The 59,740-nt window shown below is 44.8% G+C and overlaps 7 protein-coding genes across 7 annotated transcripts; 6 read left to right on the top strand and 1 right to left on the bottom strand.

Annotated features, from left to right (window-relative positions):
* The first annotated feature begins 5,118 nt into the window (after nt 1–5,118).
* Nucleotides 5,119–8,921, top strand: LOC122944832 (E3 ubiquitin-protein ligase TRIM11-like). The gene has a single exon (XM_044303504.1). The coding sequence runs from the start codon at nt 5,119–5,121 to the stop codon at nt 6,679–6,681; it is 1,563 nt and encodes a 520-aa protein (XP_044159439.1). The 3' UTR covers nt 6,682–8,921.
* A 4,033-nt stretch (nt 8,922–12,954) lies between these two features.
* LOC122945527 (nuclear factor 7, brain-like) lies at nt 12,955–14,511 on the top strand. Its single transcript, XM_044304590.1, has one exon. The coding sequence runs from the start codon at nt 12,955–12,957 to the stop codon at nt 14,509–14,511; it is 1,557 nt and encodes a 518-aa protein (XP_044160525.1).
* A 4,594-nt stretch (nt 14,512–19,105) lies between these two features.
* On the top strand, nt 19,106–20,671 carry LOC122944831 (E3 ubiquitin/ISG15 ligase TRIM25-like). Its single transcript, XM_044303503.1, has one exon. The coding sequence runs from the start codon at nt 19,106–19,108 to the stop codon at nt 20,669–20,671; it is 1,566 nt and encodes a 521-aa protein (XP_044159438.1).
* Nucleotides 20,672–27,682: 7,011 nt separating this feature from the next.
* Nucleotides 27,683–29,271, top strand: LOC122945526 (E3 ubiquitin/ISG15 ligase TRIM25-like). Its single transcript, XM_044304589.1, has one exon. It carries the CDS (start codon nt 27,694–27,696, stop codon nt 29,269–29,271), a length of 1,578 nt encoding a protein of 525 aa, XP_044160524.1. The 5' UTR covers nt 27,683–27,693.
* A 9,748-nt stretch (nt 29,272–39,019) lies between these two features.
* LOC122945525 (nuclear factor 7, brain-like) lies at nt 39,020–40,549 on the top strand. Its single transcript, XM_044304588.1, has one exon. The coding sequence runs from the start codon at nt 39,020–39,022 to the stop codon at nt 40,547–40,549; it is 1,530 nt and encodes a 509-aa protein (XP_044160523.1).
* An 865-nt stretch (nt 40,550–41,414) lies between these two features.
* LOC122945524 (E3 ubiquitin-protein ligase TRIM39-like) lies at nt 41,415–42,743 on the top strand. Its single transcript, XM_044304587.1, has one exon. It carries the CDS (start codon nt 41,415–41,417, stop codon nt 42,741–42,743), a length of 1,329 nt encoding a protein of 442 aa, XP_044160522.1.
* A 5,091-nt stretch (nt 42,744–47,834) lies between these two features.
* IGFALS (insulin like growth factor binding protein acid labile subunit) lies at nt 47,835–51,262 on the bottom strand. Its single transcript, XM_044303530.1, has 2 exons — nt 51,105–51,262; nt 47,835–49,806 (listed from the first exon to the last, which is right to left on the bottom strand). Exons 1-2 carry the CDS (start codon nt 51,121–51,123, stop codon nt 47,990–47,992), a joined length of 1,836 nt encoding a protein of 611 aa, XP_044159465.1. The 5' UTR covers nt 51,124–51,262; the 3' UTR covers nt 47,835–47,989.
* Between the last annotated feature and the right edge of the window lie 8,478 nt (nt 51,263–59,740).

The raw sequence follows: 59,740 nt of genomic DNA, 5'->3' as shown, positions 1-59,740 counted from the left end.
CAACGAGGCATTAACGTTTCCAATTAAACAAATGGCGCGTTGCGCCCAGCCACTAAGCTCTTCTGGGTCTATGGCCGTACCCTCCATTCTGGCGGTTTCCGCCAACTCAAAAATCTTAGTCATGGGTCCTAGACTGTCCAAGAGTTTGTCTTGGCAAGCCCTAAGAGCGGAGTCTAGGCCCTTACGGGGGTTAAAACCCGACTTTGAAAGGAATTGGACCATCTTAGGATCCACATTGGGCGTTTCACCCACCTTATTCGGGATTAAGGGGCGGGGGCATTCCGCCTTTAGCTTATTCCGGGTTTCTTTGGAGAGAGGTTTTCTCACCCTATTCTCCAAGTATTGTGCTACATGCGGAATAGGTACCCATTCGGCCGACCTTGGATGGTGGAGGCTGTCTGGATCAAACAGGGGTTCGCCCTGTGGGTCAATAAGGGAGCTGGATCCCGGAGTATTAGCATCCGGAACCAAACTAGAAGGGGGGGAGGTGAAAACCCGTCTACTTCGTCCGCCACCCGGACCCCTTCAAGGTCCACATCAGAGGCATACTGATCCTCATCAAAAACCTCCTCATCAGACTCAATTTCAGAGTCGGAGCTGGGTTCGGGACGGGCCCGAGCAGATTTCCAGGGGCGCGCTTTTTCCGCCTGGCGCGGGCAGGCTCTCTTGCGTGACCTATGCACGCCGTCTCTTGATGGAGCTAAGCCATCATTACAATCAATTCTGGAGGTAGCAGGGGTAGCATCAACAGGTGGGGTGGTGACAGGGTTTTGCGCCTTAAGTGCCTGGGAAATAGACTGTGAGATCATGGAAGATACATTGCCCATGGCACTAGCTATTGCTGCAGATATGGACTGCTGCAAATCTACCACTTGTGGCTCAGCTTGGTTAGCATTAGAGACTGCAGGGAGCAGGGCAGATGTGGTGGGAGGATCCCCAAGTACAGAGGGCACATCGGTAGGGAGGGACATGATGAAGGAGTTAGTCACTCCTGGTAGAGGTAGAAATAGAGCGGAAGACCACTAACTATGTCAGGGCAGGCAGGAGCAGACACCGACCGTGTCCAGCGTTGAATTAAGATGGCGCCGACGGAACTAGGGAGGCGGAGGAGCTCCGACACGCCCCTATACACCCAGGATGTAAAAAGGTGTGCTAAAATGGCCGCCGAGGCGACCAATCCCGGCGTCACCGGCGGATCAGGGTGCAGCAAGATGGCGCCCGAGAATCCCGTGTGACGCGTGCGCCCCGCCCACTTCCGCAACTGCCCCCGAAATCCCGCGATGTGCGGGACTTCGGGCGGCAAGAAGCGCAAACGGCTAGCCGAACCAGTGAATGGCGTCTGAAGTAAGAGGGGGTGGGGGGGGTGGGGGGGGAACCGGACCGGAGGTATATAAGACAAAGAACGCTCGTAGGCGATGCGGCGCAATGGGGGTATAAAAGAGAAGCAACGCTTGTAGGCGCTGCGGCGCAATGAAAAAATAACTTAGAAAGGTAAAGAGATTTTCCAGTAACAGCTGAATACAGGCACAGCAAGAGAGGTCAACAGAATAAAACTGAAAGGCGACCTAACCCATAGACATAAGTGACAATAAAAGTCTCAATAATATCAGTTAAGAGAAATAATCTACTGTAAAAACGAGAGGTACTTATCTGCTGTGGGCAGCAGCAAAGAAAGAGGAAGAGATGTCGGAGGAGGACCTATTTATGGACTATCTATTGGGAGGGGTTGTTTGGGGGTTGTCCTTAAATTTTATGCTAATTCTTTGCTGCTGTTGGTTTCAGTAAAGAAGGAGAAAAGCAATACGAAGCCTCCGTGTCTTGTTATAAAATCCTTAATTTTATTGTCTCCTACAGCATTAAAATGTATTGGCTCAGTGGGGCCAAACTTCATTTCACCCAAAGTCACGCGTGACTTTGGTGAATTAATTCGGTATTAATTTCTGAATCTTTAAAAACATTTTAAATTGGTCATCCGAAGTTGGCTTCGGTACCGAAGTACCAGCTGGTACCAAACTCAACTTCTAATTACTAATTTAAAAGGTTTTTGGAGATTCAGAAATGAATATTGTATTAATTCACCAAAGTCTTGCTCCACGGAGCCAATACATTTTAATGTTGTACAGATACAGCATTAAAATGGAAGTTTTTGAACAAATTGACTAAGGATTTTAGATCCGAAGCTCAATTCGTTCAAGACGAGTCACCACCATTTTTTTTGCAAAAGATATCAGCCAAGTGTAACGGGGAGCCGGCGACGCTCTCCCTCCTTGCAGCGCTGCCGGCGTCCCGTCTGTGTGCAGGAGCAAGGACGCGGCCGGCGTCCTCGTCTCCATGGGGACCAGGGGGCGAGGAGGACCCGGCCGCACACGCCTCCTCAGAGCGGCCGGCGTTCCCCTAGACTACGAGCAGCAGGGGGGCTGCGCGCTGATAATGACTAATTAGCGCTCGGCTCTGTTAGGCTGTTTAATGTGAGTCACATGACGCTGGCCACAGGTTGCCTGTGATTGGTCTTGCTACCCTCACTAGCATTTTCCTACTGTGCCTTTCTGTATGTTTTGACCTCGGCTCTGTTTTTAACCTTGACCTTGCGACCATCCTGGAATTGAGGTGACCTCTTGGCTTCTGACTCAAGATTGTGTTTTGACCTCGTTATTGTATTGCTCCCTGTGTTCCTGTGTGACCTCCTGGCTATGACTTCGGCTTGTCTGACTCTATTACGGTACTCCTTTTATCATCTTAGGCCCCTGCACATATCTAAGCGAGGGACTGCTGCCAAGCTGTACGCCGTCGGTTAGGACGGGCCGTGCAATTAGGCAGGGACAGAGGTGAGGTGGAGAGTAGGGCTGCACTTATCCCCACCCGCTGTCGTGACATCACGTTTACACAGGTAAAAGGTGTGTGGTTTTGTGGGTGTGACTTAACACTGAATGTTACTTATGGTACATACCATTAAGTAGACCTCATTTGGCTTGGTTTAGGTGAAGATACCTGGGATCCTGTCATCCTCGTGTGTCTTGGGGGTTGTGGTCTTGTTCCAGGTATACAGTAATTGTGTTTCACATTCGTTTTGTTTGTTGCAGGGAGAGGTTCCTGTTGTTGTTGGAGATGACACTGAGATCCTGATAACGATACATCTCAGATTAGGGGGCTGCCTACAACATAGAAGAGTGGGGTCTGGAAATATTGATGTCCTCTTTTTGTAATAAAAGGTGTAGGTTCTGTAGAGCTTCCATCACTACCAAAGGTTTCTTGAAGGAGCTCACTTCTTAGTACTCTGGTGGCTATGGCAATCTCCTTATCAACCGTTCTTGTTTGGAAATGCCATTTTGAGGCCACCGAGGTGGGCATCCATCTCTATGGGGTCAGAGCATATGAGGTTGATTCTTATAGCTTGCCTGTAGCCTATGGCATTTTATGTGTTGGGATGGAAGCTGTCCCATCAGAGGTACTGTATGTCAGGCGGTCAGTGGCTTCTGTACAGTGATGTCTACCGTGATGGTGGTGTCCAGAAAGTTTATTTCAGTGAAGGATCAGTTGAGTGTTAAGTTGATGGTGGGATGACACAGACTGAAATATTCATGGGAAGCTTTCAGCTGTTGCTCAAACTCCAGATAATTAAGATATCATCATCAATGTAACGGTAGTAGTCCCGACAGGTGGACAGAAAGTCAATTTTAAGTTCGGCCATTAACAGACTTGCGTATTGTGGGGCCATTTTAGCCTCCATTGCTGTACCAGTCTGTTGTAAGTATAAGCTGTCATCAAATAAAAAGTCGTTATGGGTAAGAGGGAATTCCACCACATATTTAGTGCCAGGTCCCTTATATTCCATGTAGACCTTACAGGCTTTTACTTAGGCAGTTTTGTCTATTATGCAAACCACGCAATTGCATGGGGGCCCATGGATTTGGGGAGGGGCCCCGCTGCCCATGGCATCTAGGTTCACCTGGCAACGACACATATTTCACTGCATTTGTATCCTCAGGGAAATGGATACAGTTGAATACAATGGCGGAGCAGAGAACTCCCAGCTCCACATTCACTCTGCGACCAGTGGTTTGACCTAGGCAGGTGATATGAAGTGACATCATCCCACTTGCTGCACCAATTTTCCCGTCAGACTGGAGCAGGTTAGAGATCCGCTCTGTTCATCATGGGATGTGGGATAGGATGTGGGATAGGTGAGTATGCCCTGTGTGGGGACAGAGAATGGAGCATTATGCTATATGAGGAGCACCTGTAGGGGGCACTATAATGTATGAGGGGCCCATGTAGGGTGCACTATACTGTATGAGGGGCACTTGTAGGGGACATTATGCTGTATAATATGTACTTGTAGGGGGCATTATACTGTATGAAGGGCACAGCAAGGGGCACCATACTATGTTGAAAGCACATAATGAGGCATTATACAGTGTGGGGGAACCTAAGAGGGTGGTATACTGTTAGAAGGACACAGAAGGGGGCATTATATTTTGTGTACATAAGGTGTCACCATATTGGCAGTGTGATGGGGCAGAACTTAGTGATGCAACAGTGGCCACCAGATATAACTTTGCTTGGGGCCCCAAAAATGCCAAATATCCCCTGGGCTTTTAATCTATCCTGGTGTGGGAGAATAGAATTTAAAGATGGTAGTGAGGATGGTTCAAACTGGTAGAGCACCTATGAATGGTAGTTTATTTAATATGTCCGTTGTATCTTGAAGGTAGATGGCTGGGTTCCTTCACCAAGAGTTTGATAAGTAAGACCTTCCGTCTGTCCAGAAATATGCTCAGTGATTGTGCCTACACATGAAATGATCAATCTCCCTGGATTTCCAGTTTTGTGTATTTTGGGAAGTATGTAAAATGTGCATAAATATGTGGCTTTTCAGATATCATCTTACTATGCCTGAAAAAAAGATCTAAGAAGTCTCCAAAGCTGCTGTTTGTTCACCATTAAAAAGTATAAACGACTGAGAACTCTCAAACTTTATCTTCCTTATTTTCTGGCTAACACAGTACATGGATCTTTTTTCTTTAAGAAAACTGCAGGGGTTAATTCTTCTACAGGAGTTCTCCGCCTTCTTATGTAATGATACTTTTCCACTTTCGATTCCTGCTTTTCCGTAATACAATGGCGTCTGCTGACCTGAGGGCCGAGCTGGACTGCTCCATCTGCCTGAGCCTCTATACAGATCCTGTATCCCTGAGATGTGGACACAACTTCTGCCGCTCCTGTATTGTGAGTGCGCTGGATGCACAGGAGGCAGCTGGAGTGTATTCCTGTCCTGACTGCAGAGCAGAATATCCGGAGCGTCCGGCCCTGGAGAAGAACAGGAAGCTGGGGAACATAGTGGAGCGTTTCTTATCTGCTCAGCCTGATATGGAGGAGACCGGGATCTTCTGTACTTACTGTGATTCTCCTGTACCGGCTGTGAGGACATGTCTGCAGTGTGAGGCCTCGTTCTGTGAAAAGCACTTGAGTAGACACAGTAAGTCATCAGAACATACTTTGGTTGAACCTACTGTTACCCTGAGAGAAAGAAAATGCTCCACACACAAAGAGGTTCTGAAATACTATTGTCCTATTGATGCCGCCTGTATTTGTGTGTCCTGCTGGGTGGCCGGAGACCACAAGGGACATGATGTGGAGCTACTGGATGTGGCCTCTGCGAAGAAGGAGGAGAAATTGAGATCTGTCATTAAGAATCTGAAGTCTGCGAGAGAAGAAGCTGCAAGAAGAGTCCAGAAGCTAAAGTATCATGAGACACGACAGAAGGTGAAATCGGCCAGATTTGCTGAGAGAGTCACTGGTCTGTTTACTGATTTTAAGGAGAAGCTGAATGATCTAGAAAAGATAATCCAGGGTGAGATTTCCAGACAGAAGGATCAGGTGTCATTCTCAGTCCAAGATCTGATCATACAGGTGGAGCTACAGAAGGGTGATCTGAGCAAGAAGATTGATCGATTTGAGGGATTATGTAATATCACTGAACCTTTGACCTTACTACAGGAAGATATAAGCAGTGGTGACATCAGTGATCGGAGCTGTGATGTCATCAGGAATGTTAGAGATGCTCAGTGTCTGGATGAAGGCATAGTTTCGCTGATATTTCAAAGAGGACTATTACACTTCGCTGATAATCTGAAGAAGAGACCGTTTCCAGTGACAAAGAAATCGGATGTATTACTGGATATAGAAACGGCTCATAATAACATTATTATATCACTGGATCGCAGATCTGCTTCTTATACCCCAACATTACAGAACAGACTTGATGGGCCCAAGAGGTTCCACTCCGTTCAGGTGTTAAGCTCCCGCAGCTTCTCCTCTGGGAGACATTACTGGGAGGTGGATGTGAGTCAGGCAGAGAAATGGATCATTGGAGTGGCCAAGGAAAGTCTGGAGAGGAAGGTGGCTGGAAACGAATCGTTTATTGGTTATAATAAGAAATCCTGGGGTTTGATGGTTAATAATGGTCTTGGAGTCCATCATAACAATATCTATAAGCACCTGGTGTCAGACTCTCCTGTGGAGTTTGTTGGGGTCTATCTGGACTATAAGGCCGGGCATCTCGCTTTCTATCAGCTGTGTGACACTATCAGACACTTACACACCTTCACCGCCTCCTTCTCCGAGCCGCTCTATGCCGCTTTCTATCTGTATGAAAAGTCCATTATCAGCATCATGAGATAATTATAACAAAATGGCAACTGTGTGAATCTCCGCCTTCCAGCCTCCATTTGTTTTTAGGTCTGAAATTCTGATTCATTTTTTAATAGGTCACTGTGTTTCCATAAAACTCTTGATATGTCATAGCGACACAAAGAAAGTGAGACTCGATAGAAAGTGTATGGGCCAGTCTCGATTCCATCTCTTGTAGCTAGGAGAGAGAGCATGATATACGGTGCTTCTCTCTCGATATTCCCACAAAGTTACTGGTTAACGGGTTCTATAAGCATGTTGCATTAAAGATTTTATCTATGTAGGGGTGCACTGTGTTTAGGAAGTCTCTCACAATCCCATGCAGTATTGAATCACGACTCAAGAAAACATTTATTCAGATCTATTACCAGTGTTCTTTTTCCTAACAATGTTCCGTAGGTCAGAAGTTTCAGAGGTTTTCCATTTCTGTGCAACCCATGTGCTGGCAGCCATTAGTAGATGACATGATCCTTCTATAAGTTTTAGGGATTTAGTTCCTCTAAACGTAGTAAGGCTATTGGGGTGCAATAGAAGGTGGAAAGCATAACCTTTGGCTAGATCCCCAAAAAGAGGTCAACACTTTCCAGAAGGTCAACACTTTCCTTAAATATTCAGAAACCTTTTGGATAGTTTGAGTGGTATTTTATACCATCTGCCATATGCCTCGTGGTGATTGGAGCAAGATTATTAAAAGCCCCTCTGCCGTTTTAAAATATGGGGTTGTAAGACACTGGGTTGGGGTTTTGCATGTATGGAGTGAAAGGGGCCGGCTCATGGGAGGTAAGGAACAAGTGGATTTGTAAGACTTATGAAGGTGCAAGGAAATCTTTACATATCTACAGAGTTAAGGTGGGAAGAGTAATCCAAGGATCTGGCAACATGGAGAAGTTTTAGGTTGGAGACCGTGGCTGAAGCCTTCTCTGTCTCCATCCAATCATTAGAAAATATCCACCAATATTTGTGATGTAGGATTGTCGCTTTATCGTAAGAATTGGTAGACCTAGAGAGAGTGCAGTTTGTGGAAAATTGATTTATAGATAGGGAATGGTAAAGTTTTTATTTTAGGCAGTATTGGACTGGTCCAACAGAGAACCAGAGGATCCTCTGGTGGACGCAACCTCTCATACTATAGTGGGTGCCAAAGGTCCAGGAGAAATATCCCTGCCTTTGGAGCCAATCAATTGCCACTAGGATCTATTTCTTTGACCCAAAACCTTTTAGACTTTATTGATGATAGAGGGGTTGGACCTTGACAATACTTTTATCTGGTGGGGCCCCAGTGACCCGCCCGACTGTGACTTTAGGTACTAGTAACATTTTCTAGATGGCCAATTTACCACACCCAAAAGTTCAGATTTAACCAAGGTATCTAGATCCTTTTGGATCTGGGAAATTAGGTGATAATCCCGTAAGAGTCTGGATGAGCAGAGGAGTGCTGTTCCTTTAGTATGGGATTGAAGTGTTTTACCAAGATAACGGGAAGGAACTGGAGGAATATTAATACCCAGAATTTGTGACTTGGATTTTTTAATTGTGTAGTATGATATTGTGCCAACTACTATAAGTGTGATACGTCGCTACTATAAGTGTGGTACAATAGAAATTACTGGGTTTTGTAAGGCAATTATAATGTCGTCTGCAAAGTTTACTTGTATGAGTGGTGATAGCTCCTAGGTTTCCTTGTATGAAGAGATGGCTCCTTATAGTTTCAGCCAGAGATCCTAAGATTAAAGCAAAGATTAGATGGGATTCCATGCTATCTAAAAAACAGGGCTAAACAACTCTTCTGGTGTTGGTGGAGAATAGAATGGAATCAACTGGAGAGTGTTTCGTATCCCTGTAACTGAACACCCTGACATTCAACGCTTTGTCAGGGAGAATCCATCACTGACCTTTGAGTCTTTAGGGATCAGTGTTCCAAATTCAAAAAATTCCTGTGATTCTGCCCTTGACATCTGAGATGTATGGTCCTCCCCTCTCCAATCTCTATCTAATGTTTCAATAGCTGTGAATATTATGCCCCAGGATTGTTATTGTGCCTTAGTGTAAAAAGGTTGGATGATGTCTGCTTTTCATCATCTGCTCTCATATTCTAGGTCGTCCTGACACCTTTTTTTCCATTTTTTTTTTTTTTTAGGTCTAGAGGTTCTCCCAATATATTGTTTGTTATACGCCATTATGTTTTTACCTATGAGTTTTCACTTAGGTTCCTTTACATCAGGGATGCTCAACCTGCGGCCCTCCAGCTGTTGAAAAACTACAATTCGCAGTATGCCTGGACAGCCTACAGCTATTAGAGCATGCTGGGAGTTGTAGTTTTGCAACAGCTGGAGGGCCACAGGTTGTGCATCCCTGCTTTACATGGACAGATTTCTGCCTAACGAGCTCTGATCGATGATATAGCATGTTGATCTGCACTTAAGTGATTGCAGAGATGACCATGAGGATTGGAACAAACGATTATTAATACGATCATTCCTCCCAATGCAGTTTTTCACACGGGGCGATGATTGAGAACAAGCGCAGTTTTTTTTTCCTGATCATCAGAAGTTCCCTTAAGGTGGCCCTCCAACATTAGATAGAGGTTGGTTGATGGTTGAACAGCAGTTAAACAAACATCTGGTGATCGTTCCTTTCACAGCATGGTCGGACTGGGGTTCCTTAGTTCCTCCAGAGGAAATTATTCTCAGGGCCCAACCCCCATATTATCAAGAGAGTCTAATAGATGTTGATTTAAAGAAATAGACCCTAGTGGCAAGTGAATAGCTCCAAAGTAAGCCTTTTTTCTCCTGGATATTTGGGGCCACTATGGTATTGTATCCTGGGTGCACCAATGGATCCCCTGGTGGGCTGGTCAGAGACGGTTTCACAGACACAACACATTTTAGTGCATATTGGCTGTTACAGTTGTTTAAATTACCCACCAGACGATGGATGAAATCTCTCATACTAGCTGCTCACTTTCTGTTTGAAAAAGGCACCTGTGAGTGCCAAAACGCGCGTCACCCTAATATGAGTGACCAATAAATTCCTTATAAGCAAAGATCACTGGAGTGCCAGTTCTTTTCTATTTTGATGGATGAAATATCTTCTGAGAATGTTATTTCAAAGAAAGATCTTTCATCCGACTATCATACGAAAATATTAAACACGCCCGACTTCTTTTCCAATGATAACCGTCTGTAAATGGTTGGCTAAAACCAATCTGTTTTGGTCCACTAACGTGTATTGTCCTACCAGCTTGTTTTGTCTGTATTGCCCATCTTCACCTAGCGCCCACAGTCCTCCCCTCGTAGGGCTTTATCTATTATTGTTTTGATCCAATACCCTTCTGTATGGTATATTATGAGTTGCCGCGATACGTCACTTCCGGTTTCTGGCTACCTTGGTTGTCCAGTTACCAGAGATACAATGCGTCACTTCCGTTTATTCTTGGCACGCCCATGACATCACTTCCGGAACTTGGCTTGCGTTCCAGTGGCACCCACGCTGCTTCCCGCACTTTGTGACTACACATGCTTGTTGGCCTCTCCTACTGCGGCTTTCCACCCTCTAAGTAGAATGACGTCCACTGCGGTCCCCATGTTTACACCAATACCAACTGCACAATTTATTATTTATTTGAGAACCAATATGTACAGGTGAAAAATGTTGTGTAAAAGTTCATTTATTTCAGTAATGCAACTTAAAGTTAGAATATTATAAAAAGGTTCAATATTCTAGGCTCAAAGTGTCGCACTCTAGTCAGCTAATTGATCCATACCCCAGGAGCAAAGGGGACCTGAAATTGTGACTTTAAGGCTTTCATAAGCTGTAAGCCATAATCATCCAAATCCTAACAAATAAAGGCTTGAAATATCTCGCTTTGCCTGTAATGAGTCTCATATATTAGTTTCACCTTTATGGTTGCATTACTGGAATTAATTAACTTTGCACGATATTCTAATTTTTCGCGTTTCACCTGTATATTTAACCAGATGTCTATGTACAGTTGGTGAGCGGTTCATGAATAGTGGGTGGATCACTTATGACGTATGTACATTAGGGTATCCAAACAATACCATATACATTCACTTTTGGCTTGATACAGATTAGGGTATAGTCAAAACGTTGCCATTTTTGATGCACATTATTGAAGAAACTGCAAGATTTGGAAGAGTGCTGCAGCTTTTCTTCCTTCTAATGTGTATGGCCACCTGTACACATTGTACATGTCGGGCGGGATAGTAGTTACACCCCTGATTAGCATCTGTAAGAGATACCGGGGGGACTCGGAGACCTCTGTATGTGTGACACAGGGTGAACAATGGATATTTAGATGAGATTCATTCCATTCAGACATCGAACCAAACCCATGGCCCTCCATCCTAAATTCACATAGATTAAATACCGGATATAAAATATAATACGAGCCTTTTACACAAGCAGATAAATTATAAGATGAGCATTTGTATTGTACAATGTACAGTCCAAAGCCGTTTACAGAAGGGACGTTCCTCTGGCAAAAAAAAATCACAAAAGGTGTGACAACGGCAAACGACAATTGTCTTTCTTCGTTGGATCGCGACGTCCGGTCACTAGAAAAGATTGGAGCAATCTCTCTTTTCTAATGTCCGATCTGCTCTAAAGATATAGTTCCCTTATGGCAATAAGTTTACTTTAGGGACTTCTGTCAGTCTTTTCTATCATGGGAGGTGTATGATTATGATTATGTTCCTCAGCCACCAACCGATCCAGAAGTTATATAATAATGAAAGCGATGTTTGATTATTATTATTCATATCATCTGCTAATCCAGAGCATGTCGTCTTATGATTTTATGCTTTTATATGCAACAATTTGTAATCGCATGAACCTTGACCCTTCCCTTTCACGGCCTTTCCCGTTTGTTTATGGAGATATATCCTAAAGTCTATGTGAAAGATTTATGCTTTTCTTTTTGAGCTGAAGAAGGGGTTTAGAACCAGAAATGTGTTGTCTTGGAAGCTTTTTAAGATGTTACTTTGTGATTGTCAATAAAAAGACACGGTTTTATTATCCACATACTAAGCCATTTGTGATATGTTGAGCACGTTGTCCTGGAGTCCAGGAGGACGGGTCACTTTGAGAGCCATTTGGGAGAGAGATTATGTAATTTGGAAAACCAAAATGTGATCATACGATAAATTCACTATACCCTAAAGGGTTGTACATGTTTAACAATCAAGGGGTTCTCCAGTAATGACAAGTATCCATCAGTAAACAGTAGAGACCGGTCCGCCTTGTCATCAGCCTCACAATAGCATCTTCTTTATTCTTTCATTCTAATGTTAATTTTTCTCACTCGTCTCGAGTTATTCCATCATCGTATTGTAGATCTCTAATACCAATATCTGATCAGGTAAATGGACCTGAACAGTGCAGACGTGTTAGGAAGAAAAAAAATCTAATTTAGAATTTATATCTCACCCGACAGTAACTATTAAATCAGAAGCCTAGAGGACATATTACTGCCTGCGAGGAACAATCTAGCTGCACATGGCCAGAATCCTCCTACGAAGGGTTATCCACAAGATAGAAATGTCCAATTGCTGGGACCTTCACCAGAAAAGGGGTCCCATGTCCCCCACTTGAATGAACCTGCGACCATGTATGAGTAATTCTGCTCCAATCTAAGTCTACAGATATGATGGCGATAGCGGAGTAGATATCAGATACCCTTGTCCGCCCCTTAAGCTTTAAATGCATGACTGCTGCTCCATTCAGGCAGAAGACCATGGATCCCAATTTTTATGATTGAGAGGGGGTCCACAGCATTGTTCCCATTGAAGTGAATGGTAACCAGCTCCATTCCCTGCACAATGTACGGAGCCGTGTCGTTTTGGCTCCTGAGCTACAAGGTGACAGCTGAATGTCAGGGAGTCAGACCTCGCTAATCTGATATGGGTGGCCTACCCTGAGGATAGACAATCAGTATCAAAACCCTGGACAACCTCTTCAAGTGAAGTTCAGATGATGAGACTTAATTTCCCTTCCTTCAATACACCTTCATATTTATAACTTAAGTTTTTTTAATTTCAACTTCTAGTTTTTCATTTTGGGCCTTAACCACATGAAATTGGAACTAAGTGAGAATGTCTCCTGTGGCCATTTTACCATTGTCTAAATTGCCTCCTTTCATTAAGAGGGGTGGGGATGGGAGGGGTTCATTCTTCAGAAACCTCCTGCCCTTATTATGTAAATCCTTCCTATTTAAGCTTTCGATTCCTGCTCCTCCGTACCACAATGGCCTCTGCTGATCTGAGGGACGAGCTGGAGTGCTCCATCTGCCTGAGCCTCTATACAGATCCTGTATCCCTGAGATGTGGACACAACTTCTGCCGCTCCTGTATTATGAGTGCGCTGGATGCAGAGGAGGCAGCTGGAGTGTATTCCTGTCCTGACTGCAGAGCAGAATATCTGGAGCGTCCGGCCATGGAGAAGAACAGGAAGCTGGGGAATATAGTGGAGCGTTTCTTATCTGCTCAGCCTGATATGAAGGAGACCAGGATCTTCTGTACTTACTGTACTAAGTCTCCTGTACCGGCTGTGAGGACATGTCTGCAGTGTGAGGCCTCGTTCTGTGAAAAGCATTTAACAAGACACAGTAAGTCATCAGAACATACTTTGGTTGAACCAACTGTTACCCTGGAGGACAGAAAATGCTCCACACACAAAGAGGTTCTGAAATATTACTGTCCGATGTACGCCACCTGTATTTGTGTGTCCTGCTGGGTGGCCGGAGACCACAAGGGACATGACGTGGAACTATTGGAAGTGGCCTCTAAGAAGGTGATTGAGAAAGTGAAGTCTGAGAGAGTAGAAGCTGGAAGAAGAGTCCAGAGATTAAAGTATCATAAGACAGAACAGGAAGAGAAATCAGTCAGACTCGCTGAGAAAGTCACTGGTCTTTTTACTGATCTCAAGGAGAAGCTGGATGATCTAGAAATAAGAATCCAGGGTGAGGTTTCCAGACAGAAGGAGCAGGTGTCACTCTCAGTCTCTGATCTGATGAAACAGGTGGAGCTACACAAAGATGAGCTGACCAAGAAGATTAATCAATTTGAAGGATTATTTAATTTCACAGATCCACTGACTTTCCTAAAAGAAAATGCAAACCGTGTTGACATCAGTGATAGGAGCTGTGATATCATCGGTGATGTAAGAGAGGCTCAGTGTCTGGGTGAAGACTTAGTCTCACAGATATTACACAGAGAACTGTTACGCTTTGCCAAGAATCTAACTTATATGAAGAAGAAGAGACAGTTCCCAGTGATGGAGAAATCAGACGTACTGCTGGATATAGACACGGCTCATAATAAGATTAATATATCACGGGATCTCAAATCTGCGTTTCATACTGCGACCTCAAAGGACAGACCCGATGGGCCCCAGAGGTTTATCTCCTGTCAGGTTTTAAGCTCCAGCAGCTTCTCCTCTGGGACACAATACTGGGAGGTTGATGTGAGTCGGGCGGAGCAATGGATCATTGGAGTGGCCGAGGAAAGTCTGGAGAGGAAGGTTAATGGAGTAGAATCCTTTATTGGTTATAATGAGAAATCCTGGGGTTTGATGTTAATTAATAGTTTTGGTGTGCGTCATAACAACACCTTTAAGCCGCTGGCGTCCGATTCTTCTGTGAAGGTTGTCGGGGTCTATCTGGACTATGAGGCCGGGCGTCTGTCCTTCTATCAGCTATGTGACCCCATCAGACACTTACATACCTTCACCGCCTCCTTCTCCGAGCCGCTCTATGCCGCTTTCTATCTGTTTGAGAATTCCAGTTTTAGAATCATGAATTAAAACTAAATGATGTCTTAAAGTGAATCTTTGCCTTTTATTATCCTTTGTGTGAGATGTAGCACTTACTATTAGCTGTTGGACCATGCCCGCATCTCTCCCTATACCGCTCCTCTCCTCATAGAGCGGTATGCTCTCTATAAACGTCTAGGCTCCATTCCTCAGAGAGGAGCAGGTCCCAGGGGTGAGACCCAAATCCCATGCTCCCTGCAGACTCCAAAAAATAAACAGAGCAGCCGGTCTGGCATGTTTGCGTCTGCTCCATCCATTTCTATGGGAGTACCAGAGATAGCCGAGTACAGAGCTTAACTATTTTTGGAACTCCCATAGAGTACCGGCCCGTCCAGGTGCTACATTTATGTCAAGGGGCTACTGGGAGTATGGGGGCCCAAATTTTCATGATGGGTGGGGGTCCCAGCAATAGGACCCTCACCAATCTAATAGTTATCCCCTATCCTGTGGGGGATCTCCTTGTTAGAGGAGGTGAGAGCTGCCTTTCCATGCAGCAATCACCTCTCCTGCATGGAGGATACTGAAATTTTTCTACCTTATTCAGATTTTCTGTTTGTGGGCAACAGATTGCTGCTTAGATGGCACGCTCTTCAGGATTTTGTTCCTCTAAACGTATTAAGGCTATTGGGGTGCAATAGAAGGTGGAAAGCATAACCTTTGGCTAGATCCCCCAGAAAAGGTCAACACTTTCTAGAAGGTCAGTACTTTCCTGACATATTCAGAAACCCTTTCAGTGGTATATTGTACCATCTGCCATACACTTCATGGTGATTAGAGCCTGTAGTCATGTAGGCAGCTCTCCATTGTTGTGTGGCATAGGCGTATTTACGTCTCTTTGCTGTTATAAAATATGGAGTTGTAAGACACTGGGTCGTGGGTTCTGCAAGCATGGAGTAAAGGGCTCTAATCTCACCTGTCCAGTGTGGAAGGTAAACGCTGGAACTGGAAGAGTCAATAGAGTTGGAGACAATCAGTTGTCACTAGGGAATATTTTTTTGACCCAAAACCTTTTAGACTTTATTGATGATAGAGGGGTTGGACCTTCAGAATACTTTCCAATGGTGGGCTCAAGAAACCTGTCTGACTCTGGTTTTAGGTACTAGTAACATTTTCTAGATCGCCAATTTACCACACCAAAAAGTTCAGCTTTATCAAAATTATCTAGGTCCTTTTGGATCTGGGAAATTAGGTGATAATCCTGTAAGAGTCTGGATGAGCAGAGGAGTGCTGTTCCTTCAGTATGGGAGTGAAGTGTCACCTGTATTAATACCAAAAACTTGTGACTAGGATTTAATTGTGTAGTATGATATTATACTAACTACTATAATATATGTGATACGTAGTTACTATAGAAATTACTGGGTTCTGGAACAGAATTATAATGTCATCTGCAAAGTTTAATTGTATGAGTGGTGCTAGCTCCTGGGATTCCTTGTATGAAGAGATGGCTTCTTATAGTTTCAGCCAGAGATCCTAAGATTAAAGCAAAGATAAGTGGGAAAAGAGGACACCCCCAGGATCTACTCCTATCTCAGAAATGGGGCCTTAATGTGAATGGAGAAGCAAGCTGCATATGTAAGGATTTCACCATTTACTTCTATGGGACATCTGAAAAATGCCATGGCAGAGAATAGAGAGGACACCACCGCGACCGACCTTGTCTGATCTCTCTCTAACTCAATATTCTTCTGGTCTCCCAAAATGCCCCATTACATACTCTTAGAGCCTATTACATTATTGGCGTCCGATTCTCCGGCATTGGTGTACACATGAAGAAATGCTCTATTTGCCGATAACTACTTTATATCGGCATATGTGTGTGACCTATAAATAATCCTGATTACACCTGACATAACTCTAAGGCCTCATGCACACGACTGCCCCGTGTTTTGTGGTCAGCAAATTGCGGATCTGCAAAACAAGAATGCTGCCCGTGCGCGTTCTGCAATTTGCAGAATGGAACGGGCTGCCCCTAATAGAAATGAATATTCTTGCCCACAAAACGGACAAGGAACGGAGCAATGGATGAGGACAGTGTACGGTGTGCTGTCCGCATCTTTTGCGGCCCCATTGAAGTGAATGGATGCGCTCAGATGCAGACCCAAACAATGTTCATGAGGCCTAATCGGATGTCCCTAAGTGGGTGCCAGTTGACTACTCTCCTAAAATGTAGTCATCAGGTGCCGTTCTGAACAATCCCGCACAACTACCTGTGACAATTCTTTATAGATTCTATACATAGGTTATAACTGACTCAGACTAAACAACTCGTCCGGTGTTGGTGGGAAATGTGTGAATGAAGTCAACTGGAGAGCGTATCATAGCCCTGGTACTGAACAGCCAAAGTTCTCAATTTCTGCTTTGAGTTCTCTGGGGACCAGTGTTCCAGAATCAAATATTTCCTGCGATTTTGCCCTTGACATCTGAGATGTATGGTCCTCCTCTCTCCAATCTCTATCTAATGTTTCAGCTGCTGCAAACATTATGTCCCAGGATTGTGATTGTGTATGAGCGTAAAATGGTTGGATGATGTCTGCTTTTCATCACCTGCTCTTCTATTCTAGGTTGTTCTAACACCTTTTATTAAAGCTCTAGAGGTTCTCCCGATATATTGTTTGTTATACGCTATTATGTGTATTATGTTTTTCTAGTGAGTTTTCACAAATGGGGCAAACCTATGTCTCCTATGAGCGTTTGTTCCCAATTGTTGCCCTGTGTAGACATCTCTACGATCAGCTGCCACGAGCAGAAAATTGTGAGTCGGATCTCTTATGTGGACTTAAAATTGCTCACAATCACTGAACAGTGAGAATGATCGCTGCATGTTAGGGGTAGAGAATATGTTGGTGTAAAAAGACCTTGGGTTCCTTTATATGGACAGAATTCTGCCTAACGATCAATGATGCAGCATGTTGATCTGCACTCATAAAGTGATAGCTACATGCAGAGATGACCATGAGGATGGGAACAGACAATTATTAATACGATCATTCATCCCCATACAGTTTTCTTTTGTCGGCAGGACATCCTATGTTTATAACAGGGCAATGTTCTGCCAAAAAAAGCAGTGATTTTTGCTTGTTTGTCGGGTGATTGGTCAGCAGTAGAACAAACAAACATCTGGTGAACGTGCCTTTCACAATATGGTAGGACTAGGGTTCCTTGGACCCACCAGAGGAAATTATTCTTGGGGCCCAACCCTCATATATCATCAATAAAGTCTAATAGGCCTTGATTCAAAGAAATAGACCCTTGTGGCAATTTGTTGTCTCCAAAGGCAGCACCAAATATTTTTTTCTTTTGGGTCCTTTATGATATCAGAGCCTAGGCCCATTGGAGGATCCCTTGGTACTCTGGTGGGCCAGTCTGATGCCGACAGGTTAGTCGCTCCAAAGGAAATTATTCTCATTAATAAAGTCTTATAGGTTTTGATTTAAAGAAATAGACCATAGTGGCAGGGGATTAGCTCCAAAGGCAGCCTTTTTTTCTTCTGGACATTTGAGGCCACTGTGTATTGCATGAAATTATTAAACCCACCCAACTTGTTTTTAAAATGATAATAGTCTGTGAACGGTTGGCTAAGACGATTGTTCACTGTTAAATTTCCACTGATGAACGTAAGTTTTAATTGACATTATCCATTTTCATCCACTAATGTGTATGGCCACCTGTACACATTGTACCTGCCGGGCGGGATAGTAGTCCCACCCCTGATTAGCATCTGTAAGAGATACCGGGGGACTCGGAGACCTCTGTATGTGAGGTTCAGGTGAACAATGGACATTTGCATCCTGATTAGATTCATTCCATCCAGACATCGAACCAAAACCATGGCTCTCCATCCTAAATTCATATAAAATGAAATACTGGATATAAATTATAACACATCCCAGTATACGGGCCTTTTACACGGGGACATACATTATAAGACGAGCCTTTGTATTGTACATTTGTGTGTTTTATTACGTTCTCTAATGCCTCTCTTTTCTAATGTCCGATTTGCTCTAAAGATATAGTTCTGTTATGGTAATAGGCAATAAGTTTACTTTAGGGACTTCGGTCAGTCTTTTTTATGGTAGGAGGCGTATGAATGTTATTATTATTATTATTATGTTCCTCTGCAACCAACCGACCTAGAAGTGATATAATAATGAAAGCAATGTACGGAGCAGTGTAGTTCAGGCTCCTGAGCTACAAGGTAATAGCTGAACAGCAGGGAGTCAGACCTCGCCAATCTGATATGGGTGGCCTACCGTGAGGATAGACAATCAGTATCAAAACCCTGGACAACCTCTTTACCGGAGGTTTACATGATGAGACTCCTCTTTTCCTTCTTCAATACACTTTCATATTTAAAACTTCAGTTTTCTAATTTCAACTTCTAGTTTTTCATTTTAGACCTTGATCACATGAAATGGAACTCAGTGGGAATGTCTCCTGTGGGCATTTTACCATTGTCTAAATCACTTCCTTTCAGTAAGAGGGGGTGGGTATGGGAGGGGTTAATTCTTCTTAAGAAACCTCATGCCCTTCTTATGTAAATCCTTCCTATTTAAGCTTTCGATTCCTGCTCCTCCGTACCACAATGGCGTCTGCTGATCTGAGGGCCGAGCTGGACTGCTGTATCTGCCTGAGCCTCTTTACAGATCCCGTATCTCTGAGATGTGGACACAACTTCTGCCGCTGGTGTATTGTGAGTGCGCTGGATGCACAGGAGGCAGCTAGAGTGTATTCCTGTCTTGACTGCAGAGAAGAATATCCGGAGCGTCCGGCCCTGGAGAAGAACAGGAAGCTGGGGAACATAGTGGAGCGTTTCTTATCTGCTCAGTCTGATATGGAGGAGACCGGGATCTTCTGTACTTACTGTACTAAGTCTCCTGTACTGGCTGTAAAAACATGTCTACATTGTGAGGCCTCGTTCTGTGAAAAGCATTTAAGAAGACACAGTAAGTCATCAGAACATACTTTGGTTGAACCTACTGTTACCCTGGAGGACAGAAAATGCTCCACACACAAAGAGGTTCTGAAATATTACTGTCCGATGGACGCCGCCTGTATTTGTGTGTCCTGCTGGGTGGCTGGAGACCACAAGGGACATGACGTGAAGCTACTGGACGTGGCCTCCGAGAAGGAGAAAGAGAAACTTAGATCTGTGATTGAGAAAATGAAGTCTGAGAGAGAAGAGGCTGGAAGAAGAGTCCAGAATCTAAAGGATCATAAGACAGAAGAGGAAGAGAAATCAGTCAGATTCGCTGAGAAAGTAACTGGTCTTTTTACTGATCTGAAGGAGAAGCTGAAGGATCTAGAAAAGAGAATCCAGGGTGAGATTTCCAGACAGAAGGAACAGGTGTCACTCTCAGTCTCTGATCTGGTGAAACAGGTGGAGCTACACAAAGATGAGCTGACCAAGAAGATTAATCAATTTGAAGGATTATTTAATTTCACAGATCCACTGACTTTTCTAAAAGAAAATGTAAACAGTGTTGACATCAGTGATGTCATCGGTGATGTAAGAGAGGCTCAGTGTCTGGGTGAAGACTTAGTCTCACAGATATTACACAGAGGACTGTTACACTTTGCCAAGAATATAACTGATATGAAGAAGAAGAGACAGTTCCCAGTGATGGAGAAATCCGACGTACTGCTGGATATAGACACGGCTCATAATAAGATTAATATATCACGGGATCTCAAATCTGCGTTTTATACCGCAACATCACAGGACAGACCCGATGGGCCCCAGAGGTTTATCTCCTGTCAGGTTTTAAGCTCCAGAAGCTTCTCCTCTGGGAGACATTACTGGGAGGTGGATGTGAGTCGGGCAGAGAAATGGATCATTGGAGTGGCCGAGGAAAGTCTGGAGAGGAAGGTTAATGGAGTAGAATCCTTTATTGGTTATAATGAGAAATCCTGGGGTTTGATGTTAATTAATAGTTTTGGTGTGCGTCATAACAATATCTATAAGCCGCTGGTGTCCGATTCTTCTGTGAAGGTTGTTGGGGTCTATCTGGACTATGAGGCCGGGCGTCTGTCCTTTTATCAGCTGTGCGACCCCATCAGACACTTACACACCTTCACCGCCTCCTTCTCCGAGCCGCTCTATGCCGCTTTCTCTCTGTTTGAAAATTCCAGTATTAGAATCATGAAATAAAAAGAAATAATGTTTAAAAGTGAATCTTTGCCTTTTATTATGATTTGTGTGAAATATAACACTTACTATAAGCTGCTGGACCATGCCCGCATCTCTCCCTATACTGCTCCTCTACTCATAGAGCGGTGTGCTCTCCATAGAAGTCCAGGCCCCATTCCAGAGAGAGGAGCAGTTCCCAGAGGTGAGACCCACATATATCAGACATTAATTGCATATGCTGTCAATATGCCATAAATGTCCAGATAGGAGTCCAGGATGGGAACTCCCATAGAGTACCAGCCCGCCCGGGTCCTACATTCATTTCAAATGACTGTTGGGGTTACGGGGACCTACGTTCTCATGATGGTTTGGGGTCCCAGCAGTAAGACCGTCATGGATCTAATAATTATCCCCTATCATGTGGATTATCTGCTCGTCAGAGGAGGTGAGACCTGCCTTTCCATGCAGCAATCACCTTCACTACATGGAGGATACTGCAATTGCTCTTCTTCATACAGATTCAGTGTTCCTGGGCAGCAGATTGCAGCTCACACGGCACGATCTGCTGCCCGGAAACCATGATCTAGTCTGCTGCATAAACAATGTATTTACTTGGTAAACAAGCATTTGCTCATTGAGCGATCCGTGGAATATTTACATGGGTTGATTATCGGGAACGAATGTCCTGTGTATATCCCCCATTAAAAATTCTCTCAGACACTGAATAGTAAAAATGATCGGCCCTTGTTATGGGTGGACAATCTCCCTGTGTTATAAAAAGACCCTTAGGTTTCCTTTACATGGATAGATTTCTGCCTGTCCACGAGCTCTGACCTGTGATGCAGCATGTCGATTAAACGCAGCCATGACTGTAAGTATGGGAGCGGTCATACATCCACATACGGTTCTCCATTGTCGGCAGCACATGCCATGTCTACATGAGGCGACGTGTCTTTGCTTGTTTGTCGGGTGATCGGTGGTGTGTGAGCACAGGGCAGTCATCGGGAACAAGAGTTGTCCACTCCCGATCATTCAGTCCATGTAACAGGCAGGAGCCTTTAGAATCCTTTACACGAGTAGATCATTGATTTTTTGAAAATTATAAAACTGAGTAAATCATTGAACGATCCAAGGATAATTGTTTGGTTGTTGTTCTTGCTATCTCTGATGTAGAAACCTAAATCATCGTCGAGAAATTCGAAGTGTAGAGAGCAATGGTTTACAGATCAGATGGTTCCATGGAGGCTTTTACACCATCGCACTCATGAATTTTTTACACAATACTCTGCGCTTTTAGAGGATTGTCACACGACTGTTATCGACTTGAATAAGGACTTGTTTGTTGCTTGATCGAATCCATTATCTACGTCCGTATGGCCACCTGTACACATTGTACCTGCCGGGCGGGATAGTAGTCACACCCCTGATTAGCATCTGTAAGAGATACCGGGGGGGACTCCGAGACCTCTGTATGTGAGGTTCAGGGTGAACAATGGACATTTGCATACTGATGAGATTCATTCCATCCAGACAAACCCATGGCCCTCCATCTTAAATTCACATAAATAAAATACCGGATATAAAATATAATACATCCCAGTAGACGGGCCTTTTACACGTGGAGATACATTGTAAGACAAGAATTTGTATTGTACAGCCTTTGCGTGTTTTATTATGTTTTCTGATGCCGTTAACATGAGGCGACGTTCCTTCGGCAAAAAATTATGAAAGATGTGATGAACGGTCGAGAAGAAAATTATAGTTTGTCGTTGGTCACTAGAAAAGATTAGAACAGACTCTCCTTTCTAATGTCTGATCTGCCCTAAAGATATAGTGCAATTATGGTAACAGGCAATAAGGTTACTGTATGGACTTCAGTCTTTTTTATGGCAGGAGGTGTATGATAATAATATTATGTTCTTCTGCCACCAATTGACCCGGAAGTGATATAATAATAAAAGTGATGTCTGATGATTATTACTCTATTTCTATCGATCTATGAAGAATATTCATCCAGACTGAAAGCTGCTTCCGATACTATTATGTTCACATAAAAGGACAAAAGGTGAAGACTTCGCTGTCACCTCAAGGATGTTCAAGACACTAATCATTGGCGGAAGGGATTCTTCTTTATTCTGTATGTTTGTAACGTGTTTCAGGGTTTGTAATGACTCGTTCATCACATGAACTCAGAATTCATGATTTTTCAGTGTAGTCCTCGTATACTATTATGTCAGGGGCGTGCAATCTGTTAAAAAAATATATAAAATATCCTTAAGCAAATGCAAAAACTTAATTCACACTAGAATGTGCAAAGCAGGCCGAGCCCGGTTTATATTCACAGAGAGGTGCGATCGCCCACAAAACAACAGTGACAGGTCCGCCTTGTCATCAGCCTCTCGCTCGTCTCAAGTCACTTCCAAAGATCGTATTGTAGATCTCGAATACCAATATCGGATCAGGTAAATGGACCTGAAGAGTGAAAACGTGTTAGGGAAAAAAATGAAAATCAAATTTAGATCTTTTATCTCCTTGATGTCCCCTACTTAAATGAACCTGCGACCATGTATGCGTAATTCTGCTCCAATCAAAGTCTACAGATATGATGGAGATAGCGGAGTAGATATGAGATACCTTTGTCCACCCCTTAAGCTTTGACGCATGACTGCTGCTCTAGTCAAGCAGAAGACAATGGACCCCAGTTTTTATGATTCCCAGCGATCAGACACCAATTACCTATTATGTGGATTATAGGACAATCCCTTTAATGCTTCTATTCTGCCTGAAAGAAAAAACTAGTGAAACATGATTAAATAACCCAAGAGCCCAAAATGGGTTGTCCAGTGTTTCCATATCGATAGCTTATCTTCAGGACGGGCTATCAATATCCGATTGTTGGGGATCTGACACTTCGTATCCCTGCCAATCAGCTGTTACCTTGTAGTTCCGGCATCAGAACCACACGGGCTTCGATGTGCAGCGGGCAGAGCTGGTAACCACAGCATTGTTCCCATTGAAGTGAATGGTAACCCATTCCAATCTGATATGGATGGCTTACCCTGAGGATATACAATCAGTATCAAAACCCTGGACAACCTCTTTAACAGAGGTTAACATGATGAGACTCCTTCTCCTCCTTCAATGCACCTTCATATTTATAACTTCAGTTTTCTACTTCTAGTTTTTCATTTCAGACCTTGACCACATGAAATGGAACAAAGTGGGAATGTCTCCTGTGGCCATTTAATAATGATCTTACAACACTTCATAACAATATCTTTAAGCCGCTGGTGTCAGACTCTCCTGTGAAGGTAGTCGGGATCTATCTGGACTATGAGTCTGTCCAACTATCGGCTGTGTGACCCCATCGGACACTTACACACCTTCACCGCCTCCTTCTCCGAGCCGCTCTATGCCGCTTTCTCTCTGTTTGAAAATTCCAGTATTAGAGTCATAAAATAAAACTAAATAATGTCTTAAAGTGAATCTTTGCCTCTTATTATCCTTTGTGTGAGATATAACCCTTACTATTAGCTGCTGGACCATGCCCGCATCTCTCCCTATACCGCTCCTCTCCTCATAGAGTGGTGTGCTCTCTATAGACGTCTAGGCCCAATTCCTGAGAGAGGAGCAGGTCCAGAGGTGGGACCCACATCCCATACTCCCTGCAGACCCCAGAAATGAGCAGAGTGGCCGGTCAGCCGTTCTGAACAATCCCGCACAACTACCTGTGGCAATTCTTTATAGATTCTATACATAGGTTATAACTGACACAGACTGAACAACTCATCCGGTGTTGGTGGAAAATGTGTGAATGCAGTCAACTGGAGAGCGTATCATAGCCCTGGTACTGAACAGCCAATGTTCTCAATTTCTGCGTTCTGAGTTCTCTGGGGACCAATGTTCCAAAATCAAATATTCTGGGATTCTGCCCTTGACATCTGGGATGTATGGTCCTCCTCTCTCCAATCTCTATCTAATGTTTCAGCTGCTGCAAACATTATGTCCCAGAATTGTAATTGTGTATGAGCGTAAAATGGTTGGATGATGTCTGCTTTTCATCACCTGCTCTAGGTTGTTCTAACACCTTTTATTAAAGTTCTAGAGGTTCTCCCGATATATTGTTTGTTATACGCTATTATGTGAATGACGTTTTTCTAGTGAGTTTTCATGTTATACGGCCTCCTGAAATTGTCCTTTATTTAAAGCCCTTTTTGCACTTGAATGGGGCAAACCTATGTCTTCTATGAGCGTTTGTTCCCAATCGTAGCCCTGTGTAGACATCTCAATGATCAGCTGCCACGAGCAGAGAATTGTGAGTCGGATCTCTAATGCGGACTTAAAATTACTCACAATCACTGAACACTGAGAACGATCGCTGCTTGTTAGGGGTAGAAAATATGTTGGTGTAAAAAGATTTCTGCCTAATATGTATCGATGATACAGCATGTAGAGATGACCATGAGGATGGGAACAAACAATTATAAATTATTAATACTATCATTCATGCCCATACAGTTTTCTCTTGTTGGCAGGACATCCTATGTTTATAACAGGGAAATGTTCTCCCAAAAAAGCTGTGATTTTTGCTTGTTTGTCGGGTGATTGGTCAGAAGTAGAACAAACAAACATCTGGTGAACGTTCCTTTCACAGTATAGTAGGACAGGGGTTCTTTGGGCCCACCAAAGGAAATTATTCTTGGGGCCCAACCCTCAGATATCATCAATAAAGTCTAATAGGCCTTGATTCAAAGAAATAGACCCTTGTGGCAAATTGTTGTCTCCAAAGGCAGCATCAAATATTTTTTTCTTTTCGGTCCTTTGATATCAGAGCCCTTGGTACTCTGGTGGGCCATGTTTTGATTTAAAGAACTAGACCATAGTGGCAGGGGATTAGCTCCAAAGGCAGCCTTTTGTTCTCTTGGACATTTGAGGCCACTATGTTATCAGATTCTGGGAACACAACGAGGACCCTATGGCACTCTGGTGGGGCGGTCAGACACTGCTTCACAGAGACGGCACATTTTAGTCCATATTGGCTGTTAGAGTTGTTCAAATTACCCACCAGATGATGGATGAAAGATCTTTCTAGGAATGTTCTTTTAAAGAAAGATCTTTGGTCTGGTTATCGCATGAAAATAATAAACCCACCCAACTTGTTTTTAAAATAATAGTCTGTGAACGGTGGGGTAAGATGATTGTTCACTGTTAAATTTCCACTGATGAACGTAAGTTTTAATTTACATTATCTATTTTCATCCACTAATGTGTATGGCCACCTGTACACATTGTACCTGCCGGGCGGCAAAGTAGTCACACCCCTGATTAGCATCTGTAAGAGATACCGGGGGGACTCGGAGACCTCTGTATGTGAGGTTCAGGTGAACAATGGACATTTACATCCTGATCAGGTTCATTCCATCCAGACATCGAACCAAACCCATGGCTCTCCATCCTAAATTCACATAAAATGAAATACCGGAAATACAATTTAATACATCACAGTATAAGGGCCTTTTACATGGGAAGATACATTATAAGATGAGCCTTTGTATTGTACATTTGTGTGTTTTATTACGTTCTCCAATGCCTCTCTTTTCTAATGTCCGATTTGCTCTAAAGATATAGTTCTGTTATGGTAATAGGCAATAAGTTTACTTTAGGGACTTCTGTCAGTCTTTTTTATGGTAGGAGGTGTATGAATGTTATTATTATTATCATTATTATTATGTTCCTCTGCCACCAACCGACCCAGAAGTGATATCATAATTAGTGTTAAGCGCGAATATTCGAATTGCGAATTTTTTTTCTCGAATATCGTAACTTTCAAGAATATTTTGAATATAGTTCTATATATTTGCAAAATCGAATATTCGTTTTTTTTTTTTCATCTGAAAATATGATTTCTCCCTGCTTCTTGCTTGTGGGTCAATAAGCCATTGGCCCACAACCAACTTAAGCAGGGGGAATCATGTTTTCATATGGAAAATAAAATGACCAATATTCAAAAAAACGAATACATAGCAATATAGTGAATATATTCGTTATTTAGAATTTTGGCATTATTTTTTTCCTATCTGTACAGTTGGTCGCATACTCCTCCCCGACAAGCGTCCCCGTCACCATGGGAACGCCTGTGGGTTAGAAAATACTATCGGATCTGAGTTTTCCCTGAGATTGTGAAAGCTCAGATCCGATGGTATATTCTAACGCACAGGCGTTCCCATGGTTACGGGGGACGCTTGTCGGGGAGCAGTATGCCAAAGTGGAATAACAGTACACATAAATTACAGTCTATATGTGTATTTTACGAATATTCGTAATATTGCTCTAACTTCGTCTTTTAGAATATTACGAATATTCTAAAAGACGACGTTAGAGCAATATTAAGAATATTCGTAAAATACACATATTAGCCTAGCCATAGTCATAGGAACGTTGCCTTATACAGAAAAAAAAATTGCACGATTAATTTAATCGCATATTATTTGCAATAAATGAAATAACTACGAATATTTGATTTCGAGGAATATAATACGAATATTCAATTGAATATTCGCAAAATATCGCGAAATCGAATATGGCACCTCCCGCTCATAACTAATAATAATGCAAGCAATGTACGGAGCCGTGTAGTTCTGGCTCCTGAGCTACAAGGTAATAGCTGAACGGCAGGGAGTCAGACCTCGCCAATCTGATATGGGTGGCCTACCCTGAGGATAGACATTCGGTATAAAAACACTGGACAACCTCTTTAACAGAGGTTCACATGATAAGACTCCTCTTCTCCTCCTTCAATACACCTTCATATTTATAACTTCAGTTTTCTAATTTCAACTTCTAGTTTTTAATTTTAGACCTTGATCACATGAAATGGAACTCAGTGGGAATGTCTCCTGTGGCCATTTTACCATTGTCTAAATCACTTCCTTTCATTAAGAGGGGTGGGGATGGGAGGGGTTAATTCTTCTTAAGAAACCTAATGCCCTTCTTATGTAAATCCTTCCTATTTAAGCTTTCATTTCCTGCTCCTCCGTACCACAATGGCGTCTGCTGATCTGAGGGCCGAGCTGGACTGCTCCATCTGCCTTAGCCTCTATACAGATCCCGTATCCCTGAGATGTGGACACAACTTCTGCCGCTGGTGTATTGTGAGTGCGCTGGATGCACAGGAGGCAGCTGGAGTGTATTCCTTTCCTGACTGCAGAGCAGAATATTCGGAGCATCCGACCCTGGAGAAGAACAGGAAGCTGGGGAACATAGTGGAGCATTTCTTATCTGCTCAGTCTGATATGGAGGAGACCGGGATCTTCTGTACTTACTGTACTAAGTCTCCTGTACTGGCTGTGAGGACATGTCTGCAGTGTGAGGCCTCGTTCTGTGAAAAGCATTTAAGAAGACACAGTAAGTCATCAGAACATACTTTGGTTGAACCTACTGTTACCCTGGAGGACAGAAAATGCTCCACACACAAAGAGGTTCTAAAATATTACTGTCCGATGGACGCCGCCTGTATCTGTGTGTCCTGCTGGGTGGCTGGAGACCACAAGGGACATGACGTGGAGCTACTGGACGTGGCCTCCGAGAAGGAAAAAGAGAAACTTAGATCTGTAATTGAGAAAGTGAAGTCTGAGAGAGAAGAAGTTGGAAGAAGAGTCCAGAATCTAAAGGATCATAAGACAGAAGAGGAAGAGAAATCAGTCAGACTCGCTGAGAAAGTCACTGGTCTTTTTACTGATCTCAAGGAGAAGCTGGATGATATAGAAAAGAGAATCCAGGGTGAGATTTCCAGACAGAAGGAGCAGGTGTCACTCTCAGTCTCTGATCTGATGAAACAGGTGGAGCTACACAAAGATGAGCTGACAAAGAAGATTAATCAATTTGAAGGATTATTTAATTTCACAGATCCACTGACTTTCCTAAAAGGAAACGTAAACAGTGTTGACATCAGTGATAGGAGATGTGATGTCATCGGCGATGTACGAGAGGCTCAGTGTCTGGGTGAAGACTTAGTCTCACAGATATTACACAGAGGACTGTTACGCTTTGCCAAGAATCTAACTGATATGAAGAAGAAGAGACAGTTCCCAGTGATGGAGAAATCAGACGTACTGCTGGATATAGACACTGCTCATAATAAGATTAATATATCACGGGATCTCAAATCTGCGTTTTATACAGCGAAATCAAAGGGCAGACCCGATGGGCCACAGAGGTTTATATCCTGTCAGGTTTTAAGCTCCAGCAGCTTCTCCTCTGGGAGACATTACTGGGAGGTGGATGTGAGTCGGGCAGAGAAATGGAGCATTGGAGTGGCCGAGGAAAGTCTGGAGAGGAAGGTTCATGGAAATGAATCTTTTATTGGTTATAATGAGAAATCCTGGGGTTTGATGTTAATTAATAGTTTTGGTGTGCGTCATAACAATACCTATAAGCCGCTGGTGTCAGACTCTCCTGTGAAGGTTGTCGGGGTCTATCTGGACTATGAGGCTGGGCGCCTGTCTTTCTATCAGCTGTGTGACCCCATCAGACACTTACACACCTTCACCGCCTCCTTCTCCGAGCCGCTCTATGCCGCTTTCTCTCTGTTTGAAAATTCCAGTATTAGAATCATGAATTAAAACTAAATGATGTCTTAAAGTGAGTCTTTGCCTTTTATTATCCTTTGTGTGAGATGTAACACTTACTATTAGCTGTTGGACCATGCCGGCATCTCTCCCTATACTGCTCCTCTCCTCATAGAGCGGTGTGCTCTCTATAAACGTCTAGGCTCCATTCCTGGGAAAGGAGCAGGTCCCAGAGGTTGAACCCACATCCCATACTCCCTGCAGACTCCAGAAATGAACAGAGCGGCCGTTCTGGCATGCGTGTGGCTGCTCTATCCATTTCTATGGAAGGCCGGAGATAGCCGAGTACAGAGCTTAACTATTTTTGGAACTCTCATAGAGTACCGGCCTGTGCGGGTGCTACATTCATGTCAAGAGGCTGCTGGGGGTACGGGGGCCTATGTTCTCATGATGGGTGGAGGTCCCAGCAGTAAGACCCTCACCAATCTAATAGTTATCCCCTATCCTGTGGGAGATCTGCTCGTCTGAGGAGGTGAGAGCTGCCTTTCCATGCAGCAAACACCTCTCCGGTATGTAGGATATGGAAATTGTTCTTCCTCATTCAGATTTAATGTTTGTGGGCAACAGATTGCTGCTTAGATGGCACGATCTTCAGGATTTTGTTCCTCTAAACGTATTAAGGCTATTGGGGGCAATAGAAGGTGGAAAACTTAACCTTTGCCTAGATCCCCCAAAATAAGTCAACACTTTCCAGAAGGTCAGCACTTTCCTGACATATTTAGAAACCCTTTCAGTGGTATATTGTACCATCTGCCATACACTTCATGGTGATTAGAGCCTGTAGTCATGTAGGCAGCTCTTCTTTGTTGGGTGGCATAGGCGTATTTAAGTCACTTTGCTGTTTAAAATATGGAGTTGTAAGACACTGGGTCGTGGGTTCTGCAAGCATGGAGTAAAGGGCTCTAATCTCACCTGTCCAGTGCGGAAGGTAAACACTGTAACTGGATTAGTCAATAGAGTTGGAGACAATCAGTTGCCACTAGGGAATATTTAATTGACCCAAAACCTTTTAGACTTTATTGATAATAGAGGGGTTGGACCTTGACAATACTTTTCAATTGGGGGCCCAAGGAACCTGTCTGACTCTGGTTTTAGGTACTAGTAACATTTTCTAGATGGTGTGGGGATTCGCTTTGGTAGGCAGGGTAAGCGGACGCAGTACAGAGGCAAAAACAAGGTTTAAATCAAAGTTCAGTGTTTACTCACACATAGCCAGAAAACAAGCCAAAAGAAAGTGTTCAGTCTTGGTGCCTGTTCACACCACACAAAGTTCACAGTGCAAAAAGACGTCACCTGGTCAGCAGATGATTTTCACCCAGAGTCCGCAGCAGTCTTTAGTGGCCTGTTTTCCCAGCCTATGGCTCACACAAACAGATCCCTCAGTGTCTCAGACCACAGACTCCTCAGCTCCTCTGTCATGGAGGATAATCCACACCACCTGAACATGCTGGCTGGGTTTTTATATTCCAGCCAAAACCCGGCCTGGAACCGTGGGGAACAGCCACCCACCCTGCTCTTTGGCTGCTCCCAATAAGAACCGGCCCGGATTGGCTTTACAGCCATTCTGACAGCTGAAGTGTCAGACTGCACTACAGAACTGACACTTCAGGAAGAAAATCCGGTTCTTACCTCACCGAGGCCAGGAACCTCGGTGACACGTATCTTCCGTCAATGACGGCTCCTTGTTCCTTCTTACATACCTCCCCCCTTTGTTCAACCCTGAGGGGGTGAACACTTGCCAGACAGTGTACGCGGGACAGGGCATCCGCGTTTCCTTGTAACCTGCCTGCCCTGTGTTCCACGGAAAACTTAAAATTTTGCAAAGATAAGAACCACCTGGTGACTCGAGCATTCCTCTCCTTGGCCTGGCTCATCCATTTCAGGGGGGAGTGGTCGGTCACCAGACGGAACCTTCTCCCCAAAAGGTAGTAGCGGAGAGACTCGAGTGCCCACTTGATGGCCAGGCACTCTCTCTCCACTATACTGTACCTAGTCTCGGCTGGGGTGAGCTTCCGGCTGAGGAAGACAACGGGATGCTCCTCCCCGTCAATGTCTTGAGATAGTACAGCACCGAGACCTACCTCTGAGGCATCGGTCTGCACTATAAACTCCCTTTTGAAGTCGGGTGTCACCAAAACCGGGGACCCACACAGGGCCGACTTCAAAGCGGAGAAAGCCTTTTCCGCCTGCTCATTCCAGTGGACTGTCACTGACTTGCGTCCCTTCAAAAGGCCTGTCAATGGTGCAGCGACTGTAGCAAAATTGGGGACAAACCTCATATAGTACCCCACCATACCCAGGAACGACTTTACTTGCCGAGTAGTGACAGGTCGGGGCCAATTCCTAATTGCCTCAATTTTGTTCACCTGAGGTTTGATCATTCCGCGCCCAATGACATACCCCAGGTACTTGGTCTCTTCTAACCCTATTGAGCACTTTTTCGGGTTAGCGGTTAAGCCAGCTTTCCTAAGGGAGTCCACTACGGCCTGTACTTTAGGTAAGTGACTTTCCCAGTCGGTGCTATGGACAACGATATCGTCCAGGTACGCCGAAGCGTACCGACGATGTGGACGGAGTACTATGTCCATTAACCTTTGAAACGTGGCGGGAGCGCCATGTAGACCAAAGGGTAATACCTTGTACTGATACAGCCCCTCTGGCGTGACGAAAGCCGTTTTTTCTTTGGCAGCCTCCGTCAATGGTACCTGCCAGTACCCTTTGGTGAGGTCCAACACAGAAAAATACCGGGCTTGGCCCAACTTTTCAATAAGCTCATCCACTCGGGGCATGGGATACGCGTCAAACTTGGACACCTCATTAAGTTTGCGGAAGTCATTACAGAACCTCAACGTCCCGTCTGGCTTGGGTATTAATACTATCGGACTGGCCCACTCACTTTTTGACTCCTCGATGACACCCAGCTGGAGCATTAGCTGCACTTCCTCCGTGATGGCTTGTCGCCGAGCCTCGGGTACCCGGTACGGTTTTAACCGGACTTTCGCCTGAGGCTCAGTGACAATGTCATGCCGGATTACGGACGTGCGTCCAGGGAGATCTGAGAACACATCCGTATTCCGACTAATGAACTCCCTGGCTTCCTGAGCCTGTTTAGAGGAGAGGCTGTCAGCAATTTTCACTGTGACAGCCGCTTCCCCTGCTTCAGACTGAGGGGCCGAAAGCGCTTCCCCTAGGAACCCTGGTCGTGGGCTGTCTTCCGTACAGGTTTCCCTTTCCTTCCACGGCTTGAGCAGATTCACATGGTACACCTGCTGCGGCTTTCGCCTCCCTGGCTGGTGTACTTTGTAATCTACCGGTCCAATTTTTTCTAGTACCTCGTAGGGCCCCTGCCACCTAGCTAGGAACTTACTATCAACAGTCGGTACCAGAACCAACACCCGATCACCCGGGTTAAAGTTTCGGACCCGAGCCTGCCGATTATAGACCCTACTCTGGGCTCGCTGCGCTGCCTCCATATGCTCCCTAACCAGAGGTAACACTGTTTCCATCCGTCCCTGCATCTGGGTGACATACTCAACTACACTTTTGTGCGGTGTGGTTTGTTGTTCCCACGCCTCTTTGGCGACGTCCAATAAACCACGAGGGTGTCTGCCGTATAGCAGTTCGAAGGGCGAGAACCCGGTAGAGGCCTGGGGCACTTCTCGCACTGCGAACATGAGATAGGGCAGAAGAAGGTCCCAGTCCTTCCCATCCTTAGACACCGCTCTTTTCAACATATTTTTTAGCGTCTGGTTAAACCTCTCTACCAGGCCATCCGTTTGCGGATGATACACGGATGTCCGTAACTGTTTTATTTGGAGCAACTTACAGAGTTCCCGCATGACCTTGGACATAAATGGGGTCCCTTGGTCAGTTAGAACCTCCTTAGGCAGACCCACTCTCGAAAACATTTCCATTAACTCCTTAGCTATGAGTTTGGCTGACGTATGACGCAGCGGCACCGCCTCCGGGTACCGCGTGGCATAGTCGAGGATGACCAGGATGTGCTGGTGCCCTCTAGCTGACTTCGGTACTGGGCCTATGAGATCCATAGCGATCCGCTCGAAGGGAACCTCAATAATCGGGAGAGGGACCAGAGGACTACGGAAATGTGGCTGGGGGCTGGTTATCTGGCAGGTTGGGCAAGACTTGCAAAACTCTTCTACCTCTCTGAACACACTGGGCCAGTAAAACCGCTGTAAAATCCGGTCCTGCGTTTTCTGCTGGCCCAGGTGTCCCCCAAGAACATGTTGGTGGGCTAATTTCAACACGAGCTTGCGATATGCCTGGGGCACCACCAACTGTTCAATATGTTCACCCCGTAGTTTATTTACCCGGTACAGCATCTCCTGTTGAACCACAAAACGGGGGAACATAGATTCGGCCCCCGGTTGTTGCGGCTCACCCTCAACTACTACCACATTTTCCCAGGCTCGAGATAGAGTCGGATCCCGGTGTTGTGCTGTACCGAAATTATCCCTAGAGACATTGAGGTCTGCCAGCTCAGGACCCGGCGGCAAATCCTCTACGTCTCCCACCATCACACTTAACGGGGTTGTCTCCCCCTCTTCCACCGAAGTGGCGGTCACCCCTACAGCTGGTCCTTCTGACTCCGGTTCCCAAGGTTCTGGCCTCCCCCCTGAGTCAGGCCACTCTGCTAGGGGTACATCTGTCTCCCGGGTAACTTTCGTATCCGGCCAGAGTGCCGGGAACCCGGGGAAGTCTCTCCCAATGATCAATTCATATGGTAGCTTTGTGGCGACGGCCACCTCATGCATCCACCTGCCGGCCACCATTGACAGAGAGACCAGGGCGGTGGGATACTCCTTTAAGTCCCCATGTATGCAGACTATGCCGACTCTTCGGCCAGTATACTCAGCCGGCCGCACCAGGGCAGCTCTTACCAGGGACACCAGGCTCCCTGAGTCCAGCAGAGCCACCCCCAGAGTGCCCCCCACTTCCACCTGGCACAGGTGGCTATTGTCCATAGTCTCTGAAGTTCCTGTGGCACACAACATTCTGGCATATAATGAGTGGCGGAAGCCATAGTTGGTGTCCATGGGTTCCCCCCGATGGGGACAGTCCGCTCTTATGTGTCCAGGCTCCTGACAACGCCAGCAGACCACCGGGTTTAGGTCGGCAGGGGGTACATCCCGGGCGGGTCTAGCTGGCACCGGCCGCCGGGTCTGGGGCGGAGTTTTCCGGGGTTTGACTGGCCCCCTCCCAAAAGAACCCCCCTGTAGATTTCTGGTGGCCTCATAGCGCTCCACCAGGTCGACCATCTCCAGGGCATTATTCGGAGACACCTGGCCGATCCAGTGCTGGAGAGGGTACGGCAAAGCCCTCCAAAACACATCCGCCAACAGCCGATCCAACATAGCAGTGGGAGACAACATGTCCGGCTGCAGCCATTTTTGCAAACGGTGCAGCAGATCATAATATTGTGGTCTAGCGGGTTCAGCCGGGTTAAATTCCCACCGATGCACCCTCTGGGCCCGGACCAATACATTCACCCCGAGTCTCGCCAGGATCTCACCTTTTACTGTCGGGTAGTCGGCCGCCTGATCATCGGGGAGATCAAACAATACTTGTTGGGAACCGGACGCCAGGAACGGAGCAACGACCTCAGCCCACTGGTCTCGGGGTAACTTTTCCCTCACGGCCACTTTTTCGAAGACCGCCAGATAGGTCTCGACGTCATCCGAGGGGGTCATCTTCGGAATCGCCGCGCGGACAGCTTTCTGGGCATCATGGACATTCTGGGACGCTCCTGACGCCTGCAACGCCATCACATGTTGCAATAGCAGCTGGTTCGTTTCTTGTTGCTGCTTGTTAGCCTCCCGCTGCTGCAAGTTAGCCTCCACGAGGGCCTTCACGACCGCCTCCATTTTGTCAGGGGATACGGGTCGTAACCTTGCCGGCTTAATGTAGGACATGCACTTGTGCCCGGATAAACAAAAAACTTTTCGGCCTTCAGGCCTGCCTCACTGCGTTTGCCCGCATCTTCCACCAAATGTGGGGATTCGCTTTGGTAGGCAGGGTAAGCGGACGCAGTACAGAGGCAAAAACAAGGTTTAAATCAAAGTTCAGTGTTTACTCACACATAGCCAGAAAACAAGCCAAAAGAAAGTGTTCAGTCTTGGTGCCTGTTCACACCACACAAAGTTCACAGTGCAAAAAGACGTCACCTGGTCAGCAGATGATTTTCACCCAGAGTCCGCAGCAGTCTTTAGTGGCCTGTTTCCCCAGCCTATGGCTCACACAAACAGATCCCTCAGTGTCTCAGACCACAGACTCCTCAGCTCCTCTGTCATGGAGGATAATCCACACCACCTGAACATGCTGGCTGGGTTTTTATATTCCAGCCAAAACCCGGCCTGGAACCGTGGGGAACAGCCACCCACCCTGCTCTTTGGCTGCTCCCAATAAGAACCGGCCCGGATTGGCTTTACAGCCATTCTGACAGCTGAAGTGTCAGACTGCACTACAGAACTGACACTTCAGGAAGAAAATCCGGTTCTTACCTCACCGAGGCCAGGAACCTCGGTGACACGTATCTTCCGTCAATGACGGCTCCTTGTTCCTTCTTACAATGGCTAATTTACCACACCCAAAAGTTCAGCTTTATCAAAATTATCTAGGTCCTTTTGTATCTGGGAAATTAGGTGATAATCCTGTAAGAGTCTGGATGAGCAGAGGAGTGCTGTTCCTTCATTATGGGATTGAAGTGTTTTACCGGAAAAGGATCTGGAGGGATATTAATACCAATAATTTGTGACTAGGATTTAATTGTGTAGTATGATATTGTACTAACTATTATAATATACGTGATACGTCGCTACTCTAGAAATCACTGGGTTCTGGAACGGAATTATAATATCATCTGCAAAGTCTAATTGTATGAGTGGTGCTAGCTCCTGGGATTCCTTGTATGAAGAGATGGCTCCTTATAATTTCAGCCAAAGGTCCTAAAATTAAAGCAAAGATAAGTGGGGAAATAGGACACCACCAGGATTTACTCCTATCTGACTAAGGAACGAAGCAATGGATAAGGACAGTACATGGTGTGCTGTCCGCATCTTCTGTGGCCCTATTGAAGTGAATAAGTCCGTGAATGGTGGGGCACAGACTTAACAACTCGTCCAGTGTTGGTGAAAAATGTGTGAATGAAGTCAACTGGAGAGCGTATCATAGCCCTGGTACTGAACAGCTAAAGTTCTCCATTTCTGCTTTGAGTCCTCTGGGGACCAATGTTCCAAAATCAAATATTCTGGGATTCTGCCCTTAACATCTGGGATGTATGGTCCTCCCCTTTCCAATCTCTATCTAATGTTTCAGCTGCTGCAAACATTATGTCCCAGAATTGTAATTGTGTATGAGCGTAAAATGGTTGGATGATGTCTGCTTTTCATCACCTGCTCTTCTATTCTAGGTTGTTCTAACACATTTTATTAGTGTTCTAGAGGTTCTCCCGATATATCTGTTATACGCTATTATGTGAATGACGTTTTTCTGGTGAGTTTTCACTTTATACGGCCTCCTGAAATTGTCCTTTATTTAAAGCCCTTTTTGCACTTGAATGGGGCAAACCTATGTCTTCTATGAACGTTTGTTCCCAATCGTAGCCCTGTGTAGACATCTCAATGATCAGCTGCCACGAGCAGAGAATTGTGAGTCGGATCTCTAATGCGGACTTTAAAACGGCTCACAATCACTGAACACTGAGAACGATCGCTGCTTGTTAGGGGTGGAGGATATGTTGGTGTAAAAAGACTTTGGATTCCTTTATATGGACAGATTTCTGCCTAACGATCGATGATACAGCATGTAGAGATGACCATGAGGATGGGAATAAACAATTATTAATACGATCATTCATCCCCATACAGTTTTCTTTTGTTGGCAGGATATCCTATGTTTCTATCAGGGCAATGTTCTGCCAAAAAAGCTGTAATTTTTGCTTGTTTGTCGGGTGATTGGTCAGCAGTAGAACAAACAAACATCTAGTGAACGTTCCTTTCACAGTATGGTAGGACTGGGGTTCTTTGGGCCCACCAAAGGAAATTATTCTTGGGCCCAACCCTCATATATCATCAATAAAGTCTAATAGGCCTTGATTCAAAGAAATAGACCCTTGTGGTAAATTGTTGTCTCTAAAGGCAGCACCAAATTTTTTTTTTCTTTTGGGTCCTTTATGATATAAGAGCCTAGGCCCATTGGAGGATTCCTTGGTACTCTGGTGGGCCAGTCTGATGCAGACAGGTTAGTCGCTCCAAAGGAAATTATTCTCATCAATAAAGTCTTATAGGTTTTGATTTAGAAATAGACCATAATGGCAGGTGATTAGCTCCAAAGGTAGCCTTTTTTTCTCCTGGACATTTGAGGCCACTGTGGTATCAGATCCTGGGAACACAACGAGGACCTTCTGGTACTCTGGTGGGGCGGTCAGACACTGCTTCACAGACATGGCACATTTTAGTCCATATTGGCTGTTAGAGTTGTTCAAATTACACACCAGTTGATGGATGAAAGATCTTTCTAGGAATGTTCTTTCAAAGAAAGATCTTTTGTCTGGTTATTGCATGAAAATATTAAACCCACCCAACTTTTTTCAAATGATAATGATCTGTGAACGGTTGGCTATATTTCCACTGATGAATGTTAGTTTTTAATTGACATTATCCATTTTCATCCGTTAATGTGTATGGCCACCTGTACACATTGTACCTGCCGGGCGGGATAGTTGTCACACCCCTGATTAGCATCTGTAAGAGATACCTGGGGGGGGGACTCCGAGACCTCTGTATGTGAGGTTCAGGTGAACAATGGACATTTGCATCCTGATGAGGTTCATTCCATCCAGACAAACCCATGGCCCTCCATCTTAAATTCACATAAATGAAATACCGGATATAAACTATAATACATCACAGTACACAGACCTTTTACACAAGGAGATACATTATAAGACGAGCCTTTGTATTGTACATTTGTGTGTTTTATTACGTTGTCCAATGCCGTTTACACGAGGAGAAGTTCCTATGACAAACCATAATAAAAGATGTGACAAACTACAAATAAGAAAATTATTGTTCGTTGTTGGATCGCGGCGTCCGGTCACTAGAAAAGATTAGAACAAACTCTCTTTTCTAATGTCCGATCTGCTCTAAAGATATAACGTAGTTCTGTTATGGTAATAGGCAATAAGTTTACTTTAGGGATTTCTGTCAGTCTTTTTTATGGTAGGAGGTGTATGAATGTTATTATTATTATTATTATGTTCCTCTGCCACCAACCGACTCAGAAGTGATATAATGATGCAAGCAATGTACGGAGCCGTGTAGTTCAGGCTCCTGAGCTACAAGGTGATAGCTGAACGGCAGGGAGTCAGACCCCGCCAATCTGATATGGGTGGCCTACTGTGACGATAGACAATCAGTATTAAAACCCTGGACAACCTCTTTACCGGAGGTTCACACGATGACTCTTCTTCTCCTCTTTGAATACACCTTCATATTTATAACTTCAGTTTTCTAATTTTAACTTCTAGTTTTTCATTTTAGACCTTGATCACATGAAATGGAACTCAGTGGGAATGTCTTCTGTGGCCATTTCTGTGGTCTAAATCACTTCCTTTCATTAACAGGGGGTGGGTATGGGAGGGATTAATTCTTCTTAAGAAACCTCATGCCCTTCTGTAAATCCTTCATATTTAAGCTTTCGATTCCTGCTCCTCCATACCACAATGGCGTCTGCTGATCTGAGGGCCGATCTGGACTGCTCCATCTGCCTGAGCCTCTATACAGATCCCGTATCCCTGAGATGTGGACACAACTTCTGCCGCTCCTGTATTGTGAGTGCGCTGGATGCACAGGAGGCAGCTGGAGTGTATTCCTGTCCTGACTGCAGAGCAGAATATCTGGAGCATGCGGCCCTGGAGAAGAACAGGAAGCTGGGGAACATAGTGGAGCGTTTCTTATCTGCTCAGCCTGATATGGAGGAGACCGGGATCTTCTATACTTACTTTGATTCTCCTGTACCGGCTGTGAGGACATGTCTGCAGTGTGAGGCCTCGTTCTGTGAAAAGCATTTAAGAAGACACCGTAAGTCATCAGAACATACTATGGTTGAACCTACAGTTACCCTGGAGGACAGAAAATGCTCCACACACAAAGAGGTTCTGAAATATTACTGTCCGATGGACGCCGCCTGTATATGTGTGTCCTGCTGGGTGGCTGGAGACAACAAAGGACTTGACGTGGAGCTACTTGACGTGACCTCCGAGAAGGAGAAAGAGAAACTTAGAGCTTTGATTGAGAAAGTGAAGTCTGAGAGAGAAGAAGCTGGAAGAAGAGTCCAGAATCTAAAGGATCATAAGACAGAAGAGGAAGAGAAATTTGTCAGACTTTCTGAGAAAGTCAATGGTCTGTTTACTGATCTCAAGGAGAAGCTGGATGATCTAGAAAAGAGAATCCAGGGTGAGATTTCCAGAGAGAACGATCAGATGTCACACTCAGTCTCTGATCTGGTGAAACAGATGGAGCTACACAAAGATGAGCTGACCAAGAAGATTAATCAATTTGAAGGATTATTTAATTTCACAGATCCACTGACTTTCCTAAAAGGAAACGAAAACTGTTGTGACATCAGTAATAGGAGCTGTGATGTCATCTGTGATGTAAGAGAGGCTCAGTGTCTGGGTGAAGACTTAGTCTCACAGATATTACACAGAGGACTGTTACACTTTGCCAAGAATCTAACTGATATGAAGAAGAAGAGACAGTTCCCAGTGATGGAGAAATCCGACGTACTGCTGGATATAGACCCAGCTTATAATAAGATTAATACATTGGGTGATCTCAGATCTGCGTTTTATACCGCAACATCAAAGGGCAGACCCGATGGGCCACAGAGGTTTATATCCTGTCTGGTTTTAAGCTCCAGCAGCTTCTCCTCTGGGAGACATTACTGGGAGGTGGATGTGAGTCGGGCAGAGAAATGGATCATTGGAATGGCCAAGGAAAGTCTGAAGAGGAAGTTTCATGGAAATGAATCCTTTATTGGTTATAATGAGAAATCCTGGGGTTTGATGTTAATTAATAGTTTTGGTGTGCGCCATAACAATACCTATAAGCTGCTGGTGTCAGACTCTCCTGTGAAGGTTGTCGGGGTCTATTTAGACTGTGATGCTTGGCGTCTGTCCTACTATCAGCTGTGTGACCCCATCAGACACTTACACACATTCACCGCCTCCTTCTGGAAATTCAAAATGTGAGTATATAAGGCCGAAAAAAGACATTTGTCCATCCAGTTCGGCCTGTCATCCTGCAAGTTGATCCAGAGGAAGGCAAAAAAAACAACTGTGAGGTAGAAGCCAATTTTCCTCACTTTAGGGGAATAAAAAATTCCTTCCCGACTCTAATCAGGCAATCAGAATAACTCCCTGGATCAACGACCCCTCTCTAGTAGCTCCAGTAATGACAAGTATACATTGGTTAGGTTACAACTGCTAGATCAATAGGGGTCCCAAAGGATGAAACCCCACAACAACTGTCATGGTCAGACATACACACTGGTGCTCCATTCCAAGCCCATGGGACTGGTGGAGATGGCTGAGTAGAGCACTCTGTCAGTCCCATAGACATTGAATGATGTCTTATTGACCACTAGTCCTTCAGGCTAGGTTCCTGACACAGGATCACCCTTATCAGGTCAGCAAATACATTATAGGCAGTCAAAAAAGGAACACTTTAGGACAAGGCCCTTGTTCTGTGTCCTATTTCCTGCCATAATGGTATGTTATTCCAGAGATGACCTCTCGTGATATACATTTTAATGCAAAGTAAAGCAGAATCTAGGACAAATATATTCACCTTTCTTTGTACAGTGAAAAATGGAAGCCAAAAAGTGGGTGGACAAAATGTAGTGTTCTGGTGACTTTAAACACAACAGGACTGCAGAGTTTTTTCTTCTACACAAAATCTCCACCCTTCTAATGTAAAGAAATATTTTAGGTTTCGTTTCTTGCTCCTCAGTACCGCAATGACGTCTGCTGAGCTGAAGGACAAGCTAAACGGCTCCACCTTCCTGAGCCTCTATACAGATTCGTATCCCTGCATTGCTTATCTACTCAGCTTGATATGGAGGAGACCAGGATCTTCTGTACTTATTGCGATTCTCCTGCACCGGCTGTAAGAACATGTTTGCACTGCGAGGCCTCGTTCTGTGAAAAGCACTTGAGCAAACACAGTAAGTCATCAGAACATATGTTAGTTGAACCCACTGATTCCCTGGAGGACAGAAAATGCTCCACGCACAAGGAGGTGCTGAAATACTATTGTCCAATGGACACCATCTGTATCTGTGTGTCCTGCTGGGTGGCTGGAGACCACAAGGGACATGACATGGAGCTACTGGACATGGCCTCAGACAAGGAGAAAGAGAAACTGGTAAACATCATGGAGAAACTCAACTCAGAGAGAGAGGACATTGAAAAGAAAGTTCACAATCTACAGGATCATAAGAAGGATGAGAAAATGAGGTCTGCGAATATCACTAAGAGAGTCACCATTTTGTTCAAAGACCTCAAGGATCAACTGAGTGCATTAGAGAGAAAAGTCCTTTGTGAGATCACTAGGCAGGAAAATCAAGTTTTGTTGCCAATCAGTGACATGATCCAAGAACTCGAGAAGCAAAGAGATGACCTTGCAAGAAAGCTCCTTCAGGCAGAAGGATTGTGTAAGCTCAGTGACCCTCTCACCTTCTTGACTGAGCTTAGTAAAAGTGACAAGATCAGTTACAGAGCCAGTGATGTCACCAGAGATGTAAAAGATGTTGGGACTCAGAACCACGCATCAGTCTCTCAGATGTTACACCGGGGACTTGCACACATTTCAGACGGCCTGTTTATAAAGATAAAGCGACAATTCCGAGTGATAGAGAAATCAGACGTTTTTCTGGATATAGACACAGCTCATAATAATATTATTATATCTCAGGATCTCCAATCTGCTTCTTATACCGGTACACCACAAAACAGACCTGATGGGCCCAAGAGGTTCAAATCTCGTCAGGTTTTAAGCTCCCACAGCTTCTCCTCTGGGAGACATTACTGGGAGGTGGATGTGAGTCAGGCAGAGAGATGGATGGTTGGGGTGGCCAGGGGAAGTTTGGAGAGGAAGGTGGTGGGTAACGAGTCATTCATTGGTTATAATGAGAAGTCTTGGGCTTTATGTGCAAATTACTTTTTCAGAGCACGGCATAACAATATCCACACAAATTATGGCTGCTATTCTCCTATGAAGGTTGTTGGGATTTATCTGGACTATGCGGCCGGGCGTCTGTCATTCGTTAAGGTGTGTGACCCCATCAGACACTTACACACCTTTACCACCTCCTTCACCGAGCCTCTGCATCTCGCCTTCTATCTCTTCCCAGGTTCTTCTCTCAGGATCCTTAACTCATCTTAAGTAGCTGCTATATGAGCTCCATGTCTGTGCTACGTGTACATTTGCCAACCCTCCTAAAGGAGGTGGCACTGTGCACTGCCCATAGCTGTGAATGTCCCTTTCAAACACGCCAAGAATCATCCAAATGAGTGTTCGTAGGAATGCTCGTTCTCAGTCATTGCCCTTTTTCAGCCAAAATCGATCAGATGCTCGAAAAGCATAAAAATGTCCGCTAATCAGCAGCACATCTCCCAATGTTAATGTGTTCCTCACATGATGGAAACTGCACGGGGGACAAACCATCATAGTAACAATAGTTTATCGGGTGGTGTGAAGGCTCTTTAAACGAGCAACTTGTTATGCTGCTGATTGGCTTCACTTTGGCCCCATATCAGCCTGTCTAGAAGAACCCTGGGTCAGGCACAGGTAGACCTTATCTCAATTATGATGCCAAATGCTCTTTGGCAGTCTTTTGCTTATAATTTTTTTGGGCCAGAAGATGACATGAAGGGTCAACAGGGAAATCAGCGAGTCTTGAAGAACGGCCAATAATTTTTGGACATAAACCACCATATTTCCCTGAAGTCCATGTCTAAATGTTGGCAAGTATGTATGTGCGTATGTCTTTTGCACTGAAGGTGTGTTTGATATGGGGCAGGGTGTTGGCCGCACAGATGCCTCGGCTGTATTTCTGAACCTCTTCTGAACCTGTACTTCATTTATTTATAGGATATTTTGTTATGTGTCTATTTCTTGGTTCTTTGAGGAATTACTGTACTGGTGGTTTGCTTTTCTTATTTGATAGGACATATCTCTAGGGTGAACTTGTGAGGCTTTTATAGGGCTTTATCAGGACAGCATGAGATAGTTAAGGGCCCTTTACAAGGTGAACAATTGTCGGAAGGAAACGTTCCTTTCTGACAATCACCAGTTTGTCAGTGGAGGAGACCGCTGCTATTCCATGCAGCAATCTACATGACCAGTTATTAGAGGGAGAATACTATAGAGTATAATAAAATTGTAAGCTGCTGTGCTGCACCGCAGGCTAGCCCCCACAAAACAGTTGTTCCTGATTTTAGCGTAATAACAGGTAAGGCATGGCTGTTTTAGTTGACCCCGCCAGCAGGTAAGTTACCGCACTTACCTCCAGCATCCACCAGAGGGCGCCACGCTGTGCAGCACAAGGGACTCAGCCTTCAGGCTAGGTGTATGTACATTTAATTGTATGTTCCCAGCATTTGTGGTTGTGCTCATTACCACGTTTAAGTAAAATACTGTTTTAGCAAAAGCTGGTGCTGGAGTTGCTTTCCTTGTTTGTGACTTCGCTGTATCCTGGGGAGCCCACCCCGGTACACGGCTTACATCACTATAGATACTGATATTAATGGGGTGTGCAATTTGAATTAAACCTGAATTAATATAAATTAAACCTGTTGTTATGGAGACAGATGCAAAAGAAGGTTTTTATATATGAAAAACTTTTTACACTAGAATGTGCTAATGAGGCCGAGCCCGGTTTATGTTCACAGAGGTGCGATCGCCCACAAAACAGTAGTGACCGGTCCTCCTTGTCATCAGCCTCACAATAGCAGCTTCCTAATTCTTTCATTCGAATGGTATTTTTTTCTCACTCGCTTCCAGCGATCGTATTGTAGATCACTAATACCAATATCGGATCATCTAAATGGACCTGAACACTGCAGACGTGTTAGGAAATAAATAGTAAAAATTATCACCCCAGTAACTAATAAATCGGAAGCGTAGAGGCCATATTACTGCCTGCGAGGACCAATCCAGCTGCACACGGCCAGAATCCTCCTACAAGGGGTTGTCCCACAACCAGGACTTATCGACAAGATTTAAGCTCCAGTTCCCTTAAATTTCTTTACCATTTTGCAGGCTTTTAACCCATCCTGGTGTGGGATAGTCAAATATAAAGATGGCAGCGAGGATGGTTCTGTCTGGTAGGGTACCTAGTGCTAATAGTTTATTTAATAGGTCCGTTGTATCTTGAAGGCAGGTGTCTGGTTTCCATTACCACAGGGGTAAGAGGACCTGTTACTCATCAAGAAAGGTTCTCAGTGATTGTACCTTCAAATTAAATGATTGATCTCTCTGGATTTCCAGGTTTGTGGATTTTGGGAACACATGTAAAATGTGCATAAATATGTGGTTCCTCAGATATCATCTTACCATGCCTGATGAAGAAGTCTAAGAAGTCTCCAGAGCTGCTGTTATCTTTTCTGTTCACCATTGAAAGGTATCAACGACTGAGGAATCTCCGTCTTCCATCTTCCTTATTTGCCGGCTAACATGGTATCCAGATTTTTTCTTAAAGGGAACCTGTCACCGGGATTTTGTGTACAGAGCTGAGGACATGGGTTGCTAGATGGCCGCTAGCACATCCACAATACCCAGTCCCCATAGCTCTGTGTGCTTTTATTGTGGAAAAAAAACGATTTGATACATATGCAAATTAACCTGAGATGAGTCCTGTATGTGAGATGAGTCAGGAACAGGACTCATCGCAGGTTCATTTCCATATGTATCAAATCGTTTTTTTTTTATATATAACAGTCTCACCGCTCATTCTGAGGATTTTTAATCATTAATTTAGAGTTTTTACTTTTAAATTTAAGCAATGTGGTATTTCTGGCACCACCTACTTGTGTTGACCCTGCCTTCTTTCAATTTGGACCTACCTACAAATGGGGCCACTCTTCCTTTTTTTTTTGTCCAGGGCCACTTTTAGTCCCCAGTCCGTCTTGTGGCCCAGTACTACATTTTCATAATATGAACCTCGGTTCTGCTGAATGACAGTAAGATTTACCTTCATTTATTGTCGATAAGGAAAAAAGATCCTTAAAGGGGTTGTCCAGCCTATATAATTTTTTGAAAGGGTTGGAATGGCAAAACAAAATGTAAAAAATAGATACTCACCAACTCCACTACTCCTCTTCTGACGCGTCCTAGGTTCTTGGCGCTCTCTGCTTCCCGATCCCACTCAGGCAGTCATTGGCTGCAGCAGTGGCCCGCCTCAGGAACTGATTGGCTAAGCAGCGATATGCTATGTGCTGAGAGAGCTCAGGAAGCCGAGACCAGCAGTGACCTGGTAAGCATAGAGGCGGGAGTGGTAGCGATTGGAGAGGTGGATATTTTATGCTATTCTGGGCCTGTTTTGCTATACATTGGGGTGTGTTTTTTTCTAGGTTGGCATTTTTTTTTGTCAATCCTCCCCAATCCTAATACAGCAGGTTGTCGGTTCTTGAGCTGGATAGTTATACTGTACACGTTATGTAGTAGATATATTCCACCTCCAGCCAGCAGGTGGCAGCAAAGTCCAAGCAATAGTGTCTCCCCCAAATAGAGAAAGAGGGAATTTAGAATGGGGGGCTGGCTATGAGCAGGGGCAATATAACTATCACTATATTAGGCCACACTGTGGTCATTTCTGCATATGGTGGGGGGGAGGGGGGGGCACCTTATTTGGGGCAATCTTCTGCTCATGGCTTGAAGATCTGACTAACAGCTCCTCTTCTCAAGCACCCCATGCCTATGATCTTCTCAATAGGTTGCCCTTTTTATATCTACACACTCCTGGCCTTCTAGGGACCTTGGATGGTGGAGTTGCCAGTCCTGGATAGTATAAACTCTTCTCTTGAATGTCGCAAAAAGTAAAATCTACGTAATCCACCTGCAGTATTCTTCCCTCTGTTACCTTAAATTTCAAGTCCTCTCCAAGAACCTGTTACTTCCCAGCCCCTTCTGACTAGTTGGCCATAGGTGCCCGGCCCTAAGGAGATCTGATCAATGATATAACACTTTGATTGGCACTGGCAGATGCAAACTGAAAAGGGGCCAGTCGTTAATGTGATTGTTCATCCCTCATTCTGTATATATATTGTTGGGGACACATCCCACATCTGCAGACCAATGATCGTTCTTATCACTCCACATAATAGATCTAGTCAACCAGGGGCGTAGCTAAAAGGTCACGGGCCCTGGTTCAAGAGTTCATCTTGGGCCCCCTTCCGTCGGTGCTTTGTGGCCAGGGGCAAGGAAGCACATAGCCTTCCTGCTGCCTGAGGCAAGAATTGAAACGGCAACCCCCTCATGCCAAATTCTTGACCTAACCCCTCCTCCAGCCAGAGGCGTAACTTGACCAGCATGCGCTTTCTATAATACCGGTGTCTTCTTATGTGGCAAAAGGGTCTTTGGGGCCCCCCTCAGGCTACTGGGCCCAGTAATGACTGCTACCTCTGCACCCCCTATAGCTACGCCCCTGTAGTCAACCTGTAGGTTGATCGGTGGGATCCTTAAATGAACCAGATTGTTCAAGATTTTTGGGCCTAGGCAATAGGCCTTAATATATCTCAAACATTTACTTTTCTTCCTGTTTTTCACAATGGCATCTACAGATCTGAAGAATGAGCTACAGCGGAAAATCCCAAGTGAGATCTCCAGATGGGAAGATCAAGTGTCACTGTCAGTCTCTGACCTGATCAACCATCACAGAAGATGGTGCTGTCTTAAGAAATCAACAAAGCATAAGAGTTATACAATATTACTGGTCCCATCACCTTGATGAGAAAAGACCTAAACAGTGGTGACATTATTCATGTGAGTAGTGAAGTAATTGACACGCAGCATCTCGCATTATCACACTGGTGTTACCCAGGGGACTGTCACACTGTGCACAGTCTGATTGTTCTCAAGATAGAGGGATGGTTCTCAGTAATGGAGAAGTCAAATGTATTGTTATTTTTACCCCTTTTTTTTATACAAAATTTTTATACCCTTAAATGACAACATTCTGGCTACTTGCAGCCGCCACTAGAGGGTGCTCACTGCATACTGTGTATACATTGAATCGTTTAATGGTATGCAGTAAGATGAGCAAAGTAGTGGCTAAAGATAACCAGAATGTGAAGGGGATGTGGAGCTCTGTATTAGAAAAAAATTGAGCTCTGACAGCTTTAAAGATTTTTAGGATTTTTAATCTGTCTCTAAAGTGCCCTTACCTTGTAAGAGCCTTGTGCTTCTTGTATCTTGCTGTGACAGTGTGGTTTCTACCTTTATCTATATGTGGCAGTAATAGCAATGACATATAAGTTCCGCACAAGTGAGAAAAATTTATATGGTTGACTACATTTGACATTTCCAAAAAATGATTGAGTCTGATGTCCTAAGGAGGTATCATCACTATAACATTGTAACATTGTGTAACTGGCATAAATCACCCCAAGTTTGTTGCCCGACCAACTTTATCAAGGACATTTAGAAAAATGTTCATCATTCAAATCACGCAAGTCCTGTCCTACAACCTGTGGAGGACTTGCACAGGTGATGTTGTTGTAGATGTAACTAGGGGGACTGGTATCATAACCCTCTGACACAGACTGTAGCACTCTGGGGACAACGGTGGCGTTTCTTACGCAAAAATCTCTTAGGTCTTTCAGGGAACAGCCACAATCCCAGTGGTTCCCATGTAACCAGAGCTGTTGGATTGGAGAACCCATAAGCAGGGAACTAACTGAGATGGTTTTCAATGGGTTCCTTTGAAGGCTGAGATATCGAAGACGAGAAAACGGCTGAAAGATGTCTGTAGCAAAAACATTCAGCTGATTGTCTGAAAGGTCAAGCCACTGTAGCCTCTGAAACAGACTGAAGGTCTCTGAAGAAAGAGTCTGAAGTTGGTTGTTGGCCAGAAAAAGGTATGAAAGATCTTTAAGTCCTGTGAAGGATTTGGCTGAGAGTTGAGTCAATTTATTGAACCTGAGGTCCAATTCTAGTAGATCTTGAAGGTCAGAGAAGCTGTTGTCATCAATGACCGAAATGTCATTGCGCTGGAGAAAGAGCCTCCTCAGATTTGAGAGGCCTGTGAACATGTGTGGCTTTATCCTACTGATACAACTGTTCTCCATGTGCAAGCTGTGAAGCTTTCCAAGTCCTCGGAAGGAATGTTCATAAAGTATCTTGAGACAGTTCCCTGACAGGTTCATCACCGCCACGTTGAAAAGTCCTGTAAATGCTCCAGGACGGATCTCCTGAATGTTGTTGTTATTCAAAGACAGAAATTCAAGTTGTCCAAGACCTTCAAATACCCGTTCGATGAGGGTCCTGAGCTTGTTGTAACTCAGATTCAGCTCCTCTAAGAACTGTAAATCCTTGAAGACCCTCGGTCTTAAGGTGGTAATAGAATTGTTAGACAATCTAAGAACATGGAGACTTAGTAAACCGGCAAAGGTGTCTTCAGATAGGGCAGACAGACGATTTTGTGACAGATCCAACCATCGAAGGGACTTCATACCAAAGAAAGCTCTCGAGGCAATGGTGGAGATGATGTTGTGGTTCAGATACAACTTCTGAAGCTTGTGTAATTTGATGAAAATGTGAGCTTTCAAACCCCGTAACATGTTCCCACTAATGTCCAGCTCTTTCAGTTCCACCAAGCTGACAAACAACGGAGAGTGGACGTACGTCAGATGGTTTTTGGCCAGAATGAGTTCTCTAAGGTTAGGTAGGTCGTGAAACACGGTGTCTGGCAGGGCCACCAGTGAGTTCCATCCCAAGTTTAAGTACCAAAGGTTTGAAAGACCTGCAAATAAGCCATCTTCAATTCTTATAAAGAAATTGTTGTTGAGGCTCAAGGAAACCAAGTTCTGGGTGTGAAGAAAGGTGTTAGGGGCCAAGAACTTCAACGCATTCCGCTCCAAGTGCAAATGGGCTAAAGCCTTGAGTCCATGGAGGGCATGTGGCTCCAGACTAGTCAGATGACTGCTCTGCAGGTTAAGAAAGTCGAGCTGGGATAAGTTTTTGAAAGCTTCAGTGGGCATGGTGGTGAGGTTGTTGCCGTCCAGCCATAAGGCTCGAACATTCGTGGGCAGAAGATCTGGAACACGGGAGAGGTTCCGTGAGCTGCAGAAGATGTTGTAATCTTCATTGTAGTCGTAGCTGCAGAGACAAGGTGATGGACATTTGGGCTCAGGAGATGACGTAGTTGTGTCTCCTTGAGCAGGGTGAGACTCCGATGCCACACAATTCTTTGTCACAAAACTGCAGAGAAGGATCACTGCTACAACCTCTGTGAGGAAGAAAACGGGAGAATGGAGTTAGACAAGGAGTTGTCCCTCCCCTATGCTGTACACTGCAGCTCTGCTTGCTTATATTGGATCATTTCTATAAGCACAAGTTTAGCAGGAAGTCAGTAGATGAAGAGCTGAATAATATAGATTTTAATCTACAATCATATAGACTTGGGGGAGGGGCCCTGACAAGGGGGAGGGGCCTGGAGATCACAAACTCCCATATTAACTGAACAGCATGGAAACCTGTCCAATCACTGGGTGGATATAAACATATTGATGTGTGTCCAAGGGATCGAAACCCAAAATATTTCCCCAAGTTCCCCTCATTTGTATCATCTCTTATTCAGTCCTATCCATTCCTGGGAAAGCTGGGTCACAACCAACATGGCTGCCAAAAACATGGTGGCGTCTCCTGGGCCGGTGATATGTATATTTGGCCAATGCCTTATAGGACAGTATTCGCTACGCAATCCTGAATTTTGGGAAGGTGTCAAAAACCACTGGCATCACGCCGCCTGCTCCTGACTCAGCATGTCATGCGAGCCCGCAGGCGGAAATATTTGAGGGGGAAGAGGGCGTGCATGTGGGATTTTATTAACCCTTCGGGGTAGCCTAATAATTCTGCAGCTGAAGAGACATATTAAAGGTCAATGAATCCGACTTATCACCTATGACTGGAGCCCATCAGTAAGAAGGATGGTGTTTCCTAGAGGCTGTGACCCCCTTCAGCTATACATGGACCCTAGGAGGAGGGAGCTCAGCTCAGGCCCCTTCCCATGGGTGGTTGGAACCCCTCCAGCCCCCGGAAGAGACCCCCATTTTTACAACGGGTTCCCTCGCCTTCATGAATGGACCCTGCTTATATTACACACTATAGATGGATCCTCCGCAGCACAATCAATATGGAGCAGGGGTGCTCCGCCGTGCCCCAAAGAGTCTGGCAAATGGGGACCCCAAGAATGAATGCAGCTGTCGTTGGGGGTCCCAACAGCCAAGTTAGATATGACTATATATACTGTATGATATAACGCTATGATGCGTTCGCAAGCAGTATAGAGAGCATATCCTCAGCAGTGAATGGGTTAACAGTGGGCACCTTAGGGGCTACACCCTGGATGGGAAATCATCAGCAGGTAGCCCTGGACATAGTCTTCTCCAGCAGCATCGGGGCAGCGAGGGAAGGACATGGACATCTCCAACTTCACTTTGTTTAACCCCAATTTTCCAGGAGCTGTCCCAATCCCCCCAGAGCCCCCGGACACAGACAACTGGAGGGGTTAGGAGGGTCACCTACCTGCGCCTGTAGGTCCCATACTGACTGTCACATAGCAGAGTGGACACTGCGGCTCCTGGGTCACTGCTAGCACTAAGCGGGGTGATAACAGCGGGCGCTCCTGGCCAGCTTCAAATAGGCAGGGTCCTGGAAAGCGCTCGCCTCATTAACCCACTCACTGCTGGGGATCGCCAGGTTAACACATTGGTTACTAGGTGGCTGCCTATTCATAGCTGATGATGTCACACACTGGGGAATTAAAGGGACGTGTCCTGGAAAGACTCTGCGTCGTTAACTTATTCGCTGCCTTGGAGGGGTGAACTGTAACCCATTTATTAACAGCTTGGATGCTGGAATACACCTGGAACCCGTCAGCAAGCTGCTGTTGACGGATCTGCTTTCTTCTGTTCCTGTCTTTGAGTCAAGAATGATGTCCTGCCATGAATGGGTCGTGGATCTGATTGGTTTATTATATGCCCTCTGCAGCTATCCTGCTTGATGACGGTTTCCCTGCACTAACATACAGGGTGTTCAGTGGAGTCTCTCCCATTATATGATGTATACACCGTCGGGTGTAAATCCAAAGACGGGGGAGATGGGACCTGCTTCTCGGATTAATGATAACCGCGCTGTGTACACAGGACCGCCGCCAACACAGACAGGACTTTGTTTTCAAACAAGACTCGTGATAAGAATCCTCATAATTACTGTCATTATCAGACTGGTGTCAGCAGCCTGCTGTTACCGGAGTCTGCCAGCAGAGGGCGACTCATCGAGTCTCATACCTGTGCTATGGTCTGCCCGAGCTAGTGAAGCTGTGGTATAGAACTAAGACAGTATCACACAGGAGAGGATTAGATACACAGCTCAGCAGACAGTATCACACAGGATAGGATTAGATACACCGCTCAGCAGACAGTATCACACAGGATAGGATTAGATACACAGCTCAGCAGACAGTATCACACAGGATAGGATTAGATACACAGCTCAGCAGACAGTATCACACAGGATAGGATTAGATACACGGCTCAGCAGACAGTATCACACGGGATAGGATTAGATACACAACTCAGCAGACAGTATCACAGGATAGGATTAGATACACGGACTCAGCAGACAGTATCACACAGGATAGGATTAGATACACAGCTCAGCAGACAGTATCACACAGGATAGGATTAGATACACAGGCTCAGCAGACAGTATCACACAGGATAGGATTAGATACACGGCTCAGCAGACAGTATCACACAGGATAGGATTAGATACACAGCTCAGCAGACAGTATCACACAGGAGAGGATTAGATACACAGCTCAGCAGACAGTATCACACAGGAGAGGATTAGATACACAGCTCAGCAGACAGTATCACACAGGAGAGGATTAGATACACAGCTCAGCAGACAGTATCACACAGGAGAGGATTAGATACACAGCTCAGCAGACAGTATCACACAGGAGAGGATTAGATACACAGCTCAGCAGACAGTATCACACAGGATAGGATTAGATACACAGCTCAGCAGACAGTATCACACAGGAGAGGATTAGATACACAGCTCAGCAGACAGTATCACACAGGAGAGGATTAGATACACAGCTCAGCAGACAGTATCACACAGGATAGGATTAGATACACAGCTCAGCAGACAGTATCACACAGGATAGGATTAGATACACAGCTCAGCAGACAGTATCACACAGGATAGGATTAGATACACAGCTCAGCAGACAGTATCACACAGGATAGGATTAGATACACAGCTCAGCAGACAGTATCACACAGGATAGGATTAGATACACAGCTCAGCAGACAGTATCACACAGGATAGGATTAGATACACAGCTCAGCAGACAGTATCACACAGGAAGGATTAGATACACAGCTCAGCAGACAGTATCACACAGGATAGGATTAGATACACAGCTCAGCAGACAGTATCACACAGGATAGGATTAGATACACAGCTCAGCAGACAGTATCACACAGGATAGGATTAGATACACAGCTCAGCAGACAGTATCACACAGGAGAGGATTAGATACACAGCTCAGCAGACAGTATCACACAGGAGAGGATTAGATACACAGCTCAGCAGACAGTATCACACAGGATAGGATTAGATACACAGCTCAGCAGACAGTATCACACAGGATAGGATTAGATACACAGCTCAGCAGACAGTATCACACAGGAGAGGATTAGATACACAGCTCAGCAGACAGTATCACACAGGATAGGATTAGATACACGGCTCAGCAGACAGTATCACACAGGATAGGATTAGATACACAGCTCAGCAGACAGTATCACACAGGATAGGATTAGATACACAGCTCAGCAGACAGTATCACACAGGATAGGATTAGATACACGGCTCAGCAGACAGTATCACACAGGATAGGATTAGATACACGCTCAGCAGACAGTATCACACAGGAGAGGATTAGATACACAGCTCAGCAGACAGTATCACACAGGATAGGATTAGAATACACAGCTCAGCAGACAGTATCACACAGGAGAGGATTAGATACACGCTCAGCAGACAGTATCACACAGGATAGGATTAGATACACGGCTCAGCAGACAGTATCACACAGGATAGGATTAGATACACGGCTCAGCAGACAGTATCACACAGGATAGGATTAGATACACGGCTCAGCAGACAGTATCACACAGGATAGGATTAGATACACGGCTCAGCAGACAGTATCACACAGGATAGGATTAGATACACAGCTCAGCAGACAGTATCACACAGGATAGGATTAGATACACAGCTCAGCAGACAGTATCACACAGGGATAGGATTAGATACACAGCTCAGCAGACAGTATCACACAGGATAGGATTAGATACACAGCTCAGCAGACAGTATCACACAGGATAGGATTAGATACACAGCTCAGCAGACAGTATCACACAGGATAGGATTAGATACACAGCTCAGCAGACAGTATCACACAGGATAGGATTAGATACACAGCTCAGCAGACAGTATCACACAGGATAGGATTAGATACACAGCTCAGCAGACAGTATCACAGGATAGGATTAGATACACAGCTCAGCAGACAGTATCACACAGGATAGGATTAGATACACAGCTCAGCAGACAGTATCACACAGGATAGGATTAGATACACAGCTCAGCAGACAGTATCACACAGGATAGGATTAGATACACACTCAGCAGACAGTATCACACAGGATAGGATTAGATACACAGCTCAGCAGACAGTATCACACAGGATAGGATTAGATACACAGCTCAGCAGACAGTATCACACAGGATAGGATTAGATACACAGCTCAGCAGACAGTATCACACAGGATAGGATTAGATACACAGCTCAGCAGACAGTATCACACAGGATAGGATTAGATACACAGCTCAGCAGACAGTATCACACAGGATAGGATTAGATACACAGCTCAGCAGACAGTATCACACAGGATAGGATTAGATACACAGCTCAGCAGACAGTATCACACAGGATAGGATTAGATACACAGCTCAGCAGACAGTATCACACAGGATAGGATTAGATACACAGCTCAGCAGACAGTATCACACAGGATAGGATTAGATACACAGCTCAGCAGACAGTATCACACAGGATAGGATTAGATACACAGCTCAGCAGACAGTATCACACAGGATAGGATTAGATACACAGCTCAGCAGACAGTATCACACAGGATAGGATTAGATACACAGCTCAGCAGACAGTATCACACAGGATAGGATTAGATACACAGCTCAGCAGACAGTATCACACAGGATAGGATTAGATACACAGCTCAGCAGACAGTATCACACAGGATAGGATTAGATACACAGCTCAGCAGACAGTATCACACAGGATAGGATTAGATACACGGCTCAGCAGACAGTATCACACAGGATAGGATTAGATACACAGCTCAGCAGACAGTATCACACAGGATAGGATTAGATACACGGCTCAGCAGACAGTATCACACAGGATAGGATTAGATACACAGGCTCAGCAGACAGTATCACACAGGATAGGATTAGATACACGGCTCAGCAGACAGTATCACACAGGATAGGATTAGATACACAGCTCAGCAGACAGTATCACACAGGATAGGATTAGATACACGGCTCAGCAGACAGTATCACACAGGATAGGATTAGATACACGCTCAGCAGACAGTATCACACAGGATAGGATTAGATACACGCTCAGCAGACAGTATCACACAGGATAGGATTAGATACACAGCTCAGCAGACAGTATCACACAGGATAGGATTAGATACACGGCTCAGCAGACAGTATCACACAGGATAGGATTAGATACACGGCTCAGCAGACAGTATCACACAGGATAGGATTAGATACACAGCTCAGCAGACAGTATCACACAGGATAGGATTAGATACACAGCTCAGCAGACAGTATCACACAGGATAGGATTAGATACACGGCTCAGCAGACAGTATCACACAGGATAGGATTAGATACACGGCTCAGCAGACAGTATCACACAGGATAGGATTAGATACACGGCTCAGCAGACAGTATCACACAGGATAGGATTAGATACACCGCTCAGCAGACAGTATCACACAGGATAGGATTAGATACACGGCTCAGCAGACAGTATCACACAGGATAGGATTAGATACACGGCTCAGCAGACAGTATCACACAGGATAGGATTAGATACACGCTCAGCAGACAGTATCACACAGGATAGGATTAGATACACGGCTCAGCAGACAGTATCACACAGGATAGGATTAGATACACGGCTCAGCAGACAGTATCACACAGGATAGGATTAGATACACGGCTCAGCAGACAGTATCACACAGGATAGGATTAGATACACGGCTCAGCAGACAGTATCACACAGGATAGGATTAGATACACGGCTCAGCAGACAGTATCACACAGGATAGGATTAGATACACAGCTCAGCAGACAGTATCACACAGGATAGGATTAGATACACAGCTCAGCAGACAGTATCACACAGGATAGGATTAGATACACAGCTCAGCAGACAGTATCACACAGGATAGGATTAGATACACGGCTCAGCAGACAGTATCACACATGATAGGATTAGATACACGGCTCAGCAGACAGTATCACACAGGATAGGATTAGATACACGGCTCAGCAGACAGTATCACACAGGATAGGATTAGATACACGGCTCAGCAGACAGTATCACACAGGATAGGATTAGATACACAGGCTCAGCAGACAGTATCACACAGGATAGGATTAGATACACAGCTCAGCAGACAGTATCACACAGGATAGGATTAGATACACAGCTCAGCAGACAGTATCACACAGGATAGGATTAGATACACAGCTCAGCAGACAGTATCACACAGGATAGGATTAGATACACAGCTCAGCAGACAGTATCACACAGGATAGGATTAGATACACAGCTCAGCAGACAGTATCACACAGGATAGGATTAGATACACAGCTCAGCAGACAGTATCACAGGCTAGGATTAGATACACAGCTCAGCAGACAGTATCACACAGGACTAGGATTAGATACACAGCTCAGCAGACAGTATCACACAGGATAGGATTAGATACACAGCTCAGCAGACAGTATCACACAGGATAGGATTAGATACACAGCTCAGCAGACAGTATCACACAGGATAGGATTAGATACACAGCTCAGCAGACAGTATCACACAGGATAGGATTAGATACACAGCTCAGCAGACAGTATCACACAGGATAGGATTAGATACACAGCTCAGCAGACAGTATCACACAGGATAGGATTAGATACACGGCTCAGCAGACAGTATCACACAGGATAGGATTAGATACACGGCTCAGCAGACAGTATCACACAGGATAGGATTAGATACACAGCTCAGCAGACAGTATCACACAGGATAGGATTAGATACACAGCTCAGCAGACAGTATCACACAGGATAGGATTAGATACACAGCTCAGCAGACAGTATCACACAGGATAGGATTAGATACACGCTCAGCAGACAGTATCACACAGGATAGGATTAGATACACAGCTCAGCAGACAGTATCACACAGGATAGGATTAGATACACGGCTCAGCAGACAGTATCACACAGGATAGGATTAGATACACGGCTCAGCAGACAGTATCACACAGGATAGGATTAGATACACGGCTCAGCAGACAGTATCACACAGGATAGGATTAGATACACGGCTCAGCAGACAGTATCACACAGGATAGGATTAGATACACGGCTCAGCAGACAGTATCACACAGGATAGGATTAGATACACGGCTCAGCAGACAGTATCACACAGGATAGGATTAGATACACGGCTCAGCAGACAGTATCACACAGGATAGGATTAGATACACGGCTCAGCAGACAGTATCACACAGGATAGGATTAGATACACGGCTCAGCAGACAGTATCACACAGGATAGGATTAGATACACGGCTCAGCAGACAGTATCACACAGGATAGGATTAGATACACGGCTCAGCAGACAGTATCACACAGGATAGGATTAGATACACGGCTCAGCAGACAGTATCACACAGGATAGGATTAGATACACGGCTCAGCAGACAGTATCACACAGGATAGGATTAGATACACGGCTCAGCAGACAGTATCACACAGGATAGGATTAGATACACAGGCTCAGCAGACAGTATCACACAGGATAGGATTAGATACACGGCTCAGCAGACAGTATCACACAGGATAGGATTAGATACACAGCTCAGCAGACAGTATCACACAGGATAGGATTAGATACACGGCTCAGCAGACAGTATCACACAGGATAGGATTAGATACACGGCTCAGCAGACAGTATCACACAGGATAGGATTAGATACACGGCTCAGCAGACAGTATCACACAGGATAGGATTAGATACACAGCTCAGCAGACAGTATCACACAGGATAGGATTAGATACACAGCTCAGCAGACAGTATCACACAGGATAGGATTAGATACACGGCTCAGCAGACAGTATCACACAGGATAGGATTAGATACACAGCTCAGCAGACAGTATCACACAGGATAGGATTAGATACACAGCTCAGCAGACAGTATCACACAGGATAGGATTAGATACACAGCTCAGCAGACAGTATCACACAGGATAGGATTAGATACACAGGCTCAGCAGACAGTATCACACAGGATAGGATTAGATACACAGCTCAGCAGACAGTATCACACAGGATAGGATTAGATACACAGCTCAGCAGACAGTATCACACAGGATAGGATTAGATACACAGCTCAGCAGACAGTATCACACAGGATAGGATTAGATACACAGCTCAGCAGACAGTATCACACAGGATAGGATTAGATACACAGCTCAGCAGACAGTATCACACAGGATAGGATTAGATACACAGCTCAGCAGACAGTATCACACAGGATAGGATTAGATACACAGCTCAGCAGACAGTATCACACAGGATAGGATTAGATACACGGCTCAGCAGACAGTATCACACAGGATAGATTAGATACACAGCTCAGCAGACAGTATCACACAGGATAGGATTAGATACACGGCTCAGCAGACAGTATCACACAGGATAGGATTAGATACACAGGCTCAGCAGACAGTATCACACAGGATAGGATTAGATACACGGCTCAGCAGACAGTATCACACAGGATAGGATTAGATACACGGCTCAGCAGACAGTATCACACAGGATAGGATTAGATACACGGCTCAGCAGACAGTATCACACAGGATAGGATTAGATACACGGCTCAGCAGACAGTATCACACAGGATAGGATTAGATACACAGGCTCAGCAGACAGTATCACACAGGATAGGATTAGATACACGGCTCAGCAGACAGTATCACACAGGACAGGATTAGATACACAGCTCAGCAGACAGTATCACACAGGACATGATTAGATACACAGCTCAGCAGACAGTATCACACAGGATAGGATTAGATACACAGCTCAGCAGACAGTATCACACAGGATAGGATTAGATACACAGGCTCAGCAGACAGTATCACACAGGATAGGATTAGATACACAGCTCAGCAGACAGTATCACACAGGATAGGATTAGATACACAGCTCAGCAGACAGTATCACACAGGATAGGATTAGATACACAGCTCAGCAGACAGTATCACACAGGATAGGATTAGATACACAGGCTCAGCAGACAGTATCACACAGGATAGGATTAGATACACAGCTCAGCAGACAGTATCACACAGGATAGGATTAGATACACGGCTCAGCAGACAGTATCACACAGGATAGGATTAGATACACGGCTCAGCAGACAGTATCACACAGGATAGGATTAGATACACGGCTCAGCAGACAGTATCACACAGGATAGGATTAGATACACGGCTCAGCAGACAGTATCACACAGGATAGGATTAGATACACAGGCTCAGCAGACAGTATCACACAGGATAGGATTAGATACACAGCTCAGCAGACAGTATCACACAGGATAGGATTAGATACACAGCTCAGCAGACAGTATCACACAGGATAGGATTAGATACACAGCTCAGCAGACAGTATCACACAGGATAGGATTAGATACACAGCTCAGCAGACAGTATCACACAGGATAGGATTAGATACACAGCT

The sequence above is a fragment of the Bufo gargarizans genome, chromosome 8 (genome assembly GCF_014858855.1).
Source record: "Bufo gargarizans isolate SCDJY-AF-19 chromosome 8, ASM1485885v1, whole genome shotgun sequence".
NCBI lineage: Eukaryota > Metazoa > Chordata > Amphibia > Anura > Bufonidae > Bufo > Bufo gargarizans.
Note: the sequence above shows the minus strand (reverse complement) of the source record. Positions and strands in the feature narration are given on the sequence as shown.

Coding starts and splice junctions, on each gene's coding strand:
- LOC122945527 (XM_044304590.1), top strand. CDS start 12,955: ATGGCCTCTGCTGATCTGAGGGACGAGCTGGAGTGCTCCATCTGCCTG.
- LOC122945525 (XM_044304588.1), top strand. CDS start 39,020: ATGGCGTCTGCTGATCTGAGGGCCGATCTGGACTGCTCCATCTGCCTG.
- LOC122944832 (XM_044303504.1), top strand. CDS start 5,119: ATGGCGTCTGCTGACCTGAGGGCCGAGCTGGACTGCTCCATCTGCCTG.
- LOC122945524 (XM_044304587.1), top strand. CDS start 41,415: ATGGAGGAGACCAGGATCTTCTGTACTTATTGCGATTCTCCTGCACCG.
- LOC122944831 (XM_044303503.1), top strand. CDS start 19,106: ATGGCGTCTGCTGATCTGAGGGCCGAGCTGGACTGCTGTATCTGCCTG.
- LOC122945526 (XM_044304589.1), top strand. CDS start 27,694: ATGGCGTCTGCTGATCTGAGGGCCGAGCTGGACTGCTCCATCTGCCTT.